Raw genomic sequence first — 72089 nt, 5'->3', positions numbered from 1 at the left:
GACAACAAATGCTTAAAATTGTCTCCCCTGCCGCCTCCTGAAGTATGCAGATTCCTTCTGAAACATACGGTACATTTACAGATACGTCGGTATTTAGAAATAAGTCGCTTTGAAGAGACTGGCGTGTATGGGAGAGGAATGGAGAGCTGCGTCAAACCACTCTTGAGGTGGGTTTACACTGTGTGTTACATGTTATACAAGCAAGTTACATATAACATGTTTTACGAAAAAGTTACAAACCGTGTTGTGTTCAATACTCAATCACAATTCTTGCGGCAGCTATATATTTCGCAAATACACTTTACACCACAAAAGAACAATTAGTTTAAATCTTTCCAAAATAGGGATGAAAATGTATACAGTTTTAAGTTACTTAAGCAATATTGGGTTATAATGCGTTAATCAAAGCCTGATCATCTGCGAACCTCATTTCTGTAAATCCGTGTGTCAATCTGCGTGTCAAATTTTACATGTAACATTGAGTTACAAAACAAAAAATCGTTTTATTCAACAAGTTTTATGTTTTCCACACGAAGGGGGAAAACGTGTAACATGTTACAGAAAAGAGGTGAAGCGCATGGTGAGGATAGCCAATTGACGGGTGGTCTAGTTGCCGTGTAGTGTTGAGCTGTTCAGTGAGTGCTATATCACTTTGAAATAAAGTCTACAATGGTCGCGTGGCAACAGGCAGAAGTGATTCGGCTCATCGAGTCATACAGAGAGCGACGGCTGCTATAGGATTCCTTAGCAGAAGACAACAAGAACAGAAACAAAAAGAATGATGCGAGGGTGAAAATGGACGAAACTTTTAGCGTAGCTACCGAATCCGAAACATGTTATTTGTGCATTTTTGGCTCCGCTGAGCTCTTGTTATAAAACAAATGTTGTGTAAAAAATTCTTTCAAGTAATTTGTTACATATAACATGTTACACAGTTTAAACGCACCATTAGGATTTTTGACTTATGATCATGATGAGGCTTGCGAAACGAGAAAATGAATTAATTATTCGCTTCAAACCAATTTTAAAGGAGTGATGACTATTATTATGAACTACGGATGTTACCATTGATACTTATGATGATAAAAAATGTGAAATATGCAAAAAAAGTAAGATTTGCGCATGTATTACTACATTTTAAAACAACTCATGTGGTGGCGAATAAATAAGATATTAAATTACTTTCATCAAACGATGAGAATTATTTATGGTTGATAAATGCAGGAGGATAGGGAATTAGCGGACGTTATTACCTTGGCTGCGGAGGCACTGGTGGTCTTCAAGGAAAAGCAGTGGGTCCGTCTCTCGGGAGCAGCTCTTTCACCGTCACGCACTCGACGAGAGCCTCAATAACACAAAAAATGCCCAATGCTCGCGGGACAACGCCGCTTTTTATACATTTGGCCCATTTTCCCTCGGACACCACAGGCCCCTGTGGACGGTGTCTTGCTCGGTATTGACGGTGTCTTTGCCCGGTACTGTGGCGCAGGATTACACCACCTGCCATGCTGCTATACCGATACCCTCAGAATGAGGAAAGGCTCATATTTATTTCCATGGGGACTGCACAGAGGAGGCCCAATTCCATCCCACAGAAGGTTGATTTCCGTTGCCACTTCGGTCGCATTTTTATCTGTTTTCAAAAATGTGCAATGCGATCTATGTTTTCCCAATATTTTGCGTTACAATATTTGGAATTGCGAGGAATAGTATTTAAAACCTCTGAATTTGATAAATAACGTCATCATGAATTTAAATTTCGGTTAACACCCCTTATTTGTCCGTCAGCGACGCGAGAGGCGACTTTTGCAAACTACCTTATGCACTACGGACGAAATAAATAAGTGGAAATCAACGAAGTCTCCTTTTCATTTTCAAGAGTTTACGATGATGACATTTTAGGTATATTAATCGGAGAAATTTCTGAGAAGGTGATACTAAAATTCACATTAACTTAATACACTCGTTAAAATATTGCATGAAACATTTCACTTAGCATGCAATCACGTACATACGCAACAGATAATTTACGCAAGGGGTGACATTCGTCACGAAAAACATCATGTGGATGTTCGGAATTAGAATGCGGATCTCCCGACTAACCCCTGTGCGTGATGCCACGCAAAGTTACTTATTTAATGGAGTATTTTGAGTAACCACCGTCGCTGAAAAGCAACGAAGTGGGATAACCAACAAATGGTAGTTTATTAATCACGACCAACGTCTCATCTGCAATAATGAGGGAAACAGACGCTAACACCTTGTTCGGAAATGCCAATCTGGAATTCACCGTGGAAGAAGATGGATTGGTTATGCAGCAGACAACGTATTTTAACGTCAATTGGGAAGCCCGGTTTCAAATCCAGGCTATGCAAAATGATTTTTTCACGGCGAAATTCGTAATAGGTATAAAATTAACATATTATTAACGATGATTTCGACGCAAGCTGCGGGGTAGACGGTGGGCCGCCGTTGAAAGATTGGCTTTAACGTTCAGCATATCTGAACCTGAATTGAGAGACCCGCTATGCAAAATGACATTTTCACTGCAAAATTCGCCGTTGGCGTAAATTAATACATTCTTAACAACGATTTCGATGCTAGCTGCTTGTTATACGGTGGGACGTCGTTGAAAAAAATGTCTTCAACGTCCAGCATACCTGAACGTTAATTGAGAGACCTGGGTTCAAATCCAGGCTATGCAAACTGAATTTTTCACGGCGAAATATGCCATTGGTGTAAATCAACACATTCTAAACGGTGGTTTCAATGCTAGCTGTTTGTTATACGGAAGGCCGCCGTTGAAAGATTAGCTTTAATTTCTGCACATCTTCATGTCAATTTGGAGACCCGGGTTCAAATCTAGGCTAAGTAAACTGACTTTATCACGGTAAAAATCGCCGTTGGTGTTGTGGCGTGACACAGCGGACTACCCGCATCATTTGTTTTTTCTGTCGCATGCTGCTGCGTTTGCCAGGACGGACGATGGAGGCGCTGACTGAGAGAGAGTAAATAAATCTTGCAGCGAGACAAAAGGCCTGGTTACACGGTACATTAACACGTACAAATTAATGTACGTTTGCGTGAATGATTTTGGTGGACCGGAACGGAACATGTACGAATGCATGAACCAAATTAGAACAGGTTCTATTTTCCGTTCATGCATTCGCACAAGGTGGGTGGTTACACGGTGCATTTTGGCGTTCATTCTCGCGTTCATACATTTAGACATTAACCCGTACGTGTTAATGTATCGTGTAACCAGGCCTAAACTTTTCCGACTGCGAGAAAAGTCATTTCTGCCTGTATTTGCATCTGGTCCTCCCTGTTAGCATTAAGGTATGCTGAACCTTTATGCCAATTTCTCAACGACGGCCCACCGTGTACCGTGCAGCTAGCGTCGGAATCAATGCAATGAATTTGTTGCTTTACACAAAAGAACCTTCCGGAGCATTGTTGTTTCTACATTTTTGTTTGGCTGGTCTGATATTAATTGTTGTTTCTTTACAAGTGCATAAGTTTCTTTTATTTTCTGAAGCAAGTTTTGTGACTGGTAGGCACTGGTATGAGAGACACTTGAATTTTCTTTGATTCTCAATATATTGGTTATTGTGAACTTGACTGTCACAGGTGTTTTTTTTTGTGTATGTTGCCAATATTTTTTAACTTTTTCCGTCACTCTCGCGCTCATTCTGCGGAGGCTTTCCCCCAGTGATATCTTTATCTTTTGAACAAGTGCGTTTTCAACCAAAAGTCGGGGTTTGCGGACGCAGTGATAATAAACAAATTCTTAACAGTGTTTTCGTCTCTAGGCAGCTTGTTATAAGGAATACCGCCGTTGACAAATTGGCTTTGTCGGGGAAAAGCGAAGGGAAGTAAATTATCTACGTAAACGTGGCGACAATGGGGTTGGATTCAAAATTAAGAGTGGGTAATTTAAATGTCACAGACAGAACGAAGTGATTAAAACGGAAGGCTCCGGGGCAATTAGGCAATTGGACTGCATTTCAACGCCGTCTGTCTCGCCGTACTAATGATTCCGGACCGAGAGTGCCCGCGGATAAAAGGCCGAAAAATTAAAACGATGACCAATCTCGCTTTCGCTGCAAATCAAAGAGGCGTAAACTGAAAAGACCAAATTTCCAATTATACGGTGGCACATCCGCGATTAAATTTCCGACGGGTCGGTGGAACTCTTGCGACGCCTATTGGATTAGGACCCGAAAAAAAGCAACTAATCGCTTTCGGCTTAATTGCGCTGTGAACACAAAGAACCCATCCGTGAGGCAAGCACTGATGCGTTTTCAGGCCCACTCCAATATTTGCTTTCATACGCGGGTGAAACTTTTTCCGGTATCCTTTGCTAATTTTACACTCATCTTCCAGCAGGATTCCAACAATTCTACCGTGCTTAAGTTTTTGTACCCGCGTTCACCAGTCGGTACTCCATATTATCAGCATTGAAACGTTTAGCGTTAGTTGTTGGATACCTTTGACTTGTTCTTTCGTACAAAAAATGTGAAAATGAGGAAGAGATGCAAATCGCATAAATTATTTTACACAAGAATGTTTCCGGACATTTTAGGTTTAAATCAGAATTGCACAAGGAAGAATTGCACAAGTATCGAGTCCTTCGATCCTTATTGGCTATATATAAAAGATGTTAGACGTTAACAATGAATGCTAAACATATTTATGTTTTTGGGTACGACCTTAATTTTAATTTTATTTACTACTACATTTTGATTTTACAGCTTAATAACAAAGATAACAAACAGAAGGAGCTCTAGTTGGCCTCAAAGGTTATCGGACCAGAATTGAGCTACACCATCAAATAAAAAAAATAAAAGAAAATAATAAGGCAGTAAATACTACATGAATATTTTAAAGAAATTTCGTCAAAAAATAAATTTTCAATTAATTCTCGAGAGAAAGCCAGTCTTTGGCAAGTCTTAACAATTTATTTGCGGATTTATTTTTTTAAATTTTAGCGGGCAGTGAATGAAATATTTTTAAAAGAATTTTGGCCACTTTTAAAGAAAAGAACGTTTCTATAATGTTAACCCTGGTCTATTTGTTACTACAAATGACTCATTCCTTAAAATATATTTGTATTTGTTACATCCACTCGGCATACTGCCACTTCTAGCATAAAACAATTTTAGGACTTTGAATAAATACGCATGCCTTAGTGGCAACGATTTTAGGGCCACAAACAACGAAAATGAGTGTTCATAAGAATTTTTGGACGATGTTACCCGAATCATTTTTATTTTGCAAAATGAGTGCACACCTAAATGCCCTTTTGAAAAAAAAATAATAATAGACGTGATCTAATGAAATCTATGAGGACAATATGAACCTTGGGATGTTTCCCCACAGATTCTCAAGAATTGCAGTCAATTATGCCTTGCTACTTAAATAGAAATGGTTTTTTTAAACTACGACATCATGCCTTTTAGAATTGCACAGCCAACAATTTCATTTTATTATCAACTTACCTACAGTTATTTTGACATCGTGAATCCGTCTTTTAAACAGTCAAGTATCATGCAAAGAAGGTTTAAGGTGCACCAATGTTTTCCAATGATCGATCTTAAGAATTGGGAAAGAATGCTTGCCGCCCAGTAATTGGACCGATTTTCTCACGCAATTGAGCATTCACTTCAGCGTTCGAATTCCACGATCAAGTTACGGGGATTAGACCCTACTTAATTCTAATGCCACGATTACATTTAAATGAGACTTAGGCCTAATTGAAGAACTAATGCCATGCGGAAAGTTTGCAATCACAAATCGATCGAACCAGTTAATGAAGACCGCAGAGAGTGACGTCAGTATAGGAAAAGATTATGATTGTCCACTCACTGAAGGTGAACTTTGAACTCTTTTAATTGGATCACCTATTTACAATTAATTACTGGCATTCAAATTGGGGGAGCCTTTTAATATTTTTTCCTCCTAAAAATACGTTGTACATTTCAAAAAAATACAGCGAATAAGGATTTTGAATGCGGATTATTATCCCACCATTCCTTCATCAGCATACAGTTAACTCAAATATTAACTAGCTATACTATTAGTACTTCGATATTAACTGTTAATTTTTCAATCTTGACTGTTTGAATTAGGCTGCCATACCATAGAAGAGATAAAATGAAAAAGCTCAAGAGACTTTACGCCGACTTGAAATTACGGGACATTGCAATTAAGTGTGTTGTTCTCTTTTGGTACACTTAAATTCAATTTTTAGGTAACTCCTCCTTTTTCAAGATTTTATTTGCTGAATATAACGAATATATGTGTAATCGTATGTCCCACAATTACTAATACCTTCATTTAAGACTAAATGCTAGCAGCATATTACTTGGCCTGTATCAAGTAGGACATTGACCATTGTGCGTTGTGTCAGATAATTATGCTAAAAGTATACATTTTACGCATGATTTTCCTTTTAATTCCATGCGCATCGTAGCCTTCAGAATTTGGTTGTAGTGTTTCACAACTAAGAAAAGAGAGGAGATATTATAATTATGTGGCGACCTAAGTTATTGACCCCATTAGAAATGGTTTTGGGTAGAAATTTAGGTACAACACGGTTTGCTTGACATGAAATTAGAGATTCGAATCAAATATTAAAAAAAAAATACATTCAATAAGTGATCGGCAAGTATGAGAGGCAAACCATCAGGTAAAAAAATTATTCATTTCCATTTTAAGCATTGCCTTTATATAGATATTTACATAGATATTTCACTCAATAAGTACAAGGGTATAAAACAAGTTAAAAAATTCCATTCAACTTGGGGATTTTCCATTTTCGGAAAGCAGGATTTTCCAAGAAAAATTGCTGTAGCTATTCCATAAATAGCAGATATTGCAATTATGTGGTGACATAAGTTATTGAACCCCATAAAATGGTAGAAATTTGGGTACAACAGGGTTATCTTTCACATGAAATTAGAGACTTGAAACAAATATTTTTAAAAGATGTATTCAATACGTGATTGGAATGTATGAAGGAAAACCATCTGGAAAAAAAATTAGAATTTTCATTTTGAACATTGCCTTTCATGTATAAGAATTCATTCAATAAATACAAGGGTTTAGAACAAGTTAAACAATTCCGTTTTACTTGGGGATTTTCCAATTTTTAAAAGCAGGATTTTCCAAGAAAAAATGCTGCCGCTACTTCTTGATAAGATCCTCGTAACATTTTATTTTCTTCGCCGACAGGAAATTGCTTGAGGGTGAACGCATCACAATGGCGAATCCATTCCTCCAAGTTGCGTTCGTTGAGGCATTCCGGGCGACCGGAATGCGTTTTTCATATCTGGGAACATGCCGAAGGGAATGAATTGATTTTTCATACTCAAATGTTTCTTCGAGCATAAAAATTTGTCGCCCAAAAATGACATCACCCAAGGTAAGTATTAGCTTGAATATTTCGTGGAACTTTAAATGAGTTGTATTTTTCCACCGCATCATCTAAATAATATTAATGCCATGGCAACTTTAACATTTTTTCCATTGTATTAATGTCAGGGTGGCCATGGAATGGTGGGTGGGCATATGCCGAAGGGAATGAATTGATTTTTCATTCCCAAATGTATATGTATCTTCGAGCATACAAATTGGTCGTCCAACAATGACATATAAATAATATTAATGCCATGGCAACTTTAATACATTTTCCACTGTATTAATGCCACGATGGCAGTAAAATTTTATTTTCTCTGAAATCCATCATCATCAGTCAACAATCCTAAAATTGGTTTGACGCAGCTCTCCATTTCTCTCTCCTATCCGCTAATCTCTTCATAGCTACATATTTATTCTCTTTTACATCCTTTATAACCTGTCCGATATAACTCATTCGGGGCCGTCCCTTGCCCTTTTTCCCTTCCACTTGTCCTTCAACGATTGTCTTCATCAGACCATCGTGCCTCAAAATGTGGCCAACTAAGTTGTCCCTTCTTCTGCTTAATGTTTTTAGGAGGCTTCTCTTTTCTCCTACTCTCCTTAGCACTTCATGGTTACTCACACGGTCAATCCATTTTATCTTCATCATTTTAAATTCTCTGAAATAAGAAGCAAATTTCTTTTGCCGAGCAAAGGCCGACGTAGCGCAAGGTTTTGGTTGGAGTTGCTTTTTTAACATTATTAGAACGAAAAGATCTTGGATACATACAGATTCGTAAGGTAGCGCGAGTATGTTAAAATAAACCGAAACATCTGCTCTTAACCTCATTTATTTAACCCTTATAATTGGTCGTGTCGGGTCATACTGACCCGACTGGATTTTCTTTGATGATTTTTCATACAAAATAAAGCCGTTCGAAATTGAATTTTTTCTAGTCTATTATACCCTGTAATTCTACCGCAGAGTAAAATAGGATTTTCAAAGTAATGCTTTGTTTCGCTGCAACCAATGTTTCGACCCGACGCGACGCGACCGTGAGCTTATCAGATTTTTTCCGCCTCTGACGAAGCGCATTATCCTGTTTTAAGGCCTGGTTTCACGGTACATTAGAATGTACAAGATTCTGTACATTTTTCTGAATGGTTTTCTGAACAGATTCTTGTACATTCTCATGGACAAGATCCACGAGTAGGTGGTTACGCGATACATTTTTTCGGACATTTTTTCGTACATTTTTAAATGCGCAACAAATTATTTCAACTTCAAATATAAGCAATTGGGGAACATGCAAACTTTTTTAAAAGTACTAGAACAATAAGATACTCACCTCAAATGTACTTGCCGGATAAAATTTCTCGGATGAATAATGTTTTATAGCTGAGATATGAGTAATTAAAAATAATCTTCATCGACTGTTTGAAAACACGTGACGGAGCGTGCGCACGTTACATCACGGCACGGTATCCACTGATGACAAGCCTAGGAAGTGGATAGAAAAACTGTCTATGTGGGGCCTCAAACGCATATTTGGCGAATATAATTGCTGTTTTAACGTCAAACTTCGGATTGTGAATATTTTGGGTTGCCAACAGGGCTATTCTGTAACAGATAGCGGCTCCGCTATCACGACGAAGATGCTATTTCTGGCGCAATATTACGCCCCCCCGATTCACTATCTCAAAATAGCGGCCCCTAAGCGGAATTAGGGGTCGCTTTATAGCATCGACAATAACGCCAGCATTTGGCTCGCGTTATTCCGATAGCGGCCCCTACCAGGGGCGGAGTTTTGTACACGTCCAATCATATTTCTCGATTCTTTGCAATAAACAAATGAGACACTCCGAAAACGCAGCAGGATACTCGGCAGCCCGGGAAGAAGTTAAAAATACGATGTGACTTGTGCTTGGAGATTTTGCTCTTTTTCTATCGGATATTTTATAGCCTAACTAATAAGCGTCTACATTCAAGGGTTCAACAGTCGACGACGGAAGAATATCGCCAATTTTTGAGCTTAATATATCGGAATTTACAAGTATAATTGTCTTGAAGAGGACATCGTCCGTTACGCACTATTCGTTCACCTACGCCTATAATGATTATACTCTTATGATTAGTGGTGACGAAATTATTTTTACTAGTACGTTCATCTTCGGCCACGGGTTGTTTACATCGTTTGTCTCATTGCTCACCGTAATTCTACGATGCCCACAGTTAATCCACAGTTGTCCACAAGGGTAATTATTTAATTATAAAACATATTTGTCACTTGAAATCACATTTTAGGCCATTTAAAATACATCCGTTGAGGAAAACAGCTGTTTTCTAGATTACGCGGATGTCATGGAAGGAATCATCGCGAGTGTTGTGATTGTGAACTCGTGTGACATACTTTACGGTTTCTAATACCAATTCCTCGAGCAATGATTATGGAAGTGTTATCATGTTTGCATTTTGATACCATTTCCATGTTACTTCAAACAACTATTAGCGTTGATATGACTCGGACTAAATATACTAGTACAGTGTAAATTTGTGATATGCCGCAAGACGAATGATGTTGAAATGAAATATATGCAGTTTTATGATGAATAATTCATTAAATGTTTCCTCGTTTCGAGCAATCATTCTGTTTATTTGCCCCTTTCTTCCGTTGGAAATCACGGTACGTACTTATTAGTATATATTAGTATTCATTGTCAATTGCAGCGGTGCTGTCTGTGCTGTGTGATAGAATGCTCGCAAGGGCATTTATTAAGGTAGGAGAGATATTTTCATGTTAAATCCCATTATCTGCTGATGAGCTTGATCATAAATACTGTAAGAAATTTTCGTCGTCTGCAATGCGCGGAACTGTTTTCGACCGTCATTTGTATCTTGCTCTCGGAGATCTTGGATTTGCAGGTAATATCATAAAACCTAAAATTGGCTTTCGCTGACCGCTAGATAACGATGGAATAATTAAAAAAAAGATATTTTAATCATTATTATGTCTAATAATTAGATATTTATAAATAACTTAATGAGTTACTCGACTTGTATTACTTGCCCTACACTAATTTTCATACCGACTACAGATTTCACGGGGGCGATATATTACGCCCCCCAAAATCGGCGTAATATAACGCGATGCAATTTGCAGAATCAAAATCGATGCCATTTGAAAGAGGGAAATAGCGGCGGCGCAATAAAGCGCCCCCAAGATACAGAATAGCCCTGCAAGGCGTTGTTGAAATAAATAAAGGCGATTGTTTGGGGAGCTTTGGAAAGATTAAATCCAAATAATTTGATTGCAGATTGTGATCTACGTCACACACCTACATCATTTGCTTAATGCAGTAAGTGTATTGCAGCATGGACCTTCAATAGAAAAACGTGTGAAAACCATATAAATCGTGTATCCCATAAAACCATATAAAGTGCTCCGTCGTCTAGTACCTCTATTTACTCGCCGGAGAAGTTTTTTGCTTGTGTTCGAACCCCTATGAAAATATTGTATAAACCTGTTTAAAAATTTTATACAATTTATACAATTGCCATGGCAATGTATAAGATTATATAAAATTTTGAAACAGGTTTATATTATTAAGGACAAAAATAAGAGGAATAAGTGGATAATGATTCATAGAATGGAGTCAAATACATTATCTATATTGTCAACGGGATATCCTCAACGTAAGTAAACTCTTAAATCATGGTTACCGCAGGATTTTATCAAGTTACTTATTTCACTTTGTAAACAACTCTATAAATGTACCTATCATTCTACCCATTGTAGGATCAAATTATAAGGAATGTGGCTGTTTACGAGAATAAATACTGATTACGTTTAAACCACGGAGAAAAATAAGGAATGTAATGGGCGGCCGGCCTCTCGTCGAAAGGAGCCCCTAACAAGTAATATTCACGAAGTGTCTTTCGCCGATATCGTTCAAATTCTGTTGGATAGTAGTGTTCCATAATAAAAGCACATTTTAAAATTTTCTCGTGCCCTTAAGCCTTGTGATATAAAAAACAGTACATAATAAATGCAGTTGAATTTTAGTCTTGAAAGCGAGTGTGTCGTGATTTCCCTCCATCCTTCTCCTGTGAATCGGCGCACGCTACAGGAATATAGTAGAAATATGACGCTTTTGGCAAGGTAAATTCAATATTTATTACTGCGATGCCCATAGCGTTCGCTGCATGTCAACGCAACACCTAATATTTCGACTCGTTTTGCAGTCGGTCTTGATTCAAAAACAGGAACTCGAGTAAATACAGCGTAAATAGTACTTGAAACTTATTTCTTTGCCTATCACATGCTTTTTATGACCTTTTAACGATCATTTGGATCTCATTCTTGTAAAATTCTCGCGGTTCATAAATTAATGGCCTTTCCATCTGATCCTTCCTTTTACCATCCCCTTTTCTTGTGTTCCATTCTTTCGCTACCCATATCCAATCAGTGAGATATCCAAGTCAAGCAAGATCATATCAAATCCAAATAACTATCGGAGCCGTACGTAAACAAAGAAGTCGCCTAAACAAGCCAGATGAAATGAATGTGTCGTTTTCGTAGTCTGCCACCAGGTGACTCTGAGTTCAAATTGTATGATTGTCTGAACGAAATTAGAGCAGGCGTTCAGAAATCCATACATTATTACATTTTGCGTGGTTACACGGTGCATTTTAGCGTTCATTCTGAGATTCAGACATTCTCACATTTTCTTGTACATTCTCATGTACCGTGTAACCAGGCATTTAGTCCTATATTAATCTGCTTCATACAGCAGGCTGAATTATTCAAATGTGGTACAGCTCAATAAATTTCCCTCTTTTTATAGAATTCATGTTTCTATATATGATCTCTGAATAAATATTTATGCCGTTTTCTTTGGATTGGTCATAATTTATGCAATGTTTATTGCGTATCAAACTGTAAATTCAACAATAAAATGCATAAACCTTATTCGAACAACTTACTTAGTGAGTAGCAGTAAAATGACACCAATATATTGATATTCATTTTTGTAAATCGCAATAAACTCCACCCGACGCGACCAGTTACGTGAGTTTTGGGATGCGACTTTCAACTTGTCACTGTTGCGTACCGTTTCCATTGCATCAACCTCGCGTCGTAAGTCTTCACATGGATATGATTTTCTTCGTCCACTAAAATATTCTTGCTGATGACCAGATTTTTTTGCGGGAGTGGAAAGGTGCTGTTTTCACCCACAGTGACTACGTACAAAAACGGCTTGGTTTTACGTCAAGTTATGACCTTTCGATTCTCGCGAACCCAGCGTTGAAACAATAATTCATCCATTCGAGAGCGCTTTAGAAACAGGCTGGAAAGCGAAAATGTCAAATGCTGTGAAATTTAAGGCCAGCATATGGGGCGAATTTGGTCGATGAGCAGTCGGGGTACCTGTGGACCTTCCTTTTTTGCGTCCACTTTTCAATTGGTTCCATTTAACACGATTTTCGAGGGAAAACAATAGATGACGTATGTTCCATCGTTCTGTTCTCGGAGAGCAGAGCACATTTTTTGCATAGCCGTTATTAAAGCACTGCAGGAACAAGTGACTTTGTACGCAGTCACGCGCACGGGTGCAAAGTTAAATACACCAACGAATGAAGTTCATCATGAAAAAATATTTCATTTTGCCGGGATTCGAACCCGGATCTCCCCATTGCCGGTCAGGTGCGTTAGCCATTTTCACCACCAAGCCATTTTCTCAGAGCGAACTTCGAGATGAATTTTACCGAACAAGATGTTGACGTCACAAATCCACACTGTGGCACATGTGGCGAGGGTCGTGCTTACTAAGCCACTGTCCAGGTGAAAAACCATTATTTTGTCGCTGGTCTGCGAGGACCAGTTTCAAAGCACTGGCTAAAACACCAGACCGGGAATCGGGAGATCCGCGTTCGAATCTCGGCTAAGTCGAATATTTTTTCATGGCGAACTTCATCCGTTGGTGTATTTGCCGTTATTTAAGTACTGATTTGAAAAATTTTTACCTGATTTTTCCTTTTCTGTATTCGTGAGAAAGTGATACTGTATTTAAGGTAGTTAAGGCGGCATCGGATGAAGTCAGGTGATGTACTAGGGGTACCTACTATCGAGCTACTATTTACGCAAAAGTGTCGCCAAAGAAAAATCAAACAAAAGAATACATATTTAGGAATTAAATTTGAGTGCAATTTTGCACTTCAGCACAATGCAAACATCAAAAATGTTTTTTTTAAAAGGTATTTACAGTATTCAACTTGACCAGTTTCGACACTGCTTCCAATCTTTGCGCATTGAACACCCCCCCCCAAGAACAAAATCCCGTATACGGCCTTACTTGTGCCCCCCAGAAAGAAATCCTGGATCCGCACCTGAGGATAATATTGGGATCACCGAAGAATTCACCCATTGAACCACCAAGTTCCACTCATCGTTAAAATGATTTTGTTTGAAAAATAAACGATACATAAATGCTCTTGTAACTGTATTCGTGTTACATGTGTTTCACTGAGTGGAAAGAAACTACGCAGATGGAATTGTAAATAGTAAGTCAGAAACTCATCATACTCACGTTGTAATATAGACAGCAGGTACCACACTCAAGGTCAGTATAGGGCCCGGACTACGAGGGCATCAGCAAGAGAACCAAATTTCGCTATAGTTTCATCACGCATACATACTATCCCCAAGCCGCCTCGATAGGAAGTGAACAAAGTTTTGAGATAAGTCGATGACGGGAGGGGAAATTACCAGAACACTCCATTCAAATATACATACTTTAATTGGCAGAATACTTCAAAAATAATCAGCCAAGCCACAAATATTTAATACGGTTCTAAGATGGTGACCGCCGTGAAACTATAAAAGATATCTGACCTCAGTTTGGGAAGGCCTATATTATTTTGACACGTACCAAAATTTTGTGGTAAAAATTAATGCCTGATCTGAAAATTACACTTATCTCTTTGTATAAATTCCGAAGTTTCAAGCGTGATAGATTGTAATTTTTTCATCGTGAAATAAATTAATGGCAGTAGGGAGGGCGTTTTGAAGGCTAATTTCCACCACTATAAAATTTAGTACGACCAAGGTTTCAATGTTACTATATCATCTTCAAAGTACAAATGGTGTTTAGCGCATTCAATTCGTACAATTTTTCTATCAACACTTGCTATTAAAATAAATACTGATGGACGCTCTTCGGCACTTCAGACCCACTTTGAGATTTAGCGCTTTGACATTAAATAAGATTTTTTTGCAGGCCTAAATTGATTTCGGAGCGCGTTTTCCCACAGTGCTCAGGGAGGCGTCGAAACAATGTAGTACAGCAAGGGATAATAGTAGCCATTCGGAAAGCTGCTTTTGAAATATAATTTCATGCCTTCTCTGCTGTGACCACTAGCACCTACGTTTTCAAAATTTCTCTCTGAAATTTTGCTTGCTTTCTGTATGTTATCGTTACTCTTGGCCCTTTGACTCTCATTTAATGCAAGAGAGATTTATGAAGGTTATCGATAGAAACATATTTATCGGTTTTTGTTTTTTATTACGCGTCTGATGCCGCAATCCATGAATTTGAGGCCGCCTTTGTTTTCGCTCTACGCTTTAATTTCTATGGGAATTCCATTTTTTCAATTCCCGTTTTATGCTGGGATACTTTTTTAGACTCCGATTGGCGCAAAATTGAGAAGTGGATACATTGATATAGAGATCTTTTGTATCACCAATTACAAAGGGTGATTCAAAAAGTATACCACAACTTTAAAAATCTATAACTCTGCAGAGAAGAAAAGGAGAGCTAAGCACTATCCGTCGTTGAATTAAGAAAACTCTAAATTCTAAAACTCTTAAGTTTCATTTAGTTGCTCGTTTGTTCGCCTGAGGCGCTGTTGACGTCAGCCTATGAAAATGCACTTCATCTCTGGCCTCCAAGAAGCCCTGACCTCATCCCCTGTGATTCTTTTCTCACGAGGGTATTTTAAGGATGTGGTGTTTCAACCACAACTACCATTAAGTATTGATGATCTGAAACAATAAATATCAGCAGCTATCCAAACTGTTACGCCCGATATGCTATTGAGAGCAGTGGCGCAGCGAGGGGGATAAACCCCCCCCCCAGTGTTTTGGAGAATAAGCCCCCCCCCCTAGAGCTCAGAGAAATTTTAAGCTTAATGCATTTTACTATATTGGATTAGTGTTACGTATAGAATAGTGTTAGGATTAATCAAATATCCCTCAGAAAGCCATAAAACTCACCATTTTGAACCATTAATTTCAAAATTTTTCTGGAGGAAGGCAACTCCCGCTTACCCTAGCGGGTATGCAATACCCCCACACATTAATTATTAGTTGCGCATAAAACCCCCCCAGCCTTAATTCTTAGCAGCGCCCCTGATTGAGAGTGTGGAAAAAGTTGGAGTACCTATCGGGTCGATATCACTCGAGTGTGCTGAGGGGGTTATATTGATATTTTTGAACTTGTTTCCATGTTAAAAAAAAAACTTTTAAAAATACTCTTAACCCTTCCACTCCAAATTATTTTCTGAATATCGTGCTTCTACCCTCTATTTATTTTTTCTATGGTTCCTTTGAAATGGAATCATAGGTAATTACGTGATATGTTGTGGTTTGTAATCAACGTAGAACAGCGAAATAAAAAAAGATAATTAAACATGGAAAAACCCAGCTGTCGCTTCTCGTATAAAATCATATTCTCCCTTCAAATGCATCATATTTCACGAAATACGAGTTATGTATGTGCATTATGGATGTTTTAACATGGTTTAACTTTAAAGATGTTTATTTTCCCCACTAAATCGTTCCTTATTCCAAATTAAATCCTTATTCCAAAAACAGACTCCTGCATACCTATACGAATTATTCATCCCCGGCAAAAAAGTTACTGGAATTTCCACCCGCCGTGTTTCTGACCTTCAAATTCCTCAAGCACGCGCCAATATATATTTTAAATCTTTTCATCCAACTGCGTCTAGATTCTGGAACTCTCTTCCGCCAAATATAAAGACGTCAAAATCACTTCTGTCGTTTAAAAGAAGGCTGCACTCCTATTTGAAGTCTGGGACTTAATTCAGTCTCCTCAACTCATTAGAGATTATCTTCTTAAAGCTGTGATGTTATCAAAACTCTCTACTTAAATGTGTATATGTATGTGTGTTCATTACTGTCTAAGTTAAAACTTATGTTTTTGTATTATTAGTATTTGACAAATATTTGACATTTTTTGCATAAATATCCATTACTTGTTAGCCTAGCAATAATATCCATAATGCCTTATTTTTGTCAAAATGCCTGTTATTAAGATGTAGAACATTTCCTGTATTTTCCATTTTTTGCTCTCATAGGTTTTACCTAGAGCACAATAAAAATATTCTATTCTATTCTATTCTAAATAGTGTTGAATCATGAAAATCTGATGACGAGCTGCAGTCGTCATTGAGAGCTTTGGCATCGGAAGTTTAAGACGAAGTAGACTCGTCATTTTAGTGCAAGGGGTTAATAATGATGTGCAGCACAATTTTCTATTGTGTTTCTTTGATTAAGTACAGATATTTAAACCTCTGAATTTCTTTTTGAATGCATTATTCCATCGCTATGGTGATGATTGGAAAGAAGAGACAATAGAACACAGAATGATCATGTCAACGATAGGTTTGGGTAGGGAATGGTACAGAACACTCCAGACTAACCTACAGGTGTGAAATATCACACATTCAGATTTGGGGGTGGGTCCTATCCCTGCTTCATCTCGCACTCCTAGTATTTTTATTTGAGGGTGCTCGGAGGCCTCTAACGTAATTTGAAACCGGGACCATGCGTTCCGAAGCCAAGTGCTAAGCAAACCAAACTTAGGATCCATGCTACGAATACCACCCCTTGACACTCTCCTAGAGACTAATAGGAAAGAAACCCTTGGGTCGGGTTCGCAGGATACACTCCTGGAGCAGGGACTATAAGCGATCAGCTTTTCTCCTCTGCCACCAGAAGGGGAAGGACGGGAAGGAACAAGGAAAGGAGGCGCCGCCGCGATGAGAGCCCGACGACGCCTCCAGGGGTAGGACGGGGAAGAAGGGGAGGGGACGAGGAATCCTGCACCGTCACAAAGGCGGGCAGGTCCTACCATCAGCGAAACCAAGCATACGCAATTAATGTTCAAACGACCTTGGAGGATTATTCTATGAGGAAGAATAATCCAACGATCAAATCGTTAGATATCTCCTAGAGACTGTTGTTTTTTGAGATTTTTAAAAATCGTTTTGTGTGTGACTGTTTATTCCCTCCCTTCTGTGCATCTGTACCAGACGAAGACGTGCCACGTCGAAATATAGGTCATACATTAAATATTTATGAGGAATTACAAATTTTTCTTTACTTTTCACTATCTGAGTTTACGATATCTGAGGATACTGCCTTACGATGATGATTGGTCTCTTACGTATTCAACGGTGTTCGGCGAGATGCAGTGGAAAATATTGCAATGATAAATGAAAAAACTTTGTGTATGTCCACAGTTTTTATCAGCGTACGACGCGTTTAAGGGAATCAGCTTCGCCATCATCAGTTACAATTTTTTTAAACTGATGATGGCGAAGCTGATTCGCTGAAACACGTCGCACGGTAATAAGAACTATGGACGTACACACAGTTTTTTCAATCCACCTCTGGTGTACCACAAGGCGCCATTCTTTCTCCTTCCCTGTTTAACCTATTTATAAACGACCTTCCCTTAATTCCCGGAACTGAAGCCCTCCTTTACGCTGATGACATGATGACAACACCTTCATCGCCCAGGGTTCAAACCCCAGAACAACAGCAGAATTCCTCCTGCGGTAGATTGATGTGTATGAAGACTGGGCCGAAACATGGAAGCTGTCCGCAAATCCTCAAAAATGCGTATATTTGATCTTTAGCTGCAGGCCAAAAGCTGGTATCGGGAACCCAATCTACTATGGAAACAAAAAAAGGTCACGATACCACGAAATTTATTGATGTCGTCTTAGATAAAAAACTATAATGGAACCACCACATAATCAGCACCACAGCAAAGGCCAAAGCTGAGCTGCCGCCATGGGTCCCTTGCTGCAGAAAAAATACAAATTGTCGCTCAAAACTAAAATTACACTCTACAAGTCTATGAAAAACCACTACTCAGATACGCAACACCTGTCTGGTTGATGGCTTCTAAGATGTACCACCCCAGTTCGTTCCCGGAAAACATTTTTTGCCGGCCTCGGTGGCGGCGGGGTAAAGTGCTCGCCTGCCAAACAAGAGGTCGCAGGTTTGGGTCCCGCCTGGGTAGATTTCCCTTGTCCAGGGCATGGTTGTTCGTGTACGATTAATTGTTAAATTTGTTGAATACCGCGGTATAAAATGGCCAATTTGAGCTGTATTCGGTAGTTTGAGAATTAAATAAAAAAATAAAAATCCAGAAAACAGAGAACATCCTTATCCGCAAAGTAGAAGCAGCCCCCTGGTTCTTAAGAAACAAGGACACACGAAAAGACCTACGCTCCACTCCAGACCACTCCAATTATACAAGAGCTCAAAGCAAATCTAAACATATTCAAAAATTCACTCCTCCGCACCGAAAATAGGAAAATTATCAATCTCTGGAACTGCCAACCAAACCCAACAGCAAAGCACAGAACACCTAATTTCGCTTTCTTCGCTAACCATATCCCTTCCCCCTAAATCATACATTAACCAGAGACAAAACTAAAACTGAAATGAATATTGCAGAAACCCACTGGAGACAGCTTAAACGGATGCTAGTGAAACAAAAAAAAAACAGATATTTCGGCGAAACGAGTTTTTTCATATATCATTGGCCTCTTAATTTTCAAGCACTACCACAGTGTGCTACAATAAAAATATTGTTATCGAGCCCACCACAGGAGTAACATTTTACCCCGTAGCGCTACTCTAGGGCATAAAACAAGCCCTGTCTTATTAGTGTTAAAGGATAACCAGCGAACAAATAAAGCGTAGCAAAGGATGAGAAGGAACATGAGGAGGAGAAGGGGAACTGATGTATCGAGTAAAGGCCAATGGGATTAGAGGGTACGGGTTACTGCGGGGCCTCGGGGAAGTTAATGGTGAAAGGGGACATTAAGGGCGGAGCAATTTAGTCTCCCCCCAACCGCCATCCTTGCGGTCAATCCTTAAGAAACGCGAGTTCCCTTATCCATTTGGTGATAGAACACCACCGATAAATCTTCCCAAAGCAATAAAGTGAGTGCTCTGGGATTTATCCACTTAAACCGAGGCGAGATGAGAGACAGGTTCAATTGAATTCAATATTACCTTGGAATTAATTACACTTCTAAATAAAAATCTGTAAGGAACAATGGCAGATTAAAATACATCACATCAACGGATACAATAATTTCGAAGACTGTATTCAGTTTTCAGGAAATATTTACTATAACTACGTGAAATTTAGTTGGCCATCATATCTTCACAGATTTAAAAATCAAAGATTGGCCTAGGGTAGACACTTGTTAGCAGCACCTTAAATAAGATCATTTATGTAATTGAAAACTCAACAACATTTTCTACTGGATCACAGAAACTTAAAATGAAATATCGCAACAAAGGACGAAGAGGATATCCAAATGCTCCCTTAGCGACGAGGTCAAGGGAAAAACTTCCTCCTTAAAACAGTGTAAGAAAACGTTTACGTGAAATTTTTTTAATCATAAGCTTATAAAATGAAAAAGCACTGCAGGAACAAGTGACTTTGTACGCAGTCACGCGCACGGGTGCATTTTTTTAATGGCGATTTTCATCCGTTGGTGTATTTTAACAAATGAGGTTAAATTTTTTGAAAAAGAATTTTCATTTTTTCTAATATGCAATAAATCACACCCACAATTGCATTATTCTCTACCGTAAAAGCAATCAATTCCTTCAACTATAAAAATTCAATGAAATATTACTGGGACGAAGAGCGAAGCACCCTTGAAATCATAGCCTTGAAATTAAGACGATTCGCTCAGAAGATACTTGGGTGCTCAGGATGACCAGCGCAAATGCATTGAAATAATACACGATTCGCCGAGTGTTCCCAGTCAGGGGTTCCCAACAGCCTATCATGCCAATTTCGTCCAAGAACTGTGCTAGGACAGCCATTAGTCGACACTCACATAAAAATTTGAAATTAACAAGAACCAAGGAGATATTTTTGCCCGTCGAAAAGAACTAAAAACTATGTTAGAAAGAAGGCTTCCGCGGAGTGGTGTCAATGATTGGCTGCTTTCAGGTTTTCTCCCGCGTCTGTTCATCTCACGCGACGGATTTTATTCGCGAACTTTGCAGTTAGCTTCTTCAGGTCCGATGTGTAGGATGTAGTTAGTGATTTCCTTACACGTATAACTTTCCTTCAGCCAGGGGCCGGTTCGTTCGTTCGCTCCAAGAAAGCGCATCAAAACGAACCGGCCGGCCCTGACTGAAGGAGAGGGATATAAGGAAATCACTAACCTAAACTTTGAACCCGAAGAAGCAACCTGCTACGTTTGCGAAACATGTCGTCGCCTGAGATGAACAGACGCGGGAGAGAGCCTGAAAGCAGCCAATCATCAACTCAAAGCTATCCCTAAAATTTCTTAACAATTAAGAACTGCCGGTTCACGTGCTGCATTGTAGGCTATTTTACGGCTTAACTTGAACAAAATCTGTCTTTTGTTTTAAATTTCTTAGGTAGTGGACGAGACATAAATCCCGTTTTGTGTGAAGTAAGCAAAGTGCAGGGAAGGAGATAAGAGAAAGAGAGGCAGAGGGGTAGCTAGGACTTGACTTTTGAGGAGGCGAGGGATCAAACTGAATGGCACACCACACTAGGTAATACTATGAAAAAAATTTTTGCATTTTATTGGGTGTAATAATACAGGAATCCACGAAGAATTCGTTAATGTTTCAACTAAATACTAATTTCAATAAATAAGAGAGACCAAATTAAAACTAAATAATTCAATCACTGTATTTCAAACAAGTTGGATTGCTTTGATGCGAATATTGTATTCATTTATACGGTTCTAGGGGAGGTCCCCTCATCCTCCTCTTAGCTATGTCTCTGCAGAGATGTGTGGATCATTCACGTGAGTGCTGTAGATGAGGCTCAAGTAGCTTAGAGAGGACTCAGTATAAAACGACAGAGCGGCGCTTCTCTTGCATCCGAGGTGTGATAGGAGTGAAGAAGGCAGAAAAAAATGATATGAATGCGAAACAGCGGATAAAGTGGGATAAAGTACGTTGAGGCCGTGACTGAAATTCCGCTAACCTTAAAGGAGAGATGCACAGCTCCTCTTCATGACCTGAACAATCTAGGACTCTTCAAGCGAATTGTGGGAAAAATTTCGGATGAAAAGGTATAAGAGAAGTGAAATTTCGCATTCGTCCGACCGAACCTTGAATTTGCAGCGAGACTCCGATGCAGAAAGAATCCGTGAACCCAATAAATGCAAAGGAAAGCTGGTTAGTTCGTAAATAGCTTCTACGGGAGTACAGAAAGAATTACACAGATTCTATACGAAAGGGAGCCACTAGAGACTCGAAGGCTGCGCACTAGGCTTCAGGCCGTTTTACACGGGGCACGTACTTGCGCTATCTGACGTACGTGCGAAGGCGCAATCAAATTTGCGTCGTGTCAAGCGGTGAATTGCTAGAACACATGCGAGAATGCGTGGACGTGAGATGGCAAAATAACCCCTGCTCTAATTTCAATCATGCATTTGCGCAATTCCACGCCATTTTAGAAATTAATGCGGTTCTAACCTGCGCAATTCCGTGCCCCGTGTAAAACGGCCTTTATAGGCGTCTTTTAGAGCGACAAGAAGAACATTATATTACATCCCCACTATATTTCCAGGTTCGACCGAAGCGATAAATTCAGAGAGATATTTTAACCCTTAGAATGAGGACATGTCCTGAATGCTATCCTGTCATGCAATGTCACTCTTAGATGTCGATAGTTCAATAATCATTCATAAGTCTATATTAATTTTTTTAGCATTAACTTTTTTATCTAAATTATAAAAGTTAACTCATAATACCAAACATTCGTCAAATAATACATGCGTGGTTTGGAAGCCAAGGGGAACAAGTGATTTCTTGACGATGTAAAATTCCTATCTACTCGTATAGAAACTAGGTCCCTGTGACGTCACGTGGAGTTGCATCGCATGGGCGCCAATCTGGCCGTTTTCAAATGAGGTTAAAATTGACCATTGCCATTCGTCTAAACTGGGTTTTCTAAAACCAAATAATTTGTATATTATGAACACACTAATGGTGGATTACTAAGCGCAATCAATGCCTTTCGTTTTCTTTGATGAAGGAAACTACCGTATTCTCCGACCCAATTCCGTACTTTACCTTCGCTCATTGCATTAGCAGCATACACTTCACAAAGCTGAGGGTGAATTTCTGCAGCCGACACGTTTCTTGAAGTCAAAAATCGTAGCAATGATCGAATCTCACCAGCGGCGGGCGATTCAATATTCTTAAGCATTTTAAAGACCCACTGTAAAGCGTAAAGGTTAGATACAGAACTGCAACTGACAATTGGTTGTTCGCAAGGAATACCGGGAGGCAGCGCGCACACACTTTACGGACGGCGTGCGAACTGCTACAGTGTATGGCAAAACGGCCCTTACTTAATAAACAGCCCTTGTAGATTTCCCAATTTTTTTAAATATATACCATGAGTTGTTTCTGAGACCTAATTCATTCTAACATACTGCAAAATCAGCAAAAATGCCTCGGTACTTTTAGCATAGTAACTAGAACATCGGTTAGCACTCAAAGGGCTAATAACGGATGGGTATGGGAATTCGTTTTCCCCCGTACCATAAAGAACTATAATGGATGGAACTTTGTTAGAGCATAACCTTTTTATTGTTAAAGGCTGGTGTCCTAACAACCCCATCCAAATACCTAATGACACGGCGTAACGGCTAGTATGCAGATGACCATTGGAAAACGTTACAACACACTGGCCACAATATCACATAAGCAACAGAGGCCGCAGTCGGTACCGCGGAAACATGATTCATGTTGCCACGTTAATTGGGGACATTTCAATCGGCTTCCATTGCCAATTTCGATATTTCTGTGATCTCAATGAAATAGGATGTCCCTAGCTATTAACTGCAGTTCGTTACGGAGCGCATGTTTCCCCTTGATTGACGGTATTGTGGGTGGGGAGATTTGGTAGGATAGCTCATCAGCTCCATGCTCTAAATACGGTAGAATGGGATCGTTTAATTATTCCGTAAATTACAACTTATTTAAGAAATTCCAATGATGAAAGGGAGAGAGAATTTATAGCGTAAAAACATATTCCATTCTAAGCTACTCTTCCGTAATTCTTAGAGTACACACTGAAAACGTTTCTACCATAATTTTATCATTTATAGATAATTTTATTATCTACCAAAGGTTTAGCTCATTTACTCGCTTATTAATCGAAGGAAGAAATACCTCCCAAGAGTGTAAACAGCAACGAGCTACGTGAGCTCCATAGAAAGGGCTGGGAGGTAGTTTGCTAGAGGTTATCCGCTAGGCATGACGAAATCAACTCATATCAGAAAGGGTTAATTCTAGTCATTTTTTAGTCGTGAATAGAAATAGCTCGACATATAGGCGAAATATCGAAAGAGGAGTAATTAGGGGTCAATTTTTTTCGAGTACTATCAAAATCGACACTTAAAAATAAACTCGGTGAACCAATCTTAATTTTTAAACAATAGAAATTAACTTTTGGAACAATATATGGAAAAAGTTTCTGGCAACATTTCATGAGTTGGTGAGGTCAAAACCGTTCTGACTCATTTATTCGTTATATAATTGGAGGCCCATCGGAGAGAGGCCTTATGAACTGAAGAGAGATCCAAAATGGGCTGGCACGGATGACTCGCATGACCCTCCATGTAAACCTACCTCAACCTGTAGACTACTGTAATGATAATAATAATTATTACTATTCGCACCTAAAGATCGTAAATTTTCACGGAGTCAATTCTCCGTATCGGAGTTCCACCTCATCGCTTTTTAGCTACGAAGGTCAACCTGGACTCCACTAGTTCACAATACCCTCCGTTTCCACCGTTCCCTTTCAGAAGAATCACAGGCGGAGTCATTGCTATTTCTTTTGCATGTATCTATCACATCCATTGTTTATAACGCGCGGTAGCTGAATTATAACGACGAAATTTTTCGATACTTATGCAACATCATTCCTCGTCAAAATTTTACGTTCTTATGGCGCGAATAATAATTATATTTAAAGTATAATGTCCTTTTATCTCTCATATTTCATCTGCCTTTTGGAGGGAGTACTGAGCGGGGAGAAATTTTAAATTTCGTGTCAAAAAGAAGAATATCAGGTAAGCGAGGGAGGGGAAGGAAAATGATTCAATAGAAAAAAGATTAGATTAAAAGATACAGTGTCCGGCGTGATACGGTGGAAATCTTTGATATTCAGCTTACTAAAACCACTTGTCTGTTTCCACACACTTTTATTTACACCGACCATGGTTTAGGCAAATTGTGCCATTATGAAGGTAATGGCATAAGTTGCCGAAACCATGGTCGGTGTAAATAAAAGTGTGTGGAAACAGATAAGTGGTTTTAATAAGCTGAAAAAGATTAGACTTTATTGATCGAACGAAAGGAAGTTCGCCTTATTCTAAACTATAGAGTAGTCAATGTCAGCTGGCTAGGCTGACTCACAAAACACTCTATGTGAACCTACCTCAACCGATAGAATACTTCAATCTAATTAATTATTATTACCTTTCGCACCTAAAAAACACTGTGCATTTTCACGAGGACTGATATTGGCTGAACATCGAAAAAGTACGTCGTGAAAAATGAACTACCACGCATTATAACGAATGGATGTGATGAATAGATGCAAAATAAATAGCTATGAATCTGCAAGTGATGCTTTCAGAAACTAGCTTCCAATCCACTCAAACCAAGCTTATAAGAGCCACCGTTATTCATCCTACAATACCAAGATGTCGAAATGAAATATTGGGGGCACCAGTTCATCTATTCAGCTCGACGTGGGAACAAAATCGAACCACCGTCTCCATGGGTGAGCACTTTTGTATCATCCATTGGACTCGATCGATATGATGACAAATGAAAAACGATTTGTCTCCTACGCTGTGGTACACTATTGGCTCCAAGTTTCAGATGCTTGATCGCGGGTAGCAGAACATTAATCTCTGAGAATCCTACATTGGGAGATGGTGTTTTATTTTCTTTGCAATATCACCATTGGAAACATTTTTTTTTTTTTTTTACTTTTTCGTTCTCGACCAAATTTTTGGTCCTTCTCTTGAAGCCACGAAGATACCGCGATGATGCTCGTAGAACATTTTCAGGCATTTTACGTCATAATATATTAACAAAAGGGCATCTGCATCATTCTACCAAATTTCAGCTAACGTTTATCCCTTAAGTGTCTCAAATTTTGCTGGATGCAAATATTTCAACCTCCAATTAAATAACCCGAAAAGGTTTTGCAAATAAAATATTTTTGTGCGTTTTACGTGCTTTTATTTTTTTAATATTCAAGCCAAAAACAAAAAACGTGCCTTGAATCACATAGTTCCTTCTGATTCACCGCCAAATTGTTTTAGAGGCATGATTCATGATTAAATCTAAAGATAAGACATTGTTGAAGGAACTAAATGATTTAAAAGTTCATTAAATGGCTTTCCCTGTTGTTGCGATATTAATTTGTCGAAAGAATTGTTCATTAAATTGTATACTCAAATATGTTATCTCAGAATTGGGCCAAACTTCATAATTTTTTTTATTTCTACACTTAAGAAAATGACTAGATATCAGAGAATGAGCCGTATCTCCACGACTAAGACAGTATTGAGCGACTAAAAATTCAATAGTCTCCTCCTGCCATCTTACATGGATTGCTTCCTTACGTGGGGTCCTATATTCCGTTAAATTTCAAATAAAGTGAATAAAAATTTGGGATCGGAATTCTGACTGTTAGCAAATAAAAATAAACGCTTGGACTGGCTATCCACGAAAATATTTAAGGGAAAATAGCGTGTTATCAACTCGCTGCCTTCACGCAAGTGTCAGAAGAAGCACTGTACTCTTTCGATGCATACGTTTGGAAACCCAGAAGGAATGGACAAGAAGTCATCTTGGCAACGTATGAATCTTAACTTTTAGTGGCTGCTTGGTTTAAAATACGCTGTACAGGTTGTATAGTTTAATTTCAAGTGGCAATAACTCGGTTCTAAAGGCTTGTTCACACGATACATTAACACGCACGATTTTGTTTGCGTGAATGATTTTTGTGGACCGGAACGGAACATGTATGAATTCATGAACCAAATTAGAACATATTGTTTTCTGTACATACATTCACACAACTTGTGTGGTTACACGGTGCATTTTTGCGTTCATTTACGCGTTTATACATTTAGGCATTGACTTGGGCGGGTTAATGTGCCGTGTAAACAGGCCTTAAGGCCATAAGCGCACACATGATATCACAAAGCTCAATTTTCTACTATTTGATATACACCGGCAAGAAATGAATAATATCAGTGAGTAATACTTTACACACTAGTTTCACAAACGAACAAATATCCTGCAAGACCAAGTACCCCGGCTGCCGAGGAAAACCCCCACTCCTTTTTGCTGCCAAATTGTCACATAAATGCTATTGAAGCTTGAAATAAATAAATCCACTCATTAGCCTATTTCTGAAGTCGGTCGAAATTAGCCAAATGATGGAAAGAGATGGGTGCGAAACGGAAATTGAAAATGGACGCCTACTGCCCGTAAATTACATGCAAGTATCATAAAAGTAAAGAGAAATGACTTTTTGTAGATTATGTTATACTTCCTTCGTTCAAAAATATGCTTGCCCTGAAGATTAATTCTTCCTATCAAGGTTACTCTAAGAAATTCAACACCAATTCTGACCTCGTTTCCACTCATTGTATGTGATAGAGGTAATTTTGAGGAAACTAGCTGATTTATCACCAAAATATTTCACAGGATTACTAAGAAAGATCATAGGGCCAAGGTACCTAAATATTTTCAAAATTGAAAGCAAAACATTTTCTTGGCGGAAATAGGTTAAACTACACTATTGGTCATACTGTCTAAAGAAACTCGATTAAATTCCGGCTTAATTCTTAATTAATAAAAGGAAAATACCCTGTGAGACTTGACCTTCCATTTTTCCTCCAATATATTTCTCACAAAATCATAGTGTCTTATGACATGGCCAATTCAACGACTACTTTTTCATTGTATGGTGCTCCCTTATTTAACTATATATCCTTTTCTTAAGCCTAGATTCAGTAATGTAAAATAAATTATTACGACAGAATGGACAATAATCTCCCTTAATCATTGGTGAGTAAAACATTGATCGAACTCAGCCACCGCATGAATAAATAAGAAGCCAAGAGAATTTGAAAAGCAGTGGCTGCCAAGGAAAGATGGGGGCTATAATTGGACCCAATCATTAACCCTTTTAAGTGTCCATTAGGTGACCCTCACACCAAAAGGATAACTTACCTCTATATGCCCCCATAGCGTACGTATCGATTCGACCCTCTTCCATCTTAAGGTCGCATTTTATGGCCACACTACTTCCTCAGCGCTCGGATATTTGAGGCGGAGGTGGGGGTTTTCGATTCATTTCCATGGTTCGATTCAGATGATTCGGTTCAAGTAGATGAATCTTTCTTTCAAACCGCTCGAAGTGAACTATATGGTCGCAATAAACCATGCCAATAAAATGACCATTTACAGTCTTTCCAGGCGAATTGATGGTAGGAAGATTTCTTAAGGCCGTTTTACACGGTACACGGAATTGCGCTATCTGACGTACGTGCGAAGGCGCAATCAAAATTGCGTCGTGTCAAGCGGTGAATTGCTAGAACACATGCGAGAATGCGTGGATGCGAGACGGAAAAATAGCACCTGTTCTAATTTCGTTCATGCATTCGCGCAATTCCACCCCATTTTAGAAATTAATGCAGCTCTAACCTGCGCAATTCCGTGCCCCGTGTAAAACGGTCTTTAGCTTTCCCGAGGAGCTTAAGTGCTGATATGTTCCAACGTATCAATTGCGTAATCTGCCATCGCCTCCAGGTTGATCATAATATAATCATTATTACCATACGTCAACAATTCTAAGATTATGAAGAATGAAAAAGAAACCTTGTGTTTTCACATGAAATATTTATTTACACGACCACGGTTTCAACGTAAGACGTCATCATCAGGTGGTTTTGATGACGTCTTACGTTGAAACTAGCGTCGTGTAAATAAACATTTCAAGTGAAAGCACGAAGTTTCTTTTCCATTCTTCATAATGAATCGCTCTCACAAAGTTGAGCCCCAAACCATCAATTCTAAGATTGGTTTGACGAAGCTCTTCATCCGGTGGCCCTTTCAATGGCTGGCGTATTTCACCTCTTTCAAATGATTTATAGCTTGTACTACGTAATACATTCGGAGCCGTCTCTTACCCTTATTCCTTCCATCTTTCCTTCTATGATTGTTTTCATCAGGTCATCATGTCTCAGAATGTGGCCAACGAAGTTTTCCCGTCGTTTTCCGTAGGTTTTTAGAAGACTTCTCTTTTATAATTTTTGGTTTTTTCCCAGCGAACAATTGCAGTGAAGTTTTCTCGGGTTTCACACCGGGTCAGGCCCTCCATTTCTCCTTCCAACGTTTCGATGAACAACTCGCCCATCGTCTTCAGGGATTCAGGAATCCAAACCTGGATTCCTTGGATTCCTGGAAACCTTGGATTCCTGAATCCCTGAAGACGATGGGCGAGTTGTTCATCGAAACGTTGGAAGGAGAAATGGAGGACCTGACCCGGTGTGAAACCCGAGAAAACTTCACTGCAGACTTCTCTTTTCTCCCACTCTTCTTAGCACTCCCCCGTTACTTACACGGTCGATCCATATTATCTTCATCGTTCTTCGGTAGCAGCACATTTCGAATGCTTCCACTCTTGACTTCTCTGCTGTTGTGAACGTCCAAGCCTCACATCCATAGAAAAACATGCTACATATGTAGCTATTACTACGATCATAGCTTAAAATTTTCATTTGAACTTTTAAGCTGATCATTAAGAAACGATCACGTAACTATTTTCTTCGCTGGATGAAAAGTTCTCGGGCTTCCCACCGGGTAATGAAATCCTTCTCCGCCGACGTTTCGATGTCCATCAGGGGCATCATCCTCAGGGCAACTGAGTCACTGAGTCACTCAATTGCCCTGAGGATGATGCGCCTGATGGACATCGAAACGTCGGCGGAGAAGGATTTTATTACCCGGTGGAAAGCCCGAGAACTTTTCATCATACACCTACGCCGGGAAAACACCCGATTATATTTTCTTCGCTGTTTACGTCAGGCAATCGTACTTCATAGTATAGCCTCCTAACTTGTCTCGTCTTCTCCTGAAGATTTTCAATAGATTTTTATTTTCTCCCACCCTTCCTAGCACTTCATCATTTCTAACTCGGTGGACCCATTTTGAATGAGAGCTAAAATTAAACACTGCCGATAAAAATGTATGCTGCAGATAAAAATGAACTAAATAAACTATGCAAACTAAATGAGATTTGTGATTTTAAAGGAACCAAGAAAATTAAATGAATTTCGCCAGTTAAAATGAACTAGGAAAGCATTCCGTCAATTACGTATTCAAATAATCCAAAATTAAAATTAAGAACACGACTAACCGTTCGAATTAAATGATACCGCTGATCAAAATTAATTCAGTGAACAAAATGAGATTAGCAACTCAAGACAAATATGAAAAATTAAGTGAATATAAATGATAAGTACGAATTAAGAGAGAACTAAAATGAATTGAAGTGAACGGAGCGAACCAAATGATTGCAGTGGTTCAAAATAATGCGTCAAGCAACAGAGACTGCTCTCTGTGTAGGTTACGTCTAGTGGTGGATCCAGAATAGGGACAAGGGGGGGGGGGGGAGTTAGTGGAGGTTAACCTACCAGCAGTAGTGGGGGTCCGAAAAAATTACAATTCTATCTGGTGCAAATTGGATACCCAAGGGGGGAGCTATAGCCCCCTTAGCTCCCTCCCCTCCCCCATAGATCCGCCACTGGTTACTTCGATGGTGAGCCACCAGAGTGTAAAAAATAAATAAAGATATTACAGCAGAAAAATGGAAGTAAATTTCAAGAGAAAGTTATAAAATTTTACACATGCGGTTACAGAAATTTTTAATGTTTAACTTCAATTTCTAATGTAAAAATTTGCTTGGATATGTATTCTGCTTTACTAAGTCATATTATGTCTCAAATTCTTATACCGTCTTCATTAAAAATTTCAAATATGACTAAAATAGGTAAAAGATCCTTAAAATGGGATATAAAAATGTATTTTCCAAATGATTCCATTTCTTTTCATGAGGTGTTTCTTCTTAAACCATAATATAGACACGAACCTGGATGTACCATTGAATTAATTATACTCCATTTAAAACTAGTAAATGATACAACATATTCCGTCGAGTATGATGAATCTGAATGTAAACCACAATGAACGGTTCATTCATGAACGATTCGTTCACGAATGATACATTTCTAATTTGAGGGCCCGCCCTATCTTAAGGGCTTGCACGTATTCAGAATCTTTTCTTTTTCATGGCAAGGGTTCAGAGCAATTTGGCCAGATTCCGAATTCCCTCCCAGATTTGCTTTAGGGTCGACCCTCATTCAACTACGATTATCGACAGGAAAGAAAAAGTGGGTGAAGAAAAATTTTCAAAAATCATTCCAAAAGGTTGGCCCCAAAGGAATCAAGGGATAGTTTGTTTTATTATTTGCTGGCTATTATGCGAAAAATAAAAAATCTCAGGATTTTTAAACCTATCTAGACCTAGGACAGAAATCTTTCCGCAGAGTTACTTATTTTAGGACCTATAATCATATTGAGAATTACCTTTACTTAATTGTTGAGACAAAAATGAACGTCAATATTGTAGATGTTTAAAAGAAAGTTTGTTGTCATTTGATGAGCAATTTAATTTTAAATGTGATATACTCTTTAAGTAATAGCAGTGTCAATCAACATGGTTCCTTGTTTAGCTAAATATTTGTAGCTTCTACCGCAATAATACACTGTAACTTAAATATTTTGCCTGTACACTCAAATAATTTTTACCAATTATGAGCAAGTCGGTGTCTCAAAATATTGAAATAATTTCTTGCAATTTTCCATGGATATAAAATTTATTACGACCTAGGTGTTGATATAGTACCACCGAAACCTAGGTCGTAATAAATTTTAAAATCGTGGAAATAGGCAAGTATTTATTTAAGTGTGGAAAAATTCCAAACCACCACGACTGAATCTTCGAATTTTATTGGTATCCCAAAAGTGGTGTCTCTTTTCAGGGGTGTCTACATTCTCTTTGAGTTATGCATGACGTGGTGGAATAAAATCTAAATTATTCTATATTTTCTAAATAAACAAATAAAATCTACATTATTCTAACCTATTCTATCTTTTCATGTGCTCTCGCTGATTCATTGTTTTGTGGTATGACTTTTTACTCTGAAAATAGGTAGTCCTATGTGTAGTAGAACATGTGCATAAATTTCGGTTTATAACCCTAATTATAACTTATTTCACCTCGGAACTCGAATCAATTTGCCCGTCAACGACTTTTGTAAACCCATTTAAATGCGAGGTAGGTGACAGCCAGTGGTGTCATAGTGCGGGAACGCGACGTAACGCTGTTCCGGCAATGGTTAACAAAAGACATAATATTCAAATAACACTTTTATCAAATGTGTTGCCTCAAAATTTCAAATTCATACATTCGTAACCAAAATAAAAAAAATATTAAGAAAATTGTTGATAATTTTATTTTTATTTTTATTCTCCAATCACCGGATACAGTTCTTATTGGCCATCTTACACCGGGGTGTTCCACAAATGTAACAAGTAAACGTACATAAACAACCATGCCCGGACCGGGGAAACCTACCCAGGCGGGACTCGAACCCGCGACCTCTTGATTGACAGGCGAGAACATTACCCCGCCGCCACCGAATACTGACTTGTAATAAAAAACACACGGTAGTATTTCACTTCTAAAGAAAGTTAAGGGAAGTGGGTTCAGGCACTGCTAATTTCGCCACGACGTCACTGGTGACAGCATATTTAGAGGCCAACTTGAAGATACTTTTCTGTAATATTCGTGATATGGACCTTCAAACATTAGAGATTCTATCTCCACCCCGTAAATAGAATCTTTAATGGTTGAAAGACAGGATATAGGAGTAAGCATGGACATGTGATTATAGCTCACCGATGAAAAGACGGGTAGTATGGAGGGAGCCAATTCGTCAAGTCCTGTGATTAATATTGTGAACGCGGATTAGGGAAAAAATAAGCTGCTCCACGAGAGGCATATCGACTTCCCAAAGGTTTCAGAGGCTAAATCAGAATCTTACCGTGCGAAGGGTCTTAAGACCGATATTAATTGAAAAAGAAGGTAAGGGGCTCTTTCTCCATTTCTGTCCTGAATGCCCTCTGCTATAGAAAATGTACGTATGTTTGCCCTTTCAAAGTGCCGAATCCCATTACTAGCACGGATTTACTTACAGGTACGATATTTTAAGGGGGAAAAGGTCCACATATGGCTTTAACCTTCCCATCTTTCTCGAAAGTACTTAAAAGGACTTCAAATACTTGCTTGAATCAAAGAGTCTTACTCCATGAAATCCAGCTCCGCTTTCTGTACCTCTATCCTTTAATGCTATCTTATTTTTTTAGCAGCAAGCACGCAAAAATCAATCTTCGTACGTAATACCATGAGAGCCCAGCTATTACTTTAGGATTTATTTTTTACCGTTATTGGTTCTGCGTTTCAACAATTCTTTATGGTATCATTAATTGACCACAAATAGAGGAAATATCAATTCCGATAAAATAACCCGTATTGAAAACATTTTTAAATTTATTTCACTAAATTTATCCAGAACTAGAATTTAGCCCATTAGGAAATGAATAAGTTATTTTTAATCCCCTTACCTTAGAGCTGAAAAATACCACAATAACCTTGAATTTTTTTATTCCCTATTTTTTTTTTTGGATCGCCAGTTATTTCCCAACTATCTTCGCAATGCACGATTATAGAACTTAAGTGCCACGTGGGCTCTGGATTGAGTAAAAGACGAGGTGAGTGTTATGATGATTAGAAGCCAAGATTATTAAAATAAAATTATAAGTCAATATGTATAACTACCCTTTTGAATAGAGCTCAAGATGTCAAAATTTATTTTTCTCTGTGAAAAAAATATTTTTTTAAATGTACACTCCAAAATTATGAGCCAAAAATGTAAAAATTACAAATCATAAATTCAGTGTTTTAACACAAATCTTGTATACGAGGTTAAGGAAAAAGATGGAAGAATTCCGCGCCGTCATTTGGGCGACGGGGGCTACCATATCGAAACAAAGTTTACTGCTCCTTGAGAAATGGTAGACCCTCCTTTTAAGAGAGTGGTCCAGTGAATTTCCTCTAGATACCGATGAAGTATAGCAAGAAGACCATTTTCCAGAATTGCAATGGAAATGGCACTTCTTTCGGTCATCAGTGGTACCAACCTGAATTCACCCGGAATTAAAATTCGGATAAATTAGCCCTCGTGATTTATAACCAAGACCTTGAGGATTCTCAATGTAGAAACAGCTAACATTTATTTTAGAATAAAATTTTTATTGTTCTGCATTTTACTAAATTTTCAAGCTATGCGTTTCGCCTCTTAGTGGCGTCATCAGAGAATTGAGCCATTATTTACATCACGGGCGGTAATTGTTGCCTTACCACGATTAGTATTTTAACACAAAACACTGAAAACTAAAATTAATTACAGGCGTATAAGAAAAGACATTGTATTGCAAATAAATGGGTATAAAATTAATAATTATAATTGAATAACTTACACAAAGGTGCCATTACCAAGAAAAATACTTTGACCAAGCCGGAATTGACGGAGGGTTAAATCACCAAGCCAACTTTCTCCAAGTAAAATTTCAGACAGGGTCAAGCCGTCCAAGGTATTTGGGTGGTAAGTCCACGTTGTGGCACAGAAGACAGGAAAGATAATGAAATATGCTTATCTTTAAAACTTTGTACAATGCATACCGAACATGAGATGAGGGACATCTTGAATTTAGTTTAAAGTGAAACGGTGCCACAAATTATGATATAATTCAAAGAATGAACTCAGTAATGACGCTGGAAAGCTGTGAAAAGTGTTCGTAAAATAATAATAAAAATACCGCAGAAGAATATAATGTTTATTTGAAAGCGAATCACACGGTTTAGTTACACTTGAAATCAAATCGTCGGAATCTACTATTGTGCGAGAGTCTGGAAGAATCAGAGGTAGCAAGCACCCCGTGGAGCGTGAAAAATCTATTATTTTCGTTCGGTACATCAAAGGTGGGAGACGGAAGGCACGCTGAGCCGCTATCCGACCCCACGCAACCACAAAAATTCTTTCAATTCTACTGTAATGCTTTGATTATCCGGCCGTGGGGCCACATCCGACTCAATTGGGGGCGGTAGATGAAAGAGATACCGGATTTCAGCGCGATGGGTTACGACGCACATTTGTCATTATCTAAATGTCCATCGCGCGCAATATTATTTTCTAACAGATAACGTTAAGTAAAATTCAATAATTAAGTATAGTACTATATATCTATATAGTACTATTATTTCTTTCTTTCTTTCCTTACCTGTGAATTTATTTTTGTATGTTTGCGCTTAAGGCGTCGTGTGAATGACTGAAGTAGTGTATCGGCCATATTGGCTTATTTCACTTGGGATCTGCGTGCCCCGAAACGCACGTTCCTGTCTCTTTCCTGCTATCGTGTGAGTGTGTATCTTTCCTTTCATCCTTGTGTCCTTGTCCATTCCTTCTGTTGGTAAGTGGTGAGCTGCCCCAATGCCATCTATTGGTTACTCTTGTGGGCCAAAGCAAAGGGAGTTTACTGTGTATAAACCCCCGCCGAAATCATCGTAAATTTAAGCGTCCTGGTAGCGCAACTGGTAGAGCACCTGGTCGGCAACCAGGAAGTTCTGGGTTCGAGTACCAGTCATGCCGCATTTTTACCCTCTAATTTTTGGCTTTTTCGATCTACCACAGCAACGTTGTCCTCGTCCTTTTTCCATTATATGTTCCTATCCCTTTCTTTCCTTACCTCTGAATTTATTTTTGTATGTTTGCGCCTAAGGCGTCGTGTGAATAAATGAAGTAGTGTATGTAATATATTGTCAACCATGTTGAAAGAATTATTTAGGATGAGCACGTTCAAATTTTAAGCATGCTGGCTGAATTGTTGATACTAGGGTGAAAAAAACACTGATTTTAAATAATTGTTAATATGCATAGAATACAAAGAGTATTCATTGCAACCAAGTTATATGCAAGTTTTGTGGAGAAACTTATTTTTTAACTGCTTGAAAGACGGTTAATTAAGTTATACGCAGGTTTTGTGGAGATTCTTATTTTTTTAACCTCTTGAAAGGTGGGCACAGTCCGTTTTGTATTTTTTAGCCAGCTTGATATATACATCACCTCCGGTGGATGACAATATTATACAGAATAATATAGAAAAAAGCGTTTATGTTTTATCAAAAAATAAGTTTAACGGTGAAATCCGTTATTAGGAATAACCAGGAACTATTTCACCTGTGACAAAGGATGGATCAATAACCTTCCTTATTCCTTAAAAGACGCAAGGAGAGGAAAAGTTCATTTCCCGGAGAATGGAAAATAGGATATCAAAATTATACGGACAGAGAGAAACAGTATGAGCGCACACAACAGCTTTGGTGAATAGACCAACGGCAAATGACACAGCGAAACAGATAGTAATACATCAAGAGTAACGGACGAGGGCGCAATGCCTACGCTGGGAGATGAATAACAGCTGAGGCACGACGAACGCAATGTTCTCAGCAATGGGGAATGCTGAATGGAGAATGTAACCTTCGGATACACAAACTATCGGTGAAGTCCCATGTTTTATATGAAGTACCCCTGGAGTGCTGACCTAACTTCACAGTTAATACGCACCGCGTAGGAAATGAAGGAATGTCCCGCGCACTTCCGAAATATGTGGGAAGGAAGAAGCTGACAGCGTATAAAACGTGACCATTACATCACAGAGAAAGGAATAGCCAGAGTGCTCGCAGTTCGGTAAATAGTGTGATATGAAATGGAGCTAGTTCCACTGCGGAAATGTAGGTGGCTGTCTAGCGCGTTCGTACAGTGGTTGTATCAGTAGAGGGCGAGCGAGGGTATGCACGGATCAAGGGGCTATTAGTACTCTACACTTTTTTTTAGGTTTTCATACACTTTCCAAAAGTTAGTAGTCTCGAAAATTACTAACTTTTCTTTTCGTTTAATATTTTCATCCCATTTTTATTGATATTTAATTATTTTTCTTTATTAAAGCTTATTTTTCTGAGAAAACCTAAAAAATAGTAATATAAACTCTATGCAAGGAGCATAACATATGGAACACACCCAGTCCATCCTGTAGAGCAGTGGCGCAGCAAGGGGGGGGGGGTTTTGGGGGATAAAACCCCTCCCCCCAGAGCTCAGAGAATTTTTTTAGTTTAATCAATTTTACTTAATTAGATTAATAATAGTTATGTAATAATCTAAGGATTATAAAAATATCCCTCAGAAGGCCGTAAAACTCACCATTTTGCACCATTTATCTTAAAATTTTTCTGTGGAAGGGCCCCGCACCTCCAGCTTCCCCTGCCGGGTATTCCATACCCCCTAACTCCCCAGTATTAGTTGTGCCTATAACCCCCCCTAGCCTTGATTCCTAGCTGCGCCCCTGCTGTAGAGGCTTCATTTGCGCTGCTACTTTGGGCACATTTTAATTGGTTGTAGATTAAAAAGTAAACTTTGTTGTATTCAACAGAGTATTTATTATAAGGCCCGAGCGGTTTCAACTTTTTCAGGTCACTATCAAGAGATTTCACCCCTTCAAATGAAATGGTTGAAAAAGTTCACCTCTTGATAATGACCCGAAAAGGTTGAAACCGGTCGAGTCCTTAAATACTTTTAAAAATTTAATAAATACTCTGTGGAATACAACAAAGGTTACATTTTAATGTATTCTGTCATGAATCGACAAAGTATCCTCGCATTTCACTGATTGCATCCTAATGGGGAATTCCAATGAAAATGGATGATTATGAGATAAAAAATATCCTTCACGCTGAATAGTACAATCAAATCAGTTCTGCTCTAACGTGCGTATTATTCGTAAAATTCCACTTTGAATATTCTATAGTAATCTTGCGCTCCAAACGACTCATTGCCATGTTGGCTCCAAACAATACGTTTACGTGGTATCAGTAGACTATTTTTCCCAGTTTTAGAAAAACCTATGTTTCTCTCAGTACAATTCATTTTTTTCATAGCATTAAATGTTAATTTTATCATCAGTCGTGAAATATCCTGAATAATTGACAGGGTTAAATAATGTACGCATACTGGAAGATGCAACACAGACTTGACAAATAGCGCTTATTACTTTTCATCCTCCTCATCTACGGCGATTTCCACAGTATAAGATTACTGTTGTCACTCTATTTTCTGGTGTCACTTAAGCCCCAACAGTGCCAACGCTCAAATTTATTAACAGTTGAACCTATCCGACTGCTGATTCACCGTATGTCTCTCTTCCAGACCTTAAGAATGCCGAGTAAATCGGCGTCACATATGTTCCTTCGTATTTCTCCTGAACGTTAACTTCACTATATTGCACGAAGTACACATTAAAAGCAATGGGTAAATGGCACAATGAGATACAAACCAAGCTTTAGATTACTAGCGGACGAGATCGTGGATTTAATTTATGTAACCTTTCAATTTCGCGGCTACTCAACTCCGCGCCGATAAATCTTCATTTAGTCCAGGAAATGAAGCATTTTGGATTGCAATATTTTAAAAAAGAATCGATTTTCTTGAAATTTTCACAATAAGTTGGGAATATACCAAGGATCAAAATCTACATCATGCCGTCGGGCGCTTTTACCTTGGGGGTGGTTTCCACCCCATCTCGGGGGTGGAAATTTTTAATTATATTTTGACCATAGGAATCGATAGAAAAATAAATTCCAAGAATAAAATGTTCTTTCAATTTTTTTCGTCAAATTAATATTTTTCGAGATATTCGCGATTGAAAGTAACAGTTTTTTGACGAAAAAATCAAAAATTTTAATCGGTTATTGGCAAATAACTTGAAAAGTACTAATTTTATCAGGACATTGTCAATACAAACCTGTAGCTTGTAAAAAATTAAGTAAAAATCTTATTTTATATTTCCTATATGACCAATTCGGACCAAGCTACAACTTGTTGATGGTTATCTTTTGTTTGTCACACGCTAAATTTGAATGATTCAATATCAAATAGCGGTATAACTGTATTTTTCTAGGAAAACTTATGCAATCTGTTTAAAAGCATTTAAAAAAACTTTCTAATAATGAAAAAAAAAATTAATCATGAAATTTGAGCGAGTTATGATTGAAAATAAGATCAGTCCCTACTTTTTTCTACGAAAAATTAAGTGAAAACAACTTTTTATTTCCACACCAGTTATAATTGATCAATACCCTTCAGAATTTCTCTTTATTTTAGTATTTTTAATTGATCCTAGAAGTTTGGTTAATTAAAAATTATCAATTTTGAAATTGCATATTTTGATGTTGAGCGATATCAATGGTGCACCACTGAATGTAATATCCTACTTAAACGGCTTCTTACTCAATCCATTAATTTTGAATTTATATCTGAAAATATTTTTGGTTGATTTTTATTGGTGAGTATTTACTTTACGTATATTTTATTTCTGCTATATTTGTTTCGTTTTATTACACATTAAGTATTGCTGTTACCTTACAATCAATTATTTCAATAACTTTTCTCGTCCAAATGTGTGGTATGGCATATCATGCTTTCAATGTTCCAAGAGACTCATAGTCATAGAAAGTAAACATCATGTTTAGTTTCTATCTTCAATTTCCTTAAAAGGAAGATAATAACATAAAAATAACCCAATCCTCAGCCAACATCTCGTAAATTTCTTGACTTATTTGCAGCAAAATTACCAGCATATACAGTGCGCACTGCGATACAAGTAAGAGCAGCGTTAAAGAAAGGAAAATGTTTCGGTAAATGTCAAATAATCTCTAACAACCCTTACATTTACTGTGGATTGGAGAAATGTTCATGTTTTGCTTTTTTAGGCGCGAAATTCAAAATTTACGTTCGGAATATCGGCCGATGGAGGCGGTGATGAGAGCGACGCGAAGTTTAGTTCCGCGCAAAAGAGAATTCTCGGTCGGCGGGGGTTGCGAAGGGGTGAAAATTGGAGGGATGGAGGGGAGGAAAGGCATGTTTTACTACGAAGAGGAGAACCTGTTTCAGTCGGACGCCGGCAGGAGCCGCGGTCGGATCTCCACGTGAATTCAACGCGGGATAAGTCCAAGCTAGCTCCGTTTCCATGAGTGACCAGTCGCCCAACTTTGCCTGTGAACACATTCCGACCCAACAGTACGAACTGCCAGGAAAGATTGACGGGATAACAGCAGCCTGAAAAGTTTAACTTCATATGCAGGGCATACTTATATAAGTATTCATTATACCCGCAAAAGTTTTTGTGGTGACTGCTTCATTTTGCGCAGCAGGAGTGTGCCATCTCCTAAGTTCGCCGGTATTAACACAAAGCAGACATTCCTGACTATCATCGCTGCCAAGAGGGGTCGAATTGACCTAAGATTGGATTATATCACAGTAAGTGTAAAAAACTAGTATCTAGTATATATTCAGCTACATAGATGTTCTCTCCCCGAATTTCGTTCGTTCGAAGTGTTAATGCTAGACAATCATACTTTTTTTTTACTACGATCGCTGCATAGAGACCCCAAGTCATCATTTTATTATTATAATTGCTCGAAACTATTACGTGTTTCACAGGTTCAGCCACATCTCATACTAACCACTGGTTACTGTAAAAACACCTCCGTTTCGGGATACATTACGTAAGAATTACACATTGCGTAACCGCGAAATTTTCGTGATCGTATTGATTCGCATTGGGTAAACGTCATTTTTTTATAGCAGAAGTTAATATTTTAGAGGTAACCACCCTAAACTTGGGTACTTTTCATGTTTCGAAAGTTGAGCGAACCTTCAGAATGAAACCAATAGTCTGCTCGTAGGATCTGCGAACAATATCTGTCATGTCGCGTTGATTTTTTTGTCCTAAGTTCACCGTATAGTCCTTAGTAGAATAACTCATGTACGTTATTTATTTTCTCCTACTGCACTCTAACTGGAGAAAGGATTGTGAAAAACTCTATCCCCTTTGGATTAAAGAAAGACCGGAAATTTCACCCAGTGGTTCTCACGGTGGCAGTAAAACCACTGCTATGATCGGCTTCGTGAGTAAAATTTAAGTCACATTACTAATGGTATAAAGCTTTAAAATACCTTCTATAAAATTATTTATTGACCACTAGGCTACGAAGTATGTTTATTATTTCTCTTGAGGGTACGGCAATAAAATATTATGTAAAATCCTTGCCAATGTTTCGACAATCATATTTTCGACCATGAAACAGGGAAAAAAGTCAACCATTTCGTTTTTTTATTGTTTTGAAGGCATTATTAAATAAAAAATTTAGCAGCATGTATCAATCAAGCAAAGAATTTTTACATTGTATGTAAGAAAAAATTATTGAAGCGGGTATCGATTTCCTTTACAATTTGAGTCTTTCTAAACCATATGCGACTCATCACAAGATTATCTACCTTTTACTTTTTTCAGTTTTGCAATTATAATACACTAGTAACAAGCGGTGATATAAATTGCATCATTTACAAATTATTGCATTTTTTTATACCGTTAAAAAAGTTTAAGCATGACTTCATAAATCAATACCGATAGGTACATACACCTGTCACGTTACACCTGTCATCAAATTAAAATTTTGCTGTTCAAAAAATGATAAAAAATGATAGAATACTAAAAGTTAAATCATGCATCATAAATCACCGTTGAAACATAATTGTTCATTATATGACAAATAATTTATGCCTAAAACTATATGGTTGATTTTTTCTCTCAGTTTCATTGTTAAATTCTAAGACCTGAGGATGACATTGGAATTGTCAAACATAGTTTGGAATAAATACATTCTTTTCCTGACCAATCCGTAGGAGAAATCAAAAGCATACCTATTATTCAAAACTGTAGCCACTTAAGGTTCCCATGGGAAACAACAAGTCAGGAAGTAAATTAAGCAACGATTGATTTGTGATTCATGGATTCAGTGGCGTAACTAGGAATATGCTTTGGGGGGGGGGGGGGAATAAAGGGGCACGGGAGGGATCCCTCCCAGGCAACAGATGTTCTGAGAAAATTTTTGGGAATTGGCACGCCTGGAAATACATTTTACATTATTTTGGCTCTTAAAATTTACGTTTAAGCATATGCAGTTATTATACGTCAAAGCTAGACAAAATTAAAAAAAAAAAATTTTTATTTGCCTGAGGCTTTGGGGGGATCTATCCCCTCATCTCCCCCCATAGTTATGCCACTGATCTTGGATTTAATATCTAATTTCAACATTTTTAAAAATTTACTATCACTGTTCGGTTGATAAGCGGGCATCAGAATCTGATTGTATCTTATGGCCACTCCAATATATTATTTTTTTCGGGGAATGGTTTCAGTTAAGAAGATATTCTGGCATGAAATTTCACACCGGCACATAGATACGTTTCAAATATTCCTTAGGTTCCGCTCGGCAGCTATTGACAAAGTGATATATTGACGGAAGTCATACATTTTTATTTAATGTGGAATTTGCTATGATTAGTGGATCTTTACTTACCCTCAATTATCTTGATATAACATTTTTTATTACTAATTCTAATTAATAGAAATTATGACGTGTTCTGAACTGCGACCTTTTGTGCTTTCGTGCTCTGTACGCCTATAGCCTTTAATGAAGCGAGCTTCAAGCTACCTCTTTTCCACGAATAACAATCTGCTAAAATTAGTTAAGTACGATATTGCAATATTTCCACTGACTTTATTTAATCACAATGCATTTCGTTGTTACAAAAACATTGTCAAGGACAACAACGTTCTTATTGTAGCAACGCAGCGCTTCATGTGAAAATTAATTCAGTTGAAATTTTGCAATTACTTATTTAACTAATATCGAAAATTATCGAAAACTTGAAATGTCAGATGATAGGCGCTCATGGGCCTCCTTAGCAGATGTGTCGCAGGTAATCGCCATAAAGGGAAAAAATTCGGAGGGGTAGGGGGGTCCAGAGGCTGCCAAAGCCCCCACCCTTCATCGTTCCCCTACTTGCCTTCCTCACAGTGAGAATAACAGTGGGAGGAAGTATGTACCAAGGATTCGTTTTATCTGTACAAGTCCTGCTAACAAGTGCACTTCACAGGCGTGAGAATTGACCGGTTGGAGAAATGGACTGTGCTCATGAAAAATCCGGTAGCATCCGCCAGTTAGCTAAAGTAAAAAAGTGCCGCTGAGACACTTCCATCTACGAGGCAAATAGTCTGCTACTGTATTACCGTTTTAACAAGTTCTGTATTGGGTCAATGGCACGGATAAATTAAACACCTGAAGCCGGAAACGACCATAAAAGTCGACAGTTACCACCTCAGGCTCCTCCTAATTACAGCTCTGAATACATAGGTATAATTTTCTCAGGGAAAGAAAGATGGCGATAATTGCACCCGTGAGAATTCTCTAGCAAATGATACGGATCTCATCAATGTTGGCTACAATTTATTGGCATCCTTTCCCATTCCGAACCTCTTGGCTTGAATCTCGGCGAACTTCTAGAGATTGAAAAGATCCACACCAACATTATTTTGCAAAGCGCTAAGGTAAATACAAAATATATCTTGGAAAATTCTTGCGCAAAGCAACCGTGAGAATGGAGTGGTTATAATTTTGAGGCCATCTTCCCTATTTCGAGCACTTAGGTTTATATGCCACACTGAACGGATCAATATCCATAAACTTTTACACACCAAAAATTGATTTCACATCGTCCGGAGGGATCCACGTCACTTTACCATCACATCAAAAGTAAAATAAAACATATAATTTCTAAATCAAAAATTGAAGCTTGTACGTGGAGGAAGGGCTCCATATTATCAATAAAAGACACTGTTACGTCTACACCGACCGATTTAAAAAATTCCGACCTGTTTCGGCTGTTATACCATTATCAAGTACAGAAAATACTTCGACCAAGTAGTACAATAATTTCTGTATTTGATAAAGGTGTAGCAGCCGAAACCAGCCAGAAACCGAAATGTTTAACTATATTGTGGAACTAATATAGTGTCTTTCATTGATAATACATAATTTATAAGTGCAATAATCTTTACCGGTGAAAAAGTTCGATCAATCGATGCGATTTTTGACATTATTTATTTATTGAAGAGTGTGTCGATATATTTATTTTATATTGTGTGGCGCGATAAAATATTTTCTTTAGCCTCTATAGGCCGCAATAAATTAGCCGGCTGGCCGCAGTTTGAAGACCCTTGCTCTAAACTTCGCCCGCGTGTGACTGGACTAGTTTGCAATAGCACCTCTCTCTTACTTTTTCTTCCGGAAATCTTCCCCCAACCTAACTGACGAATCCTAGCTTCTTGTGGGCTCTATTAGGCCCTCCAGCAGACACGTGAGCATGTAGTAGTGGGCTCGAGTACGAATTTTCGTTTACTGCCCGTTTTGACGCATGGTTTGAATCGGAAATACTCTGCATAGCAATATAAACTGCACGATTTGAATATTAATATAATATAAAGAGATCAGTATCTTTACGTTTTTTCCATCCAAAGCCTACTTCTGGAGCTGTTTGCGTCAAAAAAATTGACGGCTTTAGCCATTTCGCAGAAAAGTTGATGAAGTGATTGACTCTTGCCGAGTGGGTCAATCACTACTTTGCTTACGTCTGAGCCGCTTGTATCAATTTCACGGGGTTTTATGCTATCAGTACTCCAATGAACAATGGTTTGCATCAAGGTTCTTGGTTCCTCTGAACGAATTATTGAAACAAAACTCAAATTACGTTTAAGTTCAACCGATTTAGGCGTGATATAGTGGAAGATCGACATATTGAAATGAAAGGTAGTCGAAGTTTTGCAAAATTATTATACGCGTACGACGAATTTCGGCTATAAAGTGGAACAGGACCACGTGCGAGATTACCTCTTAATGAAAAACACTTCGTTACTTCAACAATTTATTATAAATTAGGTCCGGTTTCGGCTATATATGGCATATGTTTTATACATATAATGTCGGCTGTCACGCCCTTATCAAGTACATAAAATCTATTTTATTTAAGGTATAGACATACAGAATTATACATATAATGTCGGCTGTCACGCCCTTATCAAGTACATAAAATCTATTTTATTTAAGGTATAGACATACAGAATTTATGCACTTGATAATGGCGTAGCCGCCGAAATTGGTAGTAAGTTTTAAATTAATTGCGGAAGTAACGAAGTGATTTTCATTGATAATACGGAGCCCTTCCACCACGTAAAAGCTTCAAGTTTCGATTTAACCATGTACCAGATGATGGCTTTAAGAGCCGAAACGCGTTGCGCGCATTAAATAACTATGGAGAAGTGCAACTTCCATCCATTTCAACATCTCAAATGACGTCACCAACTCGTAGAAAGTGGGTACCAACTTTTGAATTCCTTCATTTAAAGCTACGCGAGAATGGATAAAAGATCAAATTTTCGTCGTCACTTGTTTTTCCGTACCATTTTCCTAATCATTATGTGGTTCTTCGGGTACAATCCCATTATCCTAAAAAAGCCGATGATACCTCAGCTTCTAGGATTTTTCTCTTGAAATGTAACGCCGACGCTAGTTGTTCCGTAATGGACCAGCCCGGAATGCTGGTGAGCCTTTCGCTACCTCCGCGGGGTGAGAAACGATAATTGGATCGGCTTGATGTGGGAGAGAAATAAGAGGAATGGGAGTTCGGAATGAGGAATGGTCAGTTCTATTTCGGGCGTCGCGACTTTGATGCCCGTTCGAAGACACGACCGCCCATCTCCTTACGCCGGTTAATCACGAGAACGAAGTTGGATAGGAATGAGAAATGGTAGCATCATAATTTGCCTACCGTGTTCAGCTGCTGTTTTCTTTCGTGGGAATGATGATGGTAATTTTAACTTATTTATTTTTTCCAGTACCACCGAAAAAAGCACCATTTTTTTCAACGAGGTTTTTAACTTAACAATTAAACGTACACTAACATCCATGCCTTGGATATGGGCTACCTACTCCGGCGGTACTCAAACCCGAGACCTCTTATGTGGGATGCAAGGGCTTAACCCCGCTGCTATACATGGGACGAAACTGTATACGGTACACTCAAAGCTAACATACGAAGTGGAGAGAGATAAACGGATAGAAATAGTCATGTAATCCAATATAAATAGCACCGTAGGAGTGGTATGACCTTGCTAATAAGAGTGAAAATAGGGATTGGTTCACTTAATAAGAATAGCTATTTTTAGCTATTCAGTTATGCAGGGTGTTTTTAGGAGTAATCTTAATTACTTCTGGAGGTCGTAGTGGGGACAATTTTATGCATTTTTCGTCTTACAAACATGAAGTCGCAACCCGTTAATTATGGAGATGTGGAAAACATATTTTTGGATGTAGGTACATTGCATTTACCACGAAAACGGTTTTTCTTAGGTGTCCAACCTTTTCGGCATTTAAACTTCTGGATTTTTAAGGACATAAAATAATTAAGATTGGACAAAATTTTCGATTATAATTGTCTGAAGCAATAAATCTTTGGGCTCAATTAAACGATAGCTTTGAGTGAATATTGGCAACACTGTGGCGCATTCTCAACCATTTTGAGTGGGAGAATGGACTAATGGATGATTTTAGCCCAATTTTAGAACTTTTAAGCTAAGCTATCTTCTTTTAAGCTATCTTCCCTCTATTTCTGTTATTTTTTAAACTTTTTATCGCTCGCAAATAAACTCAGACAACTTAGGCTTAACAAATACCAATTAAGAAGGCAATTTAATTTTAATCTCTACCACATAACTGCAACTTTTATGCTTTTGAATAGGTGAACTTTATCCTAACCTCTGCGCCGAACACAAATTTTCTTATCATTCTGCATTTTACAAACTGCCGGGGTTAAGTATCATTCAGCTTTATTAATCTTGAAAAAATGTTAAAGGTCCATAAAAATTATTATACTTCGTACTTGGAATGCAGTGAGAAATGGAAGTTTCATAATTTCCCCGCCTAGCAACATCTCCTGTTTTCTCTTCTGGAAATGATGATGGGTATGAAGCAAAACTAGGGATGGCAAACCAACAACAAGCAATACGCAAAGAAGCATTAAGGCTAGAGAGGATAATATACTCAAAAGGATAGTGCTTCAGAAAAAGCGGTATTATACAAAAAAACGAAACTCAACAAAGCTGGATATGTTGCTTGGAAAAGCTAGTTTTAGCTATTCAACAATAAAATTAATATTTATATTGCTTCTTTGGTACAATTTACCGTGCACAATGTTTAATTTGGTCTAAATTTTAGTAACTCTAAAGCTTTCCGCTTTGTCTGTTATTTTTAATTGTTTAAATAACCTCAAGACTATCCTATGCAACATAATTCACCGGAGCGGGCGTAACTTTGTGGAAATCCTTAATCGTAGTAATAGATGGAATAATAACTATGCTATTTCCACATGTTAATTTACTGAGACCGACCCTGGTTTCGTTACAGCGCACAGTGGGCTGAAATCGAAAAAAGCTGGCCAAAAATCAAAATATCGACTTTTTCATTTCGAACCGGGAATAATATATTATCGTTTTAGAAGGTCCAGGGCATGTAAAACTGAAGTTGATTTTCTGTCAAAATTTTTTGTTTAATTTTTATAGCTCGCCAAAAATCAATAAAAATCTATGAAATCGTGCGTGCGCGATTTATGCGTAAAAGTTCAACGTTTGTTCCCCATGCAATGGAAAACAGTGAATAATTCGGAATTTTTGAGGATATTTATTGATAGTACCACTCTTTTAGTTAATTAAGAGCGAACTTTTGTTTAAGTCAATTGTTATTTATTAACTTTACGATTTGTTAAAAATATCACTGTTTTTCGTTAATTTTTTACCTAATGCTAGGATAAAAGTAGTTACCGCCGCTTGCCGCTCCTAAGATATTTACACCAGGAGTTGGTCTGAAGTCTATATTATGAGTCGGAAAAGAAAAATCTTGCTCCAACTTGCTCCCCTTTGATTTTTTCGTGGTAAAGCAAAATGATGTCGGGCGGATGTCGTGCCCCGTGACCCGCAATACACGGCGTATGCTCTCGGGAACTTAGGATGACATGCGTCGTAGTCCGTTTGAGAGACTGGATTTTCCCTTAATTGTGAGTGCATTGTACTAAACTACTTGTTATTTGCTGTTATTTATGGTTTGTACCCTCTTCTGACGATTATACCCCTGGGTCTTTCCGCTGGATCCGCGTGCGGACGGCAATAAACCTAACGGTTCGCGCGCTCTCCAAGCCCTTTATCCTCGGCGGCTACCCCTATGCACCCAGATTTGTTCTTTTACTATGAACACGTCCAAGTGTTTCCATTGTACAAATTAGGTTTTCCCAAAACATGCAGTCTATGCGATTAGCACGCTCATTTGTAGCCGAGTACTAGTCTCACTTCAGTATTTCTTGCTGAAGTGTGTGCAAAGGACGTTTACAGTTTAGCTCCCCAGTAATGGATACACCATTAGTGACTCACTGAGATTTACATAGTTTGATATTGGTAAACAGAAGGGGGACCATCAAGCAGAAGAAATCGTTAGTACCGGAGTTTTTACACTAAAAACCTTTTTTGGGAGGAGATGAGAAATTAAAAACTTAGCTTGCGGCCCTCATTCAAAAATTATTTTTCATCAATACTTTTGAAAGTGGGATGCGTGCACCAGAGTGAATAGTAGATTTCTGAAGTTGAATCATATTTGGTTAAAACAGCCAATAACACTTCCTGACGCTGTGTTAAAATATCTCCCATGTTCGTCTCCTTCAGGTGAATGCTAATGTTTACGGATAAATGATAATATGTACTGCACGCATTTACAACTGCGCGTGTATTTCATACCTTGTTGCCTTAGTTCGTGAATTGTAATTATTTCGTAATTTATCGCTGTTTTAGGTTAAACTGAAAGCACTCCTCGTGGAAGACCGTCACAGCATTTCGACACTGCAGGTGGAAGGTCTAAACCTAGAAAAGTGATAAAACTGCGAAGTTCTACTTTACTGGAGGAATCAAGTGTAGCAACTTCCGTGGAATTCGCGAAAAACACACCAGACAAGTTTCTATAATTGCCACAAACTATGACCTTATCCATAGACTTCGGCTTACGTCAGATCCTTTCATTCTTGTTTTGCGTGGATTCCCCGTAAAGTAAAAAAAAAAATACCAGAGGAGATGAAAAATCTTCTGTTGAATAGCGAAAATATTTTAGAATATGAGGAGTTTTTATCCTCTGGCTCAGAATAGAATTTCATGTGGCACACCTTTGTTTTGAGAAATTTTCAATACAAATATTTGTCAATGGTTTTCATTTTTAGTATTACTCTTCAATGACCAAAATTTCAGATTTAAAAGACTCAATAGCAATTTTCAATCATCAAATATCTTATGAGAAGTTACTGGATAGCCTAAACATAGTTGAATATGGAAGAATTTCTGTTTTTCCCTTGATATTCCCATATCAAAATTTCGACTTGCCCCTGGTAACTACGGTTCCCGCATGACTTTCCCCTATTTTTAAATTTTACTGCCCTCGTAAACAATGTTCTGGACTAAATCATCCTAAATAAGTTTCATTGTGTTTATGCAATAACAGATTCGAAAAAGTTTTACTCATTTAGCAATACTTAAGACTACAGCGATTTTTGGCCAGCTTTTTTCGATTTCAGCCCACTGTGCAGCGTAACATTGTCAAGGTGACCACCTTCCTAACATACAATGTCTTATGCAGTGTAACACGGGATTAACATATTTCATAACAAGTAAACGTACACGAACAACCTTGCCCTGGACAGGGGAAACCTACCCAGGCGGGACTCGAACCCGCGACCTCTTGCTTGGCAGGCGAGGACGTTACCCCGCCGCCATCGAGGCCACATTTCAAGCGCAACACTCCGTCCGTCGGATGGGACGTTAATGCTGTGCCTTTGCGTTAAGATGGTGCCTTTCGTTAAGAGCAGGCTAATGCCGACGCCGGGTTTCTCTCCGCCCTTCCTTCCATACCCTTCCCTCATCGCGCAAATGACCTCAGCTGTCGGTCGCCTGCTCCAAATACCATACCATACCAACATATTTCATGGTCATCGCGAGTAGCTTGAGAAGTTGGTGGTGGATGGATTAACGGAAATATATTTCTTTATTATTCACACTGTAAAAACAACAAGCTAAGCGACGCTGTAGGGTGCGAACACATGATACAAGAGTCGGTGACATCATCAACTCATCTGAGAACGGGTTAAGTCCGTCATTTGTTCACCGCGAGTAGCTAGATAAGTTGGCGGTGGATAGACAAGCGGAAATATATTTCTTTACTTTTCACTCTGTAAAAACAACAACAAACTAAGCGAGGCTGTAGATTGCCAACACATGATGACCCGTTCTGCAAGAGTCGGTGACATAATCAACTCATCTGAGAACGGGTTAAGGACCTACATTGTTTGCCGCGAGTAGCTCGAGGATTAGGCGGTGTATTAGATAAACGGAAATATTCTCTTTATTTTTCGCGCTGTATCACAACCGAAGACAAGAAAAAATGGGGACCAAACCCATTGTTACACCAGAGAAGATTCGGACTGTACCTTGGCACTTTCACGGGGTTGTACCTAAATATTCCTCAAAAAAATGCCCATGAGAAAGGGTGAGTAATTTGACACTCGTCATACTTTTTTGCGCGCATTCCCCTGGTTTACTGTCAAGGAAAAAACAATGCCTTCATCTTTCGCCTTTCTTGATGTTTTTCCCACCGTTTCTCTCAAGTAAATCCATTGTTATTTCATAAGATTTAGCACGCCTCTTTTACCCCACTGTAGCCTTCCCTCGACAAAAAATGCACACTTTCTATCTCTTTCCACTCCAACCTTTCCCTCTTACATTATTAATGTGTTTTTTCGGATCCAACGGCTTTCTAAGTCGAAATATTCAATATTTAATTGAATTCGTGCGGGATAATCTCATGAATTCATAACTTCAAATGACACAAAATCTATTTCCGTATTCCTTTTTAGATTGACGCGAAGAAAATGTGCAATAAAATCGTTTTTTGGGTAATTTTGTTTATCTATTGACGAATTTAAAAAATATGCATCAGAAAGGTTAAAAAATTATTAACCCCCGCAGCATTCCTCAACTAACAATTCCACAGCAAAGGGCGACTGCCGCCAACACCCTTGTTTTCAAATGCGTTATCACTACGTCAAGACAAGGAAACGTACGTTTCCATCCCATGTGCTGACCTCAAAATGTTACTGAAAAAACAATACATCTATTTTATTGAGTTTCTGACCGTGAAAATTTCAAATCTCACGAAAAGGAATTTGAAAATTTTCAAGCCAAACGCAGGTGCATTTTTGAAAAGCATATTTCGTGTTAAATTGTTACCTACTCTTCATTTTCTTTCTCGGTTACGTAAATGTTACTTCAATGTTTTTACTTTTATCTAGCATCTATTCGGAGTTTTAACTGATTACATTATTAAGCACTAATAACCGATGTTTTAAACTCTGTGCTCTTGATCCACCTAATTGTTTTGATCGTGTAAACGGACAACCGAAAACTATTCCGAGAAAGGTGGTGCAAAGGCCATAAGATGTCTCCCCTACTAACATCATGCGTCTTTCAATAGATTGGTTCCCTATTATTTTTTTAATACCTAAATCGAAAGACTCCTGGAGTACGTATTTCACGCTTTTAGATTTTTTAACGACGATATCTATTTTTCGCGATTAAATGAAAAGTGAAAAACTTCAAGCGCGCGAAAACGCGACGGCTAAGTACGAATGCTGGGAAAACACCGTGTGACGTCACTCTGGTTCCCTCTGTCGCCGAGTGAGGTGAACTTGGGCGAAGCTTTGAGCGCTGATACGATGCAGGCTGGTAGCAGGTAGCGGAATACCCTGCTAGAAGGTAGCGCTTGGCTTAAGTAAGGATAATTAATCCCTTATCAAACGAAGGAAACTTTCCGACCTTAGCCAGTTTTAATAGGTGATTATTAATAGATGTTTCGCTGAGCTCTGTGCCTCATGCATGCATTGTTAATCTCAGACAATGTAAAACTCCTATATACTCCTATAGGAACTAGGTCCCTGTGACGTCACGTGGAGCGGCATCGCATGAGCGCCAATCTGGCCTTTTTCAAATGCGGTTAAAATTGACCGTTGCCATTCGTCTGAACTGGGATTTCTAAAACCAAATAATTTGTATATTATAAATTTACTAATGGTGGTTAACGAATCGCAATCAATGCCTTTCGTTTTCTTTGATGAAGGAAACTACCCTATTGTAAGAAAATACATTTTCCTTCCTTGAGGAGTTGCTGAATGAAGACCATCTCCTCCGAAAACCTTTCTTTGCAGCGTATAGCTCGGCGAGAGAAATATATCCACCTGTTTTTAAACTTGTCATGTTCTCCTGCAACGCGCATTCCATTATTTCAGTTAATATTCCATTTTCCATGCTATAAAGACCATTAAATACGCTTCAAAATCTTAAACTCTAGTCTAAATTAACACTAGAAGGACAAGGATTGCATGGCTACATAGAATGAGCACTATCCGTCATTTTGATGAGTAGTAATTATTTTTAATGTTTCTTCCTTCATGTTAATATTGATTCATAACTTCATCAAATATAACCTTGTTCTTTATATGTTGTACGTATTGTAATTCTTACTATAAAATGAAATAAAAATTAGTTACTTACAATTAAGACGACAGAAAAAAATATTAGGCAATAATTTTTAATGTAAGTAGAGGTTAGTCAAAATGGCAGGTCTGGACCTTCTAATGTTCATGAGGGTTTTAATTAGAAAAAAATCATCTCATTTTCCGTGTCATATTTCATACTTTAATTGTTTGTTCCCTGTTCTCAAGTTCTGCTCTGATAGCAGAGTCAAAGGACGATGAGAGAAGTTAAAGGATACAAAAACTATTAAGCTGAGACAAATTTAAATTTTTTGAAATAATTTGGGGGGAGGATTCATGACCCATGCGATTCCCCTAAATCCGCCTCGTGGATGGGGCTTTATCGTGAATTGAAGAGGGAACTCCAACTTGGTAGAGGAGACAGGCCGGGGTGATAAGCAAAAGCTCAGGGTAGAAGAGGCTCAGGAGTTACCATTAAATACGATTTAAAATGTTGAAATGGTTATTGAGAGTCTCGATCCGAGACTCCCAATAGTCGCACTTTATAACAACTAGACTAAGGCGTAAGTTGTTGTAGTTACGTTCTAATGTCAGTTAAATTTCTAAATATTACACGAAATGCTGTTCTGATCGTGGTAAAAGAGCAATAAAATTGCATTGTCATCAAGTTCTGATCTTTCCTACAAATTTTAGCGCTCAGGGTAATCGAGAAATGGTCGTAATTTGAGTTCCAAGATTTTCCTGGATGAACAAACAAGAAAGCGAGTATAATAAAACGTGATAAAATCTCGCCAATTGAGGATTTTTATAAGGAAAATTATTATTCTCTTTTTCCATATTCCATACTTTAATTGTTCGTTCCCTGCCCTTAAATTCTGCGCTGATAGCAGAGTCAATGGAGGATGAAAGAAGTTTGAAGTTCAGGATTCAAAGGGTTTCATGCGATATTGATGCGTTTCTCGCCAGTTAATCTAGTTAATGCACAAACCCATCTCCTCCGGCGATGCAGTTATTCACTGCCAGCTGCCCCTCCCACTATCCGCGGTCGGTCACGCCCGACTAAAACGCTGCCGCGTGATTTCCTCGTTAACTTCCAACACGAACACCCCCAAAATGTTACGAAGGGTCGAACCATTACTGCTAATGGATGAATGGGAAAAATCCTGCCTCAAATTAATTAGTTGGGATTGTGGTTCTCGGCCATCTAGAACCGTGTCCATGCCCAGGAGATAAAAATCGATTGCTTGTGGCGCCAATCTCAGACGGGCGCCGAAGCGTTACTAAAGGGAAAAACACACACTAAATTTTCATTTAAAAAAATATGCCACGTTTTCACGCCCAAATGTGCTATAATTTTAGACAAATCACATGCAGTCATAAATTAAAAGGTGAAGTGAATGTGTCTACTCTGATTTTTCATTTGGGAATGTTCAGGTTCGCATGAATATTACTTATATCCTTGGGGCACGCGAGGGCGAATTTCTTAATCACAAATACGCAAATTTACCAGGGAATTTTCCATAACCTTGTGTAATGTTTGCCACTGAAAGGGGGAGTTTACGATATTAATAGGCGAAATGGCTTTGTATTTAAGTGTAAAACAGAAAATTTTCCTATTATCATATTACAACAAGCTTCGTAGTTGCGCGAAATCAAAAGATACTCTAAAAAAAATACTGTGAATAGAGACAAGTGATGACGTCGCTAAACTACCGTTATAGTCACATGAACATTTTTAACGTAAAAATTATCAAGGTTCTCGTTTCAAAAATGAGGTAAAATGTAAAAATAAAGTTGTTTTAGTAATGCGAGAGAGAGTTTCTGGAAAAATTATTTTTATTCCATGAATTCTCTAATTAGTCTCACCAATTTTTTCTTCTCCGCAGATTGCTTCAAGAGGCTAGAAAAAGGAGACAGAAAGAAAATATAGAACATGTCTTCGAGGCAGTAATTCATTGGATGTACGGAATAGTCGTCTTGGAGTAATGAATAACGTTAAGTGTGATCATCGCTCCGGAATATAACAGTTCATTCCAGTGGTTTGTGAGTGATAAAACGCTACAATACCTCATTCCAAAACAGTTTTGATTTCCGATACGAGTGAGATAGTATGATTGAAGTAGGAAGAAAAGGTGGTGCAGTATAATGTAAAATTAGGCAATGGTTTGCAAGCGGAAAAGAGCAAGTGGAAATGAAGAGAAAAGAGACATCTGAGGCAGTACCTATTTGCAGGATATATTCAACCGTCAAGAATTCTCCCTTAATGAGCAAGATCTTCCTCTCTCAAGGAAAAAGTCCTCGTACCTCTTTGTTTCTAGTCCAAGATTCGCGCCTGAGTTCGCCATTGGCTAACTACCTCCAGCATCATAGACGGCGTTGCCATATTTCTGTCAGGTACAACATGCAACGTTGCCGCGTTTCCTTCACTAAAGCACTCGGCGCTGATGCAGCACATCTTCTCCTCTGCCTCCTACTAACGCTGCTGCTTCTCGGTGGTGGCGCGGATGGTGCGGGAACGTCGACGGACCGTAGTCCCGAGGAAAACGGGGAAGGGTCTCCGTCGTCAGGTGAGAACTGGAGCAGTAAGTTGAGATCAAATTAATGTTTCCTTTGCTATTTCCACAAGAAATTTTCAGTTGGTACTTCTTTTGGGCCATTTATTCTCTATGAGTGAATTATAATACTCAATAATTGCACAACTGTATCCATATAAAAGTTGTTTTACTAATTTTTTTCCCCAGAACTGATTCAGTTCTTCAGGCAGACTTTCTCCCAAAATATTTCTAAATGTAAGCCAAAAAAAATGCTTTAGTATTGTATAAGTTCTGTTTTTAAAGGCTAATTATAATTAAGTTGTTAGAGACTTATTTTCTTCCTTCCTTTGTCTTTAGGAACCCCCTTATGTCACACGCCAGAAAATTTTGACCAGCTAACTTTTATGTGATTTAAATACAGTTTTATTTCATTATAAGTGCAATGTATGAAATAATTTCCTTATTTATGGGTAATTTAGGATTATATTAACAGCGGAAATGGAGGGAAACCTAATGATGGAAGTGAAAGATTAAGATAAATGAGTTGTTTTTAATATGCAAGGGGAAGGAACCTTTTGTTGTAACACGTTCCGAAAAAAATAACACTTTTAAAAAAAATCAAGAAAGCGAAGTTTTTCTGCATGGCTAGTTTTCTAATAAATCAAGATTTCACGCTTCATATTTTGAAATTGTGGCATAATACGCGAAGCACTGAATTATAGCTTACATAATCGAAACGATACAATATTGTGCGTTGGATATACTGCTAATATTAGTGGTTTTATTTTATTGTAACCCGGTAAAAGCCAGTTAATTTTATTACAATAAAAAAGGAACGTTTAAATTTTCAGCTGATTACCTTGCATACTAAGTAGTATTAAGGAAAGAGACTCAGGCAGATTTGTCATATTTATATTTAATATACTGCTCCAAAAATTTGCACAAATAATTCTGGGGCTACGGATTTTCTAAGAATTACGGCCAAGAGTTCCAGTGTTTAATTTATCTCGCTCCGAGGTAGCTTATTGTGTATTTTTCTCCACTAGCAAGTGCCCTATCCACTGGTAGCATACCCAAAAATACAACTAGGCTGTAAAGCTTTTGTTATGTTATTTTTATAATTCATGCCATTTATGATATTTATGTTATGTTATGTATGATATACGATGTTAATTGGCGGAATCCAACTTCTATCTATCATACATCAATATCTATCTTACATCTAGCCTCTAACGTTGGGGTAATGCGTAATAATTACTACGCCTATTAAATAAATTGTATCTATTTTTATAGCAATTGCAAATAAATCAAGCTTCCGTGTTTTAAATCTTATGTTAGTCTTACCCGAAGCAATGAGAAGCCTCCCCAACTGTTTTAAGGTTAGATTTGTAAATTTATTTTAAGGATTCTATTCTATCCATTCTCATCTAATTCTCTTATGTTCCCCAGAGATTACATGCTACACCTGTGTCAATGTATCCAGCAATGATGAATGCAACCGCTTCGCCATCGACAGACCTTGCCCGAAAGGTGAGTTCAAGATAACTAATTTTATTTTTGTATTTTTTTCATAAATGGGAGTTTTTCATAATTCTTGGACTCCTTATTAAAAATATTCTCGACGCATCGTATGTTTAGTGCATACTTGCTCAAATGTTGCTTTCCTTTCTTGGCACAATGGTTTTTAAAATCATTTTACCCAATAATTATTTATTATATGAATAAGATACGAGTTCATGAAAATAAATATTCCATTTCATTTTCACCATATTTTAGAATTATATATTATGAAATTTTGGGTTTTTTTATAATTCAAATAAGTCAATAATAGAATTCGCACTCAAGTCACGAGAAAAATTCTCCAGCATCGGGAGTGCAACAATTGATCGTAAAATTTGCGTGAGTCTGTGCAAACTAATTCCCTATAAAGGTTCTTACCATCCTTTAGTAATACCGCCAATTTTATCTTTTGCACAAGCTGCGACCATAGGGTCCACTAATCATCATGACAGCCATCTCCCCTCTTTTCCTCTCTAAATGACCACTGAGGTTATAGCGCCTAGCACCATAAACATAGATATATTTATAGTGCGGGTGACGTTGATTGGAGGTAAGGTGCACTTGCCCAGCACTCGCCTTTGCTGCGAGGAATTCTGGGATTATCTCCGCCATGAGCGAAAGTTCTGAATTTTCACACAATGGTCAGTAAATGTCAGTGCAGCAGGTCACTAATTATGAGCCACTCTATTTGTCGGAAGCCTGAGTGATGGGAAGATCAGCGACCTAGTATCCCCTAAGGTCTTTAAGGTCTATGCTATTCATTCGTCGCTGTTCGGCTGCGGAAAGCAGGCTACACGGGCGCCACCAAGTACCATACTACGGAAAAATAAGAGTGGTAGGCAACAAAACTAAACGCAAACGAGTTTTAAATGAAAGCTGTGGCCATTAGGTAATCACGGTAAAATACTATTGGAATACAATCCCTCAGCGGTTCTCATTACAAACGCTGACTAGTAGAGTAGCAATAAAATTGATAATCATTTATCCTTAAGTTTCATAGAAAAATATTATTGCAGGAAAACTGTTATCGAATTTCCTCCAATACTATCGTGTAAAGGATGTAAAAGAGAAGAAATACGTCGCTATTAAAAGGCTAGCTAAAGGATAGGAGAGAGGGTTAAAGAGCTGCGTTAAACCAATCTTAGGATTACTGACTAAAAATGATGACTAATGAGATGCTGCCACTTCTCGGGATATAAATATGATGATTTCTACAAGCCTGCCACAGCGCAGTGCCATATCTTTTACACAATTTTTTTATATAATAAGAGTGAAATAAATTTTTTAACTCAAATAAAAAGTTAGCGGAGACATTTAGGTTGCATATCTACCTTAATACCAAAAGCTTATCCGATCCTCAGTACCATCGCAGGCCACTGCGTGGTGCCCAGGAAAAATCTTCAGGCGACGCAAAAGTGGCCTTGAAAACCGAAAAAATCTATTGCAAATATTAAACTTTAATCCTAAAAACGCAAGATAAGAAATAGGCAAAATGGATAACTTCCAAATCGTAGATAATAATTTTTTAAATTCCATATTCATTAGGACGCTCACTTCATAATTTTTCATTTAAGAGACTAAAATTATAATGGGGGTTCACGGGAACTCTTGTAATGTACGTGAAAAAATCCTACCCGAATTTATGACCATTTAATTCAGAAAATTGCCTTGGGCTTCAAGGAACCTTAGTTTTAATGAATGGATGAAGTTAATTCATGCTCTGGGTTTCCACGCATGAGCAAATATAAACTCACATCTCGATTTCTGCTCAAACAATAAAAATACATATATACACCTAGCTCAATTTTCTTGGCAATAAGGAGCAAAAATAATACGCAATAGTAAAATTGCACAAAGTACATAATGAGAAAACACAGTAATAATCAGGCAGAAAAATCACACATAAAATTCTTTGGAAATTTACAAGAAAATGCCATAAAAACAAACGTAATATATTAACTAAATTGCGGACTGATGTAAAAATTAGATATTTTTTCTTCGAAAATAGACAGAAAAATATATTTTATTATGCATAATGATAGGAAATTTCAGAGCTTACAAGAAGAAATCAAAAGAAGAAAAGATTTTTGATAAGTATTTGTCCAAGGTATACGACGTAGAAGGCATAAGAGTCAGTTTTAGTAGCTCTGGAATCAGAAGCTGATTTTTGTTTGAATATGGAAAAAAACTATCCTGGATATTTAGTCTTGAAGAGAGTAAAAAGAAATTAACCAAGTAAGTATTTCCTCCGAGAAGACGCTCTATGCCATAACTGCGGAGGTGAAACCTGGGCAGTATTATGGTCTACGTAGAGACTCAGGAAAATGATTCAATTTCAATTTAAAAGCCAAGGATATTTTTCTCATATTCATCTATTGTGCCCGCCAGACATTATCCGCTTCTTTTGACCAATTTCTTTCTATTGTCTTTAAGGTGGGGACTACTGCCTGACTCTGCATGTGATGGACAAGGAGCGCAGCGTTCTAGTCAACAAGCGGTGTGCCTCTCTGAATGACTGCGCCCGAGATGCAACCGGCTGCACTACAAACAATCAAGGACAAACGGTGAATATTATGCGAAAGACCCACAGAGAAAAAATCATCCGACTTGACCGGGATACGAACCCGGATCCCCCGATTTCCGGTCGAGTGGTTTAGCCAGTTAACCCGGTAACGACAGAATTAAAAAGTTTTTGCGATTTTTGTGGCAATCATTTATCTAAATGTCAATGAAACTCTGATTCATTAAGTGAAAAATTTAATCTTTTACCACTAAGAGCTACGCCTAGCGGTACCATATGGTACCAACAACATATTTTGCATCATAACATCCCAAATATTAGGCTCACATCAAATAATAATCATACTTTATACGAGATATACAGGCTACAAAAATCATAATTACATAATAAAACCTTCGCATTAGCAATACACAGAGCGTTAGTAAAGAAAATGAAATGCTTTCTCTGAAAAAAATCCGTTTTTTGTGCTAGTTGATAATTTTCAAATTTCAAACTGCTCTAAATGTGTTAAATACAGCTTTAAAATACCAAAATTTTCGGAAAATGTCATTAAAAATGCTCTCAGCAATTTAAAACTCTCAAAAACCCTAATAAATAACGATAAATAATAAAAAAGTTACGTTTAACACTGCACTACCAGCTGGTACCATTTGGTAACACTAGGTGTTAACGGGTTAAGCTACCGAGGAGTCATTCTTCCGTGTGGATACATGTGGACACTACCGGGCAAGGTGTTGCTAGACCGCAGAGCACATGATGCCACGATCAGTCCAAATCGTGCGCACAGCGCCACAGCCGGAGATCAGGCCCGGACATAGAACACAAAGAGGTGTTCGCTCTTGACTACTTTAAAGTATACCGGGACTAGCCGCGGTGATAACTTTTACGGGAGTCACCCGCAATGCACAATCGTGCGAAAGATCCACAGAGAAAAAAATCATCCGCCTTAACCGGTATTTATATACCGGTGAATATTAGCATTAGAAACACTGCCATGCTTCTCAAAGCAAGATTATAGGTGAATGGACACTTTGTACGAGATATTAAGGCTATTGTTAACGGTCACATTTATTTAAAAAACCATTTGTAACTCTTAAAATGATATAAATGAGGAAGCGTCGTTTTTTTTAATATTTTTTTCTCGGAGAAAAATACAAAATCTGTAAAAAAAAAGTTTGCTTCTTTGTTGGTTTTCAAGCGAAATAATTTTTTCCTAAATTTTGAGGAATAAGTAGCATATTGGCTAAGAAATTTGCATTGGTTTTCCAAAGCCAAAGTTATATCTTTTTAATTATTCATAAAAACTTAAAGAGAATACCATAAATTTTATTATCTGCACAAACAAACAGCTTTTCCCATTGCAGGCCTGATTTGAAACAGTGAAAATATCATTTCAAAAATCGTTCAGAAATTTCTTGTGTAGTTTGAGCGGTTTTGTCTCGTATTTCATTACCAGTATAGCATGAATTTTTCTGAAAATATTTTATCTGCCATAGAATTTTAATCAAAGGCAATATTTAAGAGTAGGTATGAGTCTATGCTGCTGTTTACATTCTGAAAGTTTCTACATTACCACATGTATGACTTTCGTTCCGTCATGTTCCAAAGCTAAATAAATTCCCAGTATTTTATCTATGATGTATATTACACACGGTGAAGAAATACTATGTCACGAAATTATAACTCTGGATAACTGAGGCCAGTAAGAACCTAAATTACTAATCATATTTAAGTCGAAAACGTAACATTTTTTTAATACAGCAACTTTGAGCCAAGCTCTCCGATTGACAGCGAGTTTGCCTAGATGCCGGATGCTCTGGTCAAAGGCAAAGGAAAATGCAGGCAAGGCATTCGAAGTCATGAGTTGTCCATAGCATTCGGCAACAGGGCAAACTCGCGGCCAACTGGGACGCTTGGCTCAGTATTTCAATAGTTTAAAAATGATGCGTTTTCGGCCTAAAGATCATTCGTAATTTTGGTTCCTGCTTGCATTACCTAAGAATTAGGTTAAAATTTAGCGACAAGATTTTTTTTCCCTGTATTTGAGAAGTATAATATTTTTTCTTATATTCCCACAGCAATGCATCTCCTGCTGTGACGAGCCCTACTGCAACGACTTCGCACCAAGCAACAGTACCAACGCATTGTTCTACAGATCCGGCGCTACTGGATTAACGACCAAATATAAACACTGGGATGTAGTACTCAGAGTTTTTCTTGTGCTTGTAGCAGCGTTCAGAGCACATACGCTCGGAGGAACATCATGACACTTGTGCAATAGTAAATTCCTAAATTCGTAATGTAAATTCACGTGAATGTTTTACGGAAAGCAATTTATTTATTACAAGACTTATTTATGATTTAATAACATATGTTTCTTCATGATTTTTTTCGCCTTAATGAGGCCAGGAAAAAATATCCCTGATGAAAGTGGTGGTTTTGAAAACATTTTTTTTAATATGCTTAAAACGAAGATACGATTTCAGTAGTACCTATTTATTTCTCTAGTCAGCATTAAAATGGCCAAGTAATGGCCGATTTTATCACAATTTTATTAAATTAAGTTTATTTATAACACTAGCCTAAATGTAATGTTCGCTTGAGGCCAGTTCATAGAAAGAGGTGAAAAATAAAATGAATGCCGAACGCAGAAATAGCTTCAGATATCAGGGTCGAATGCACCATAGCACTAATTCGTCACCATCTATCACTCTTTTCATTAATACTACAAATTGCCGCACATTCAGTATAAGAATAATTTTCAAAATTCTATTGTCAACAAAATTGCTGTATGTTGTCTTTATGCCGCATATGGAGCTAATTGCTATAATATCCCTGCTTTTTACCACCTGGTGAAGCCAGAATTCATGATTAAATGTTAAAATTAACCTAACCTGGAGGAAAAGTCCTGAAAAAATGTATGAGACATTTTTACACTGAAGTTTTCTTCAGGTTCTTTACTTCAGATTCGCTCACGCTTTACGTCCTACGACCTAATATTTCCGTTAGTTCACTCAGGAATTGAGCTAATGTTTCCTATGTACGTCATCATAGCCTTCATAACATTCAAGGTTAAATTGGTTCCATCACTAGTGTTAATTTTTCAAATCTTTTCATGAACTGGCCTTTGGAATTTAATGTTCTGTTTTGTATAAAATGTTTATGTAAAAATGAAAATAAAAATCATGATTTTTAACTTAAGAGATTTAAAAAATGTTAAATGACAAATATGATAGTATTTTGGTGTTACGTCGTGGAACGTATGCTACATGTTGGACAAAATAGGAAAAAATATGTTAACTCCCACATAACAATTTATAAAGCACACGATGTTTTCGTCGAATACTCGATGTCATTCAGTAATTTAGATTGCTTGAGCAAATGAGAAGTATATCTTTAAGAGCAACAAGGAGGACATCATATCAGAAACCCTCACTATTTTCTCTGGTCTCACAGAAACAATAAATTAAGAGAAATATTTCGCCGAACGGTATGGGAATTCGTTTTTCCGCCGCACGATAAAGGACTATAATGAACGCTAGGCATTATTTCATAAGAAGATTTCCTTTTTGTATGTGAATGGCTGGTGTCCTAACATCCTCCCCAACCAGTAGCACAGCGAGGGGGAGATCCGAGGGGTACTGACCCCCCTCCGAAATATAAAAAAAACAATATCTTTCCTTCACAAAAGAAAAAATATTGAAAAATTATGAATTTACAAAAATTTTTCATTAAAAAATGAAAATTTCTTTTTAAATCAATTTGACTGTCCTGAAGTAGGTTGAATGACGCGGGGCTCCAATCATTAATTGAATAGGAGACCTTCATATTCAATTTATTGAGTGAGATAATGTATAAATGTGAAAAATCGTCCTATAAAATGAAGGACATTGCGGCTATTATCCTCAACTCTTCTAGTGATTTTTCAAAAGAGAACATTCCATTTCTCTTTCCATCGAAAATTCTTTTTACGCATTCCTGAGGCTGGAGGACACACATTAATTTTGGAGAGTGTTATAAAGAGGAAATCTAAGGCATAAATAAAATTTAGGTATTAATCGCTCATAATTTTTATTATTGATTCTTATTTATTAACCATTCTAACTCATGATAACAAAACGTTTAAATTACAAAATGGTAGTGAATATACGAATGCTGGAGGTAACAAAGTGACTTATTCAATAGTATATTTAAAAAAAAAGTTAAATGCGTTCATTCTTCAAATAGTTTCTTCCATTTTCCTTTCCACTGAGTCCTTTTGATGTGCCGTTTCGGCCGAAATGAAAATTTGCTATAATACATAAAATACAAACCAACGGTTAAATCTGAGGCAAGCACGTTGTAAACTCTCACGAAATTTCCGTTAAATCCATGAATCGTAAAAGAATGACGAATTTACAATGATGTGGAAACTTCTCCCTTTGAAAGCTTGCATCTTGACGCAAAAAAAACGAAATATTTACGGTGCGCAGCCAAAGACAACGAAATAATTTATGGAAACAAAATTTCCTGGAGAATTAGAAGCGGCGCCATAAACTTTGCTCTAAAACTTTTGAATGTGACAGTATCTAATAAAGGTCGCTTGCATACGATCAACTCTCTGGCGTTAGTGGTGCCTTCGCCTTAGGCCATGTTATTCTCGAATAGGAAATGAAATATAATATAAAAAGGACTACGAGCCATGCTCACCGTATCCAGCATCACGCAAAAAAAGGATAATGAATAGTTCATCTGAGGATGAGATGAAGCAAATCAAAGCCGGAGCCAGTATTTTTTCTGGTGGGGCACAAGGGTCTGACAGGCATACGGTCTTCTCATGTTTCATATTAAAAATGACATAAAACAATTACGTACTAAATATACCGAATAGTTCAATAAAAAGTTATCGATATGAAAATATTAATCAGTTACGTATACGATGGCCGTTTTTTTCAACCTTCGTTAGCTCAGTAAAAACAAAATACAGGCGACATGCGGGTACTGCGCAGGTAGGGCATTTGCGCGTCCTCCGCACCATATGCTCAAGTCATGACTGACCATATGTTGTTAGTTTAAGGTTAGTAGCATTCTCAACTACACAGCCTCAACTGATTAACCCGCCAGGTGTGCACTGCGGAGAGACAGCCAGAAAACTCGCCAATTGGCTTCAGCATTGACATGTCTTGATCTTATACCAATAAAAGAGAATTTTTGAATGCACTGTGACTAGAGTGTGAAGCAGTGTGAAGAATTACGTACACTCTTATTAAAAAAAAAGAGACATGCTGACTTCTGGAAGTGCTCTGATCCATGACAACGACCGTCATCTCAGCGCTGATTCAGCCCAACTGCTCCTTAAGCAATTTCAACGGGACATTTCACCCGCCGTGCAATGCCAATCTAATATCATGTGACGTCCATCTTTAAGCTGAATTGAAGATGTGGCTAGTTGGCGAGCGTTTTAAAACGGGCGATGAGTTTCAGGACAAAGACAACATTCATTGGAAGTCATAGGCGGCAACATCCTATGAAGAAGGTATAGTAAAGCTTGTCTATTGGCATGATCAATCGCCGAGGCGATTATGCTGAAAGGACACCACAAGTGTACTTAATATTTACCTATGAAATAATTTTTAATCAATAATTTCACCTTCTGTTAATGGCCCACCGGAGCGTGAAAAAACGGTCCTTGTACAATAACGACAGTGTTCGAGTCCGTTTCCCACTTCGACGATGTTTTTTTTTTTCGAGCGCTGACAATGACCGGCAAATCTGTCTTCATGACTAGGGCTCAAGCTTAGTTGATTGTGGCTCCGTTACATAATTCAAAACGAATGTAATGATATCGGCCCCTAAAAAATCTAATACATTTTGGAGGCCTGCCCTCGTGGTCCCCCCTAAATCCGCACATGGAGCAGATAATAAAAATGCTAAGTCAGGAGGCTGAGAAATTGCAGGCTTGATTACTCATGCGCTACTATACTCGGAGCTCGGAATCTTACAGAGAGAAACATTAGCAGGTAATGCATTCAATGCGAATGAAATACGAATCTGCTTTCTCAGTAAAATGATAAAAACGTAAAATTAGGCTCGCTAGTACTATGGTTGAAACTTTCAATTTTGTTTTTTTTTTGCTGATCCAGATTGTGAGACCAAAGATAAGAGGAGATTATACTTTTTTCATAATTACTATGTATCTATGAAAGTAGTTTAACTTATAAAATCTAATGTTAAGTTTAAATTTTCCTTCCGCAAGACTAAAGCCCAACGAAGGGAAATTTGAGTTCAATTTTATGATAATTTGCTATCCGTTTGGTAACATATTTGGGAAAATATACGTCAAATAGGTTCACCAGGTACCATTGATCGTGAAACCATCTCATTAGGATTTTCGAAGTACAGAGAATTTTCGAGTCACCCGGTAGTTAATTGGGGACTTCAGGCGTTCGCTGTATTTGCTCTCTAATTTCAAATCCCAATTCCAATGCTGATCATAATAAACTCTTACATTTTACGCTCCTCCCATTATTGTAATTAGATTTTGTTTCGTACTAATGGTTTCAAAAAATTGCGCAAACAATTTTCAGGAATCACTGTCGATTATATCCATCCCGTGGTAATTAAGTAATTGAGAGCAGAGTTCAAAACTGTGGTCAGAGATACGGGAAGCTGCATAGTAGGCGTTCCAATTTGCCAGCCAAAATAATTAAGCAATGGTATACATTAATACGAAAATATGTAATCAGTCTAATTATGGTGACCATAATATGTGTTGAAACTGTTTACCGTGCAATTATCAAATTAATTGGTAATTCGGTACGTGGATATGAATTCTGCACTTTTATTCCAATGATAAAATAGTGTAGAAGGATGATCCCAAAAGCGACATTACAGAAATTACATTAATTAACCTACCAGTAGTGCAATTTAATTTATTCGCAATATAGTCCTCTCGTTTAATTTCGAGAGCAATATTATTTGTATGATTTTGTTGTCCAAACTTTGACAGTCAATAAATCTTTTTCAAAGATCCATTTAATAACTAAGGTAAAAGTGGTGCAAACGCCTCACCGTGCCACCTGTATGGAGATATCTAATAAAAATATTGATTCACACTTTGTCAAACATTATACCAGATCAGTAATTTCGGAAAACATATATCAACCTCTTCATATTTTCTATCATGCAGGATTAGTATGGCTTACTATGGCTTTTCGTGAAGCTAATATCTCGACTAATATTGATTCCCTAAATTAAAATGCCAATAATATTTTTTTTTGCATTTAAGAATCAGCTTCAATCCACCTCTGCACTAGTGCGTTTGACAGCGTAGAATGCTACTTGTTTCATGCAGTACTTTGGAAATCCTCCGAAGTTGAATAGCAAAAAAAAAAAGGTTTTATCTCCCACGCTCATTCTCTATTCCTATTAGTACCTCGTAAAGCAACTCCTGTTTTTCGTGCCTTTCGTCCATAGTTGGTTAACATAAGAAAAACCGTGAATTTTTTTCGCAGAAGATGGAATTGCACTAGAAACGTCGCGTCGGTTTGAAATAGATTTTAAATAGGTCTTCCTCATTCAATGGATAGCGGTGCAGCTAAAATTACACAAGGGAAATAATTATAGACATCGAAATACCAAAGTTTTTGCCAGAAAACATAATTTAGTACAGTGAATGTTCATGTGAACAAGTCTCCGTGGTATCTAGTTTTCACTACGTGGTATATTTTGGTGACGAATCAACGATACCAAGAATAAGAGTCAAGTTCATGTGGACACTTTTCTCTGCGAATGAGTATTTAAGATCTCCACGAGGTTTCTATTGAACGGTTAACAAATATTTACCTATTCAAGCGTCCACATGCATACTAAAAATAGCATTTATTGTAAGAGTAAATAGCTTCTTCAGACCGTTAAATCATCTACTTCAGATGTAATTTATTACTTACATGTTCGTTGTATACAATACTTAGACAAGTTATCTAGACAGCGGAGAAAATTTGTAGCAACTACATTCAATTTAATGAGCCTCTTCAAGCACATAAAAGCAGTTGAATCAACAACTGGAAACATACCTCCCACTGTGACGCCATATTAATATGTCAATAAAAGCTGAATAAAAATCAGAGGAGCTTAAAACTTTTTTCAACATTGATTTCAACAAAGTAACTTTAAGAAACTCATTTTTATAATATCAACTAGGTATGTGCATGTAATTTACCCTCACACAATTTTTAACTTTGAATGAAGTAGAAATTTTACTTTGATTGGTGCCATTAAAATTTTCAAGAGTAATCAATGCACTTATTTCCACTCCTAAATGAAAAATTAAAACATATAACGCACAAGCGGGATATTTCAATTTAAAAAAGCGGCAGATTCAACTCCGAACTGAACCAGACTTTTTAAACTCTTGGCTTACCATATTTACCTCTATAATTCCAAATATCTAAAAAAATTAAAGTTGAGAAAATGATATCTACTAATCGTTAGGCAACTAAGTTACACGCCAAAAACAAGATTTAAAAAAATGTTTTTTTAAATAGTCGAATAAACGACTATATTCGCCAGTCACTAACTCTCAGGTGAAAATGCGGTAATTTAATTCTCCTCTTTTCTTTTGAAAAACTCCAAAAATCAAAGGTGGTGAAGGAATTTTTAAAGATAACCAAATTTTTTTCTCCCAGCATTCAAACCGCAGATGTTTCAAGTACGCGGACACTTAAAGAGTAATACCCCTGAGACAGGAAAGTTTTGTCAAAGCAGCAGTATGAAGTTATGGCTCCTGCTTATATGATATTAAAAGCTTTAGGAACAAAATACCATTACATATCTTTCAAGGCAGCGTTGTGAATAATACCATAATTGACTCCCATTACCCAAAAAATAGGTAGGTACCTCACTAAATATTCCAACCACCTAAGCTGCACCTGCTTCACTTTCAAATGTATCCACACCAACAATTTTAATAGGACATACTAAGGGCTGTGCAGTTTTAAAAATGTAAGTATTTTAAAATACGTATTTGAAGTATATTTCTAATTTTTATTTGGTATTTCAAACACACGATCTGAATGAAACTTGTCTTTTTCTATTTAAAATGCCGATTTTAGGTATTTATTTATTTATACCCCATTGCACATACATTTAGAACACCAGAGGGGCCTTAGTTTTGGGAGAGTTTCAGGGTTTGTTGATGTAAAATCGTTAATGAAGACTGGGTGCGCAAAAATCCAAATTTAAAGCGAAATTTCGATAGTTATCAGTGCTGAGAGACTTCTACCACCGAAAGAAATTGGGCCAAATCAGCATAAATTAATCCCACCGCACCAACGTGACACGAGAAAAGTGTGCGATAAAGTATTCGCGATCGGTGCAGCGGAACCCATTCCTTCCGCATAAGTTGATTTTCTTCTGTTTAGATTATTCAGGGGAAGTAAATTAATTAGGACGGGTGTTAAGATAATACGCAAAAACCAGGTCACGTAGTTCGGTTCCATTTCAGGCAGACTAGGCACGAATTTTAATCAGGTACGAAATGCATTTCAATACAGAAACGGAGATGAATATTCATGCATATTGCGGGTAGCTAATCCAGTCACACTTCTCCGTAATGCTAATCTTGGACATCTCTCAACTTTCGGATAAGTTGGGGATGAAAAAAATCACTTCCAACTCCGAACTGTTTCATTCACTCTACACCTTCCTTGCTCCGAAATTGGAATTTCTATCAACTTATCTGTGACATATACGTCAAGGGTATTCGGTCATGAAAAAAATCCCCGACCTAAATTCACAAATTAACTTTAAATGTATCCCATCAAAATTGAACATCATTGAATCGCAGAAATGGTGAAGGGTATAACTTAGCTTTAAAATAAAATATCCACCTTATAGAATAAAAAAAGTCCTATTTCCTAAAGAGGTAATTTCTGTAGTCTTTGGCTTAAGCTCGTCTAACTATAGCCCCTCCCTAACGAAAGTGATAAAAATTTACCACTCAAATCGGCAACTTCTACTATTACAATGACGTCACAGATATTGTCCAACAGTGGATACCAGGGAAGTTCAACAGGATAGGGGAAATTTTTCCGCAAGCATTTGCGACACCTATTCTTGTAGTTGTTGCTAAATATAATGTTTGTAGCTATAAAAATGCATAATTCAGCCATGAATTTCCAATTTACGCTATATTGCCTTTCCTTATGATAACTAAATGTCTATTTCTAATTATTTCTATTTTCGGTCGAAGTGCTATTAGGAAAACAAATGAAGATGACTTCCGCGTCCTCTCAAGTGAACTGTGTTGTTGTATCGGAGTTCTGTAGTGAAATCGAAGAATGTCGGCATTTGCCAGTGTGTATTGCATCGTAATAGATCTTCAAAATTTGGAGTATCGTAAGAAATACGTTACTGTTGCGCAGTTAAGGACTGCCCTTCCAAGGGCTGTAAGTTTTTCTGTTTTCCTCGACAAGTAGCCAGGTAAGTCACATTCATTTTTATTGCATCTGTTGTCATGTGTTATGAAATACTTCTCAAAAACGTAGTTGTTGGATGTTTAAATTTGGGTAACTTAATCCAACTCTTTAGAAAAACAGTGACATTTCAGTTTATTTCCTCTCAATTGATAAAGACATATCTTTCCCGTGGAGTAAGTACAGGACTGTTAAGAATGATCAATCCAAATGTAGTTCATCTGCTTGAAGCGATTATTATTAAATTCCCAGGATCTCGAAAAAGGAATGCATAATTTTTACTATGCTTAGTTAACTTCCATCCTTCGCTCGTCACATTGTTTTTATGCTTCTATGTGCTTGCTCCAAACATCCAAACTCGGTGGTTTGAAGTTACTATATATAAGAATTACTGTTTAAATCTATTTAATTAAGTTAAATCATTTTTAATTAATGCCTTTATTTTTAACTTATCTACACCAAATTGTTTTGTCAGTGAAGTTAACTTTATGAATTTTTGTGTTGGTGTCCTGTGAATCTTTCTTTAATTTTAACTTGGTATTGAAATACTCTTTGCAACAGTCTAAGATAATTTTCTTCTAAGAAATTACTGAGCTGTATTTCTAGTTCCTTAGAAAGTTTTGAATCATCGCATCATCCATGCTGCCATTCAGAGGCGTAACTAGGACTACGCTTTGGGGGAAGGGGATAACCTGGGGTGGCGATTCCCCACCTTCGTTGGGGAAATTTTTTGAAAAATAGCATGCCTGGAAATACATTTCACATAATTTTCGCACTAAAAAATTGACTTTAAGCAGACGCAGTTATTAAATGTCAAAACTAGACAATTTCTTTTTGTTTCTCTGAGGCTTTGGGGGGGATCTATTCCCCTTCCCCCCCTATAGTTACGCGTCTGCTTCCATTTTTGTCTTACATAACTGATTTTTGTGGATATCGTCTAAAAAATGTTTAACAGTGCAATACTCAGTTATGGCCAATTCACTTAGCTAATTTTGTTTGAAAGTCCTAGCATTTCTCATAACTTTCTTGTGTTTTTCATAGGGAGGTGTAATTTTCCTTTGATTTCTGAAACATTACAAGTGATGTACTCTGACTGTGTTTCTTGCTATTTTTTCTTTATCCAGGAGTTGATGAATCATTCTTCAGAACTTCATCATGAAAAAAATATGTAGCACAAAACTATTCGGCTAAGTTTTTTATTCTCATGAATAATGTACTTATTGACAATAAATATTATTTTTGTCTTTTTATATTCTATTTTAATTTATGTGCAATAACCTAAGATGAACAATAACCTACCGCCCTGAGGCCTTGATGGCTCTTTCCTCCAAATAAAAATGCTATGAAACTACCCATTTGCTCCTGAGAATCAGTTATTTTGTGCGTACGAGTTTGCGGGCATTTTGAGTTGAAGCAAATAGACTTGAAATAATGGAATGGAAAGGGGGTCGTGTTTTAGTGATTTGAATTTGGCGGCAGATGCCGATGCTGCTGCCATCTGAACTTATAGTAGTAAAACTCTTAACAGTCAAAGAAGTTTAGCGTGGAGTGGGACATCTATGGTGGATACATTCAGCTGCGCTTCGCTTAGGGATCAATAAGGCAGTTTTATTTTTATTTATTTTATTTTATTCCCAAACCTCCGAATACAGCTCTCATGGGCCATTTTAAATCGGGGTATTCAACAAATTCAACAATGAAACGTACACGAACAACCATGCCCTGGATAAGGGGAACTTACTTAGGCGGGACTCGAACCCGCGACCTCATGTTTGGCAGGCGAGGACTTTTACCCCGCCGCCACCGAGGCCGGCAAGTTTACTTCATCATAGAAAACGAAAGGCATTGATTGCGATTCGATATTCACGCTTAGTGTATTCATAACATACGAATCATTTGGTTTTAGAAATCCTAGCTAAGGGGAATGTCAATTTTAACCTCATTTGAAAAAGGCCAGATTGGCGCCCATGCGATGCCACTCTACGTGACGTCACAGGGACCTAGTTCCTGTAGGAGTATATAGGAGTTTTACATCGTCTGAGATTACCATTGCATGCATGAGGCACAGAGGTCAGGGAAACATCTCTTAATAATACCCAATTAAAATTGCCCAAGGTTAGAAAGTTTCCTTCGTTTGATAGGGTATTAATAATCCCTAATTAAGCCAAGCGATACCTGCTAACAGGGTACTCTGCTACCTGCTAGCAGCCTGCATCGTATTGCCGCTCATATCCTCGCAACAAGGTAGCCTCACACTGCGGCATCCGCAACCAGAATGACGTCACGCGGGATTTTCCCAGCATTCATACTTAGCCGTTGCGTTTTCGCGCGCTTGAAATTTTTCACTTTTCATTTAATCGCGAAAAATAGATTATCGTCATTTAAAAATCTAAGAGCGTGAAATACGTACTCCAAGGGTATTAATTTTTCGATTTAGGCATTAAAATAATTAGGAAACCACACTACTATCTAAG

The 72089-nt window shown here is 37.8% G+C and overlaps 1 protein-coding gene across 2 annotated transcripts; it reads left to right on the top strand.

Annotated features, from left to right (window-relative positions):
- Nucleotides 1–39977: 39977 nt before the first annotated feature.
- LOC124168305 (ly6/PLAUR domain-containing protein 6-like) lies at nt 39978–61776 on the top strand. Of its 2 annotated transcripts, none has more exons than XM_046546460.1 (5): nt 39978–40330; nt 54433–55113; nt 56530–56610; nt 59074–59204; nt 61240–61776. In XM_046546460.1, the coding sequence occupies exons 2-5, from the start codon at nt 54738–54740 to the stop codon at nt 61426–61428; spliced, it is 777 nt and encodes a 258-aa protein (XP_046402416.1). In that variant the 5' UTR covers nt 39978–40330; nt 54433–54737; the 3' UTR covers nt 61429–61776. The 2 variants fall into 2 exon arrangements, with proteins under 2 accessions (XP_046402416.1, XP_046402415.1); XM_046546459.1 differs by having other exon boundaries at nt 54433–55128.
- Nucleotides 61777–72089: the final 10313 nt, after the last annotated feature.

This window comes from Ischnura elegans, chromosome 11 (assembly GCF_921293095.1).
Source record: "Ischnura elegans chromosome 11, ioIscEleg1.1, whole genome shotgun sequence".
NCBI classification, from domain to species: Eukaryota; Metazoa; Arthropoda; class Insecta; order Odonata; family Coenagrionidae; genus Ischnura; species Ischnura elegans.
The sequence above is the reverse complement of the archived record's forward strand: the minus strand, read 5'-3'. Positions and strand labels throughout refer to the sequence as shown.

Bases quoted from the DNA above. Each gene is read 5' to 3' on its own strand.
- LOC124168305 (XM_046546459.1), top strand. From the start codon at position 54,738: ATGAAGAGAAAAGAGACATCTGAGGCAGTACCTATTTGCAGGATATAT. The intron at 55,129-56,529 runs GTAAGTTGAGAT...TATGTTCCCCAG, and splicing joins GTCAGGTGAGAACTGGAGCA to AGATTACATGCTACACCTGT. The intron at 56,611-59,073 runs GTGAGTTCAAGA...ATTGTCTTTAAG, and splicing joins CGACAGACCTTGCCCGAAAG to GTGGGGACTACTGCCTGACT.